We start from the raw sequence: 72,089 nt of genomic DNA, 5'->3' as shown, positions 1-72,089 counted from the left end.
ATAGTGTACTGACATGGAAAGCTTGCTGAGACAAATTATTAAGAAAAAACCAAAGACTTTGTAATTCTACAAGCTATCCTATAGTCTTCCAATAAATTCCCTTTTTTTTTCCCCCTCAAGTTAGCCATTGTTTATTTCTATTGTTTGTAGCCAGATAGTTTTATTCATAGATGTTCCTGGTAAAATAAGTTTGGAAGACGCTATGTGAAATATTTTTCTTACTTCAGGATTTGTCAGTAAATCCTTTCAAAAGAGGTTGTGAATGCAGCTGTCTCATTGTTTTTTGATATCAAAACCCTTCCCACCTTGCCCTAATATCCCAAGAGATTAATGGTCTGTATAATACACTCTGAGAAACTGTCCTATTTGTTCTTGTGACAAATGAATATGGCTCTAAGGATTCTACCATTTCCATCTGTCATTTTTCTGGAAGCCTTTCTCATTTGTGTGTGGTGCTGTGTCAGCTGTCCCAATTTCTACAAATTTGTTGCCAGGAACCCATTATATTAAAAGTAAATAAAGAGTGGTCTCTGCTTTAAAAAAACATTCCTCTAGTTTTCCCCATTAATATTATTCATTATGCGGGTACATAATTACCCATTTATCCAATGTGCCACATATCAGGGCAAGGTGATCTGTTTTAGAAAACAGACCCAATTCACATACTGCCCTAGACAAACTTGGTGAAAGAATTGGATTTGGGGGTAAGTCACTTCTTGGCTAGCATGGCATTGGTAGAGAAGTTATTATCAGAGAGGTACAAGGACTTGGAGCACTGGGCTGGGAGTTATACCAGTCACTGGACCAGGCTGCGCCTCAGGCTGTTTAGTTTGTCCATAAAATGAGGGTGGTAATAGTGTCCCTATCACAGGGGCATTCTAGTGCTCAGATATATTAATGGAGGTGAAAGTGTATTGTGAAGGACAGAGCACTGCATCTGTAGGTATCAGCTTAGGCCCTCTCACTTCCAGGAGGCAGAAACCCACCCTGACACAGCTAAAGCAAAACAGGAATTTGTGTATTTGCATAAGTGAAATATCCATAAATATCCATGGGGATTTTAGGTCTAGGCAGGGATGGATCCAGGGGTTCCAACACACTATCAAGATCTACTTCTTTCCATCTTCCATACATTTTCTGCTTTGACTCTTATCGGAAGAAGGGATATGAATTAATAAATATTCTCACTAAACTGAGTGAGAATTTCCACAGTCCTCACCACTTATGCAGGCCTTTGCTGACTGATGATATTTTCCAGGGACTTAGGCCTGTGAGTTTGAGATCCATAATTAGATTTAGAGTCAGGAAGAAAGGGGCTGTCAGTCCAACCTCTGCCTTGTTCCCTGAACACTGGTTTCTAGCCAATTCCTTTCCTTCACTCACCAGGAAATGAGGGTTCTGGGAATATGAAAGATAACTTCTTATTTTGGGAGGTGGATAGAAGACATACATTAGGGCCATACTTAGTAAACACAGATGGAACTGAATTGGATGCCTTCATCTAGCCACTGGCTAAAGTTGGTAGGGTTCATGAATTCTTATCTGTAAAGGAAGGACTTTCGGCTTTCCATTTGATGGAAAAGACAATCCTACTGATGGATAAAGGAAAGAAGGGAGGGAGGGAAGGAAGAAAGGAAGGAAGGAAACAAGGAAGGAAGATCAGAAGAAAGAAGGGAAGAGAGAAAGGAAAAGTAAGGGAAGGGAGAGAAGGAGATGTGGAAGGGAGAGAGGGAGGGAGATGAGCAAGAAGCAAGGGCAGGGGAGTGGGGAGGGGCTGATGGTGCCTGCAGAGCCTTAAGAGGGCCAGGCTGGAGGAAAGGCAGAGGGCTTTTCCTGAACAATTCCTTTTTCTTCACGCCTTCCCAGCTCCTCTAGGTTTCTGTGGGCATCAGTTTCCAGTGTTTAAACTTATTTTTATGACTATAAAAGTTAAATATGCTTATTATAAGTAAGAGAAAGCACAGAAAACTATAAAGCAGCTGAAAAGCCCTTCATGATTCCACTGATTGTGACCCAAAGTTTGAAAGCTAGGCCTTAAAGAACGTGCATGACCCTGGGCCTGCCTACCTCTGACCTCCTCTTTCTATGCCTTGTGCTCATTGCTCTCCTGCTCAACTTGCACAACTGCTGTCCTGCTCCCTGGAGTACTGTCCTGCCCTGCCCCATCAGTTCATGGTTGGCTCTTCAAATCTTTTAGGTCTTAAGTCAAATGTTGAAGGCCCAACTCTTTCTCTGTCACCTAGTCACTTTCTAACATCACAGAACTTATTTTTTATAGTCTTTATAACTACCTGGATATACATTCTTTTTTCTTTTTTTTTTTTTTTTATTTTTAGTAGGGTATTTGAAAATTTTAATTCCAATATAGTTATACAGTGTTATATTAGTTTCAGGTATACAATATAGTGATTCAATAATTTCATACATCACTTGGTGCTCATCATGACAAGTGCCTTCCTTAATCCCCATCATCTCTTTCACTCACCCGCCTCCCCAACCTGCTCCTGGTAACCAGCAGTTTGTTCTCTATAATTAAGGATCTCTTTCTTGATATCTCTCTTTTTTTCCTCTTTGCTAGTTTGTTTTGTTTCTTAAATTCCACATGAGTGAAATCATATGGTATTTGCCTGTCTCTGACTGACTTATTTCACTTAACATTATACTCTCTAGCTCCATCCATGTTGTTGCAAATGGCAAGATTTTATTCTTTTTTATGGCTAAATAATTTCCCATATATATGGGAAATTATATATATATATGGGAAATTATATATACAAATTATATATACATCTATACATCTCACATCTTCTTTATTCATCTGTTGATGGATGCTTGGGCTCATTTGATAATTTGGCTAGTGTAGATAATGCTGCTATAAACATCAGGGTGTGTATACCCCTTTGAATTGGTGTTTTTGTATTCTTTGGGTAAATACCCACTAGTGTGATTAATGGATCATAGGGCAGTTCTATTTTAAATTTTTTGAGGAACCTCCATCCTGTTTTCCACAGTGACTGCACCAGTTTGCATTCCCACTAACAGTGCAAAAGGGTTCTTTTTTTTCCACATCCCAACACTTGTTTCTTGTTTTTTTTTTTTTTATTTTATTTTAGCCATTCTGACAGGTGTGAGGTGACATCTCATTGTAGTTTTGATTTGCATTTCTTTGAATGCAAATGATGAATTATGTTGAACATCTTTTCATGTGTCTGTTGGCCATGTGGGTGTCTTCTTTGGAAAAGTGTCTCTTCATGTATTCTGCCCATTTTTAAATGGATTACTTGTTTTCTGGGTGTTGAGTTGTATAATTTCTTTGTAATTTTGGATATTAACCATTTATTGGATATATAATTTGCAAGTATCTTCCCAGATGTACATTCTTTATTGGTTCAGTTGTTTAATTGTGGTTTTCCCCACCTAAAATGAGAGCTCCATCAGAACAAGGACATTCATCACTGTGTTGTACCTGGCACATAATACGTACTTAATATTTGTTGAATGACTGATCAATACTTTCTGCTTCACAAAGCTTTTACATATACATGAATTTGTATAATCTCAGTAAAATAAGGGAATGGATTATGAAATTCATTTTCTAAGTGAAGGAAAGGAGGCTTAGAGAGGTGGAGGAATCTGCTTGAAGTTACAGAATCGATCCCTAGTGGATGTGGACCTGGAACTCATATGTCATCATATCCAGTTCACTGTGGTCATTGTGCCTCCTTGATGCTATGCTTTAAGGTGAAGGTGAGGATTTTTTTCTATGTGCGTGTTAAGGAAAAACTGATGACTGATTGATTGGTCCTTTACATAAGGAGGCTTAGTCATCTCTTTGCGCAGTCTTGGACGGACTGCTTTTAACAAACTTGACATAAACAGCCCCATGAGCAGCAGGAGGGCTAGAGGAGGATGAAAATCTTTGACAGATGTCTGGTTGCTCATGGGGTGAGTCAACCCACAAGGTCAAGGCTGTCTTCAACTCACTGATCTTTGGGAAAGTCCTTGTCAGGGGATAATCAGTTCTTTCTAGCAAATTTCTGAATCCAGGCATGACGTAGCAGTGAGATTGTTCTTGTTTTAGTCCAGTGGTGCAGAACTTGTCAGTTGATTATCCAAAGAGCCCACTCCCCATTCTTTTTTACTCACCAGAGCTCACTTCCACTATTATAGATGGAAACATCCAGAGACTGCTTTCTAGATATCCTTTGCAACATGGGTATGTGACCTGATCTGCGCAATGACTTCCTAAGGGAAGTTTCCTGGGGAGAATGGATGCTCCTAGGAAAGAACTTAATCCAATCCAAGATAATAGAGGTGTAAGGGAGGAGAAATTCTCTGTGTGGTGATGTGATTCCTTGAAGATATTTTGGCTGTCTTTGCAACCATGAGGGGGAACATCATCATCTTGGTGAGGACAGCAGGATGAAAAGATGAAGAGAGCCTGGACCATTAAGGTCCTGACCTAGTTGAGCCACTGAACCAACTCTTGAACTTCTCCCAGATTTTTCGGAAAATGGGTGAATAAATGTCCTTTTTTGTTTCAGGCATTTGTAGTTGAGCGTTCCTTGCCAAACCTGAAATAGCCAAAAGTATCTTAAAAGACATTTCCAATTTTGTCTCAGAGTCCTGCATATTCTCTTTATGAGAGTCCTGCATACAAGTTGTTGTTATTAAAATGGAAACTGGGTTTTCCTAGGCCTTACTCAACTGTGGACTGGGAGAGGTCCTACGAATGGTAATAACTATTAGTTTTTCACCATTTCTTGTCCCTACCAGCACGGGGCAGCACCTTCTGTAGTCACCCTCCCCCTTTTATCCACCACAAAGTCTCATCCAGCTATTTCTCATAGTCTACGGGGCTGTCTCAAGTGAGTTCAAGAGCCAGTCCCATGTTTTTCTGCTTCATCTCCTTTGTTGTATGCACTTCTTGTGAAGCCTCTTGATGGTATATCTTCTCATTGTTGTGCTTCCTTGTTGATATGAGAAGATCACTGAAGTGGGAGCAGAGAGATTTGCTTCCTATTTGGGCTCTGCCATTGACAAAATGACCTGGGATGAGCCTGTGCTTCCTGCTGGGCTCCAAATACTATCTGACCGTGATGAGGTAGGTGGATGATATCATCTCTGAGGTAGTGTCTCAACAGTGAGATGTGGGGATTTTAAACTCCTGTTCTCAGAGCTTGGGTCTGTAGTGTGTGCCAGCTGGGAGCACAATCCCTGTGTCACCTCCCTAGGCTGATACATGGGCGTAGGCTCTGCCCTCATCTGCTATGCCAAGAGTCAGAGCCACGGCCTGCCAGGAGCCCCCTGGAGGTGGGTATTTGCACTGAGGAGTTTTGCTTCTGCGTGGGGGGTGTCTGAGAGGTGGTGGGGAGGGAAGTGTGTGGGCAGGTGGCTCCTTATCTGCAGTGAAATCAAGAGTGAGGCCATCTGTCTTTGTTAGGAATACATATGCTAGGAATTTTACCTTGTCAAAGTTTTATTCTAGTCCAGACCTACAGATGGAGCAGGCATTTACTGGGGCTGAAGGGAGAGGACAGGGAAAGTAGCACATCAGGCAGAGGGAATAGCATGAACAGTGGCTCTGAGATGGGGGAGAGTGTGATGTTTGAGCACCTGAAAAAAGTGAGTGGAAATAGGGTGGAGGAGGCAGGAAGTAGCATGCATAGGGTCTGGCTGGCCATGGTGAGGATGCTGAACCTGCTTGTGAGACCTAACTCTGAAAGGCTTAGAGCAGAGGGAATATGACTAGACCTCTAGTTTGGCTGCCACAAGGAAAAAGGATAGAGCAGAGCCCAAGTGGATGTGTGGTTCTGAATAGGAGGTTAACACAGTAATTAGCTATAGGTGACAGTACAGAGACTAGATTGGTGGGGCAGGGATGGAGAAAGGTGGATGGGCTTGAAATATACATAGGAGGAAAAGCCATTTGGCACTGATTTGGCTACAGAGGGTAAGGGAAAAGGAGGTATCAGAAGTAACTCCTTGATTCTGGATTCTGTAGTTATGTGAAAGGTGATGATCTTGGTAAGATGAGGAACTCTGGAGAGGTCAGGCCTATAAAGATGCTTAAGTTCAACATGATATAATGAGCCTGAAGTCCATTTGAGACATCTAAGTGGGGTTTTGTTAGTGGGTTTAGTGGATCAATCTAAGTTTGCAAGCTTTGCTGGCTATGGTGAGGCAATTGTACCTGATTTTAAGAGCAATGAGAAGACTTTAAAAGAGTTTGGGAAGATGGGGCCATGCTTTTGGCTTCATTGTGAGAATAGATTGGAAGAGAGCCAGAAAGAAAGTATGGGAACCTCTGGAGGTGAAGGTACATGGCAGTTGCAGCAGGGATGCTAATGGGACCACTGAGAAGAGAGAAGCAAGAGTGGGCCACTGGCTCCTATCTCTCCCATGAAATGTGGTCAGCTTTCCCCTCTCTAGACCTGGGCCTCCCCATTGGAAAGGAGCACTTTGGTCTGTATAGTCAGGCCACCTCAGGCTCTCGTACCCCAATTTGGGATCACTGCATCTGCTTTCTCGGGAACAGATCAGTATTTCTATGGCAAGGGAGGCTGGAGAAGAGTCTCTGCAGGACCAAGAAGAGACCCCTTTGCTCATTTGCATCTGGGAAAGAGGGTTGCAATTTGCATGAAAGAGGCAGGCAGCAGTACACAGATGGCAGCTCTGTAATTGCATTTCTGTGCCTCACAGCTCCTGGAGCACTGCATCTGGGACTGCTGGGTTCCTTCAAACTCAGTTCCAGGGAGACCAGGGCTGAGAAGAACTGGCTTGCTGATGGTCCCTCCTGCACCTACGTGGAAGGCCCGGGAGGTCAACTACTGCCCAGGGATGCAGCCTGGGGTAAGGGTTACCCAGGGTCCCACATTGATGGTTTCTGTCAGTGTCTGTCAGATGTTACTGGTCCGAGAAGAGATAAGCATAGAACTTAAGTTAACCTTCAGAAACATTATAAATTTGACATAGCAATTTTATTTCTGTTAAGTCTAATAATAAAAAAATGGGTTTGTACTTTGTAGGTTTTTGCATTGTTATTTCATTTTTATAGAAATTCATTTTTTGTGTGTATTACAAAAGTATCAGTCTGCAACAGATTGGAAATAAAAATGAACCATGGTACTTCTGCCTATGTAGTGGGAGAAGCACTGGTCTAGGTGATCTTGGGCAACCACTTTCTTTTTCCAGATCTCAGTTTCTCCACATGTGGATAAATGGTGAGCATGTTTGGGGGTTTTGGGGAACTTTTGGCTCTGAATCCTTGTTTATTATTTCACTCAAACACTATTTATTGGGCATCTACTTTGTGCCAGACACAGTAGGAAAAGTTTAGAATACAATGGTGAGAAATATCAGAAGTGGCCCCTGCACCTTTGCAGTTTACAGTGAGAGAATAAACAGGGACATATATCAGATTATATGACACATACACATACAGGGACACATATGAAATTATAGTTATAGGAAGTGCAATTAAGGAAAAGATTGGATCAACAGTGGAACTTGTCCTGCCCAAGGGTCCAGGCAAGAATTCCTGAAGAAGTGTTATATAACCTGGAGTCAGAGAGATTTGTAGGAGATGATTAGGTAAGGTATTTGCCCCTCAGGATCCACTTTCTATCTTTGTCCATCCTGCTCTGTGCTCAGGTGGATGACCTCCAGGGATTGCCTCACCAGGCTCTTGCTTCCAGCAGGTTTGGGCCAGAGGAAGAGATGAGTGGGAAGAAGCAGAGTGAGGTCATGGTGTTTATTTCTCTGGCTCCCTCCCTGCCTGGGATGGCATTCCTCTACTTGTGGCTTCTGTGGCAACCACAAGACAGATCTCTGCAGAATGCATAATTAACTGTGGGCTCTAATTTCTATGCTGTGAAACCCACTCCCTCATTGCACCAAGACCATGTTTTGCATGGGCTGCTCCCAGTCTGTGGCTGTGCAGTGGGGTACTAAAGCATTCCTGGGAGATACAAGACTTCTCTGCTGGCTGATTTTGTCTTGAGGGCTCCCTGATAATGTTTACAGAACTCCTTTAGTCTGCACAGTTTAGGATGCTCCTACCCATCTGTCTTTCCCTCTATTCTTCATTTGGGGTCAGATTTATATCATGTCTGATGGCTCTCCCAGCCTTTCTGGGTTCCCTACCCATTTTCTCTCATAAAAATTTTCCCTAATAAAATCTTTGCATGCTTAATCTCAACTTGGCATCTGCTTTCTGGACATCTTGCTTTTGTTGAGAGGCCCTTTGCCTGTAACCTCAAGCTCACTGGTTCCCAGGAGCTACTCTTTCTACTTTAGGCCTGGCTGTGATTCTCACTGTTGCTAGTCTCTGTGTGGTATTTCCCCTAGTCTTGCCTGCAACTTTTCAAAAACCCCACCATTAAACTCTATGAAGTTACTGCTATAGACTGAATGTTTGTTTCCCACGAAAATTCATATGTTGAAACCTAATCCTCAATGTGATGGTACCTGGAGAAGGAGCCTTTGGGGTGATTAGGTTATGATGGCAGAGCCCTCAAAAATGCAGTTTGTGGGGCGCCTGGGTGGCGCAGTCGGTTAAGCGTCCGACTTCAGCCAGGTCGCGATCTCGCGGTCTGTGAGTTCGAGCCCCGCGTCGGGCTCTGGGCTGATGGCTCGGAGCCTGGAGCCTGTTTCCGATTCTGTGTCTCCCTCTCTCTCTGCCCCTCCCCCGTTCATGCTCTGTCTCTCTCTGTCCCAAAAAAAAAAAAAATAAATAAATAAATAAGTAAAAACGTTGAAAAAAAAATTAAAAAAAAAAAATGCAGTTTGTGCCTTTGTAAAAGAGACCCCAGAGAAATGATCCCTCACCCTTCTTGCCAAATGAGATAATAGAGAAAAGACAGCAGTCTATGAACAAGGAGACAGGGCCTGACTGGACACAGAGTCTGCCAGTGCCTTGATCTTGGACTTTCCAGCCTCTAGAACTGTGAGAAATGTATTTATCTTACCTCTAGGACACCCAGTTTCTGGCTCTGTTATAGCAGCCTGAACTGACGTAGACAGTTTACCCCTTTTGAACTTGTTTCCACCAGAACTCTGACTGATACCGTACTCTAGGCACAGAGGATAGTATAGTCTGTGCATTGGCCTGATGTGTGAGGGACAGGCTGGTGGAGGAGGACCAGGGGAGAGAAATACAAAATGACTTGAGTTTGTATCTGAAAAGCATCATAAAAAAAATTTTTTTTGAAGAATTTTAGGCAGAGGTAATAATATCACACTTGCACATTATAAAGATGATATGGTTGTATTGTGAAGAATAGATTTGGGGTGGGTGTGGAGTGGATGTAGGGAGACTAGTTAGAAGGCTATTGGTATAGTCTAGGTGAGAAATGGCAGCAGCTTGGACCAGGAAGGTGACAGTGATAGTGGAGATTAGGAGGTGGATTGGATACTGGGGTTTAGGAAAAGGGAGATGAAAAGAATGACTCCTTGACTTTGGCTTATATCCTTGAATGGAGGATGTAGGTGCTGTTTAATGAGATACTGTACACTGAAAGACAATTAACTTTCTGGGTGGGGAGATCATGAGTTTGATCTTGGACATGCTGAATTTTGAGGTGCCATTGAGATTGCCAAGTAGGGAGATAAGTAAGCAACTGAGCCCAGGTCTAAGCAATCAACAGAGGAGACGACTAGGGTGGAGATAGACATTTTGGTGCCATTTGTACATATAGAGGCATGAATGAGATTTCTTGGGGCAAGAGAAGAAAATTAGAGAAAACAAGGTTTTAGGATCTTTATGACCTTAGACGTGGCATTGGATTCTTATATATGATATCAAGAACATGAGCAACAGAAGAAAAAATAGATAAAATGGAATTCATCAAAATTAAAACTTGTGTATCAAAAGGCATTATCAAAGTAAAAAGACAACCTACAAGATGGGAGAAAATTTTTGGTAACCATATATTTGATAAAGGTTAAATATCCAGAAGATATAAAGAACTCCTACAATTCAACAACAACAAAAAAGAACAACTGAGTTTCAAAAAAGGGCAAAGGACTTCAATAGACATTTCTCTAAAGAAGAAATACAAATGGACAATAAGCACACGAAAAGATGTTCAACATCATTAGTCATTATGGAAATGCAGATCAAAACCACAACGAGATACTACTTCATACCTATTGGTACAGCTATAATGAAAAACATGGAACATAGGTGTTGGTGAGGATGTGGAGAAGTTGGAACTCTTGTGCATTGCTAGTGGGAATATAAAATGGTGCAGCCCCTGTGGAAAACAGTATGGCAGTTCCTCAAAAAGCTAAACATAAACTTAGTGTATGACACAATTCCGCTCTTAGATAAACTATACGCTTGGGGCACCTGGGTGGCTCAGTCGGTTAAGGGTTTGACTTTGGCTCATCTCATGATCTCGTGGTTCGTGGGTTGGAGCCATGCATTGGGCTCTGTGCTGACAGCTCAGAACCAGCTCAGAAACAGGCTCCAGCCTGCTTTGGATTCTGTGTCTCTCTCTCTCTCTGTCCCTCCCATACTCATGCTCTATCTCTCTGTCTCTCAAAAATAAATAAACGTTAAAAAATTTAAAAAAATAAAAAAAAAGATAAGCTGTATGGTCAAAGGAATTGAAAGTAGGGACTCCAACAGATATTTGTATGCCAAAGTTCATTGCAGCACTATTTACAATAGCTGAAAGGTGAAAACAACTCAAGTATCCATCAAGAGATTGAGTGGATAAACCAAATGTGGCATACATATACAATGGATATTTTTCAGTTATAAAAAGGAAAGATGTTCCAATACATGTTACAACATGAATGAACCTTGAAAACATTATGCTAAGTGAAATAAGGCAGACACAAAAGGACAAATTTTGTATAATTCCACTTATCTGAGGTGAAATAGGCAATTTCATAGAGACAGAAAAGAGAGAAGTTACCAGAGGCTGGAGGGAGGAGGAAATGGGGAGGTGTTGTTTAATGGTTACAGAGTTCCTGTTTGGAGTGATGAAAAGGCTTTGGAAATAGATTGTGGTGATGGTGGTAAAACAATGTGAATGTAACTAATGCTATTGAATCATATACTAAAAAATGTAAAATTTTGTTTCATGGATTTTATATGCCTTAATAAATTTTTTTTTTAATTTTACTTATTTATTTTGAGAGAGAGAGAATCCCAAGTAGGCTCTGCACTGTCAGCACAGAGCCTAACATGGGGCTCAAACCCACAAACTGTGAGATCACAACCTAAGCCGAAATCAAGAGTCGGACACTTAATCAATTGAGCCACCCAGATGTCCCTAAATTTGTGTTTTAAGAAAGATTTTAGGACTGAGTCTTGAGGAATTCCATCATTTAATGGTCCAGTAGAGAACAGTAGGTTTACCAGCATACTGAGCATGAGACATCAAGTTGAGAGAAGGAAGTCTGGGGAACAAGGTGTCATGGGAGTCTGTGAAGAGGGTCCTCTAAGTGTATGGGAGGGGGCAAAAGGTCAAATGCTGCTGCTGTGAAAGGTAATGTGAAAACCACAGATTCATTGGTTCAGCAAGATGGGGGTCTTTGGTAATCTTGGTGAGACTTCTTTGGTGGAGTACCAGATAGGATGTCATATTTTAGTGGATTGAGTCAGTGGGTCGTGAGGAAGTGGTAATACTGAGTAGAACCACATTCCCGCTCCTCTCTCCCTGTGTTGGGGCTTAAAGTGGGTCCCTTGGCTGATTTCAATCCCAAAGGAAGTGAATGTCCGACTTCCATTCTTGCTTTCTGGGTCTCTGGGCTCCTTCTGGGCTGGGGCCAACCTTCCTTTCAGATTTCATGGCCACTACCAATTCTAGTCCAGTGTACTTTGCCTGAAAACTGGCAACATGCCTCCTAGTGCTTTATTTTTGAGAATCATCAGGGGACACTCATTTTACAACAGAGGATGGTTGAGAAACAAAATGAAGAGTGAATAGGAATCTGCAAAAGGTAGCAGAAAGGGATCTGGAATGAGATTTAGCTTTGTTTTGGCAACGAGCTCTGTGTGGCCCAGGCCAGGGCACCAAGAAGGGAGAAGGTTAAGTAGGAGAGCCTGCTCTTCATGGTGCTGACCCACATTGCCCACTGGAGGCTGAAGCAGGCTTTTGTCTCTTGGATACTGGGAAGCATGTGATCCTCACACTTTGTGCCTCTCTGCTGCCTTTTGCAGTTCTCTTTTTATTGGCCTTAGGTCTAACTGGATGATTTTTATACTGAACATCTCTTTTTTTCTGTGCCAAACATCCAGTCCTCTTCTGATAATCACACTTTGACTTTTATTTTGGGAACTACATTTTCCTCACCCTCAGTTCATGTAGTTGGGGTGAATATGTTTCCTAGGATAATTGAGTAAGTGATAAAAATGTGATTTGTTGGGTCAGTAAAAGTCAGCCTTGGATATTTGTGGAAACTATTGGCAAAGGGGAGCTCCTTTTCCCTCAGGATTATTATATTGGGAGAACTTTCTAGAGCTATCCCTTGAAAGGAATACAAAAACTGATATAGGAGGAAAGGTAAATTCAGAGAAAAAGAGATAATGAGATGGAGAAAGTACTGAGCCCCTGGATGCAGCTCTGCCTGAAAACAACATGCCCCTGAACTTTTCAGTTATATGAGACGATTGGTACTGTTTTTTTTTTTTTTTTTGACTACACCATTTTGAGTTGTATTTTTGTCATTTGAAACAATGAGAATTCTAATACTTCCAGTAAGAGCATTTCTAGTTCTGTTGTTTTAGGAATTTACAGGTCCTTCACACCAGAAACATTGCATCTAATATCTGCTGATACAGGGGTTAGAAAGCAGCTATTCCTCTAATGCCTTCTCAGAAATGGAAGATGGGATTTAAAAAACAGCTATTGATGTATAATTTATATACCATAAAAGTAACCCATTTTAAGTGTACAATTCAAAGATTTTTTTAGCACATTTAGAGTTGTAAAATCTACTATTAGAACATTTCCATTAAACCAAAAATATTTCTTGTGTTCATTTGCAATCAATCCCTGTCTCAGCCCTAGGCAACCATTAATCTACTATTTATCTATAGATCTGCTTTTTCTGGGTATTTAATATAAATTGAATAACACAGTATGTGGTCTTTTGTCTGTGGCTTCTTTCACTTAACTTAATGTTTTTGAGTTTCATCCATGTTGTAGTATTTCACAAGTTATTTACATGGATTGCTTTAATTTTTTGGTTGTTATGAATAAAGCTTCTAAGTACATTTAGATACAGGTCTTTGTGTAACCATATGTTTTCATTTCTTTTATGTAAATACTTAGAAGGAGAATTTCTGAGCTGTATGGTAAGTTTTATATTTAACTTTTTAAGAAACTGCCAAACTATTTCCAAAGTGGCTGCACCAACATTACATGAGGATTCTATTTTCTCCACATTCTCCCCAACACTTGTTACCTTCTGTCTTTTTGATTGTAGACATTCTAGTGGGTGTGATGCGCTATCTCACTATAGTTCCAATTTGCATTTTTCTGATGACTAATGATATTGAGTAGTTTGTCAGGTGCTTATTAGTTATTGTACACTTTCTCTGGTGAAATTTATATTCAAATCTTTTGCCCATTTAAAAATTTGTATTGTTTTATTAAGTAGCAAGTATTCTTTCTATATTCTGGATTTCAGTCTTTCAGGCAGATATATGATTTGTAAATATTTGGGAGATGGGATTTTACATCTAGAAGCTAATGGTTCCTACCTATTTCTTCAGGCCCAGTGTGGACCTTGGTATATCCTGGAGACTGTTACAATCTGCCTTCAAACCCTCTTACTTCACAGGTATATATCCTACTTCCAAACTATCTTACCCTCTACCCCAGAACTAGGTCCTTACTTTAGTTTTCTTGTCTGCAAGCAACATAAACCAAATATAGATGAACTAAATGAAAGGTAATTTGTTGGTAGGACTTCTGGACCTGTTGGCCAAGCCATGCATAAGCCACATGTGTACCCCCTAGCTATGCCAGGAGAGAGGGGGAAAGATCTGGCCTCCCTCAGTGGAAGGTAGGACCCTTGATTTACTCTTTCACCAAGACTCCTCATAATGGAGGAGAGATCATTTCCATATAGGAAATCAGGGCACTGTTAAAATGGGGCAAATAGATGCTGCACAGCCAAAAATTAAGTGTTCACTCTGTAGGATCTTCATTAGGAATGTCACGACCTACTAGCAATAACTCCAATTTGGCCATGCCTTGTAAAGAGTGATTGCTCTTTGTAGGATTAAGGTGAGGCATCATTTTCTGGAACACATGTCTCTGGTGCCGGAGATTCTGGAAATAATAAACATTTGTGTAATTTGAAGAAAATTCAATAAATAGGACTGATGAGCAGAGATTAGTGGGGAGAAATTTTCCACTGAATATAAGAACAGGATTTCTGATAGGGTTTTCCAGTGATGGAATGGGCTTCCCTAGAGGCAGCAATGTCTCCAATAGAAATGTGTGTAAGCCAAGGCTGGATAAAGATATGTCTTCCTATGGTTAACTTTATGTTTCAACTTGTCTGGGCCACAGGGTCCCCAGATATTTGGTTAAACATCATCCTGGGTGTGTCTGTGAAGGTGTTTCTGGAGCAGATTAACAGTTGGACTTGTAGACTGCTTAAAACAGATTTCCCTCCTCTATGTGGGTGGGTCTCATCCAATCTGTTGGAGGTATGAATAGAACAAAGGTGCAGATAAGAGAGAATTCTCTCTCTCTACTTGACTGAGGTGGCACATGTGTCTTCTCTTACCTTCAGACTCAGACTTGGACCGTATCTCACACCATCTGCCCTCCTGGTTCTCAGGCCTCCTGCTTGCTGACTAAATATTTTGGGACATTTCAGCCTCCATAACCATGTGAGCTGATTCTTTATAATAAATAAATAAATAAATAAATAAATAAATAAATAAATATCCTATTGATTCTATTTCTCTGGAGAACCCTAATACAATGTCACAGGCAAAATGGCAAGATGAACTCAGAAGTCTTGTCTATCCCAAGAATCTCTCACGCTACCCTGTAGAAGTTCTGAAGTTCCACTTGGTGGCTACTGTGTGGGTTTAGAAAGCTTAGCTCTGGATCTTCTACCAGCTGTGGGCCCTTAGCCACAGTGAGTCTTAGTTTCTTCTTCTATAAAGAAGGATAATAATAGACCAATGGTTCCCATATTTGACTGCACAATGAATCATCTAGGGGTCTTAAAAAATACTGATTCTCATCCCCAGACATTCTGATTTAATTGGCATGAAATATGAGTTTGTAAAGCTCCCCAGGTGATTCTGGCATGCAGTAAAGTTTGGGAATCACTGTAATAGAGTTTGGCTGTGGGGATTATATGTGACAACTCATGCAAAGCAGCTAGCATGGCATGGCAGCTCCAGCAAAGGCAGCTGTTAGGAATAAAGAGATGAAGTCATGTTTGACCTAAAGATTCCCAAAGGGAGTGATCAACAGTTTTCCTTGCCCTGACTTTTTACATTGCGCTATGCTGCTTTTCTTCTGCTTCTCAATCAGGCCATTGGCCTGAGCATTTCCAAGGAAGAAGGTGGGGTTGTCTTTTTAGAGAGGACTTGGGAGGGTGAGTGGGAGGGACAGATTTCTCTCTGTCTCTTCACTCCCAAATACGTTTTCCAGACAGTGCCAGCTTTATTTACAAAGGAACTATAGCTGTATGTGTGTGTGTCCTAAATGTCCCCTGCAGCCCCCTGTCCCTGGAGAGCATCTCAGCTCTGCTGGGCTCCATAAACAACAGTATCTGGAAGCCCAGAACCCTCTGTCCAATTTCTGTGTGTGTCCTTATGTCCTTCCTGCTTTCATGCCTGGATCCCCAGGGCTGCCTCTGCTTCACATAACAGCTGGATACAAAATGAAACTTTCCATCAACTTTCAGGATAAACTCATCTCCACCAGGCACTTTATGAATTTAATACATTCTACTGAAGATTTGAAGATCACAAGGTAGGGACACATCATGGAACCTATTACAAAGATTCTTCCATTGACCAAATCCACTCAGGTTTCCCTTAACTCTTTCCTCAACCAGGCCTGAATTTTGGATTTCTATAGTCATCTCTGCATTGTCCAATTTTAGCAAGAGCCCTGCTAAGTCAGTTTAACCAGAAACCCACCTCCCCCACCACCCTTAATGTCTGATCACCCTCCAAATCTGGTTCCTCACCCCCACCATCCCTGATCAGGTGTGATCATCTTGCTCTGTCTTCAGCAAGTACCCTGTTAGGTGGGGTTAAGGCCAAACACTTGGTTCTTAGACCTGTTTTGAAAGTATAAGCTGTGTTATAGTTTTATTATTAATCTAGCCTCATGTTCCGTTCTTTACTTAATTAGGTTTCCTTAAGCTCTGTGCATGGTTAATTATTAGCTTTGCCCTTTTCACTCTACCTCTTGTTTGCACATTGATTATAAGAGTGTGATGAAAAACAGAAGGTGACATTTGTCTTAAAAAGATCCCAGGTGCCAGATGGTGTCTCACTGTCCAGAAGAATGCATATCTTCAAATGGTTTCAAGACTTCCCACTAAATTTTCAAGAATCCCATAAACCCTGACCAATCATGTATAAACTGCCCCTAGGATGAACAAGGCAAGGTAAATTTAGGAACAATCCTCTGTCTTCTTGTTGGCTGCCCTTTTGAAAATAAAGCTTTCTTTGCTTCAAAACCCGTGTGCCAGCCACTGGCTTACTTCACATCAGGTTCATGGGCAAGTTTGACTTTGGTAACAGGTTTAACCAGAATCCCCCCAACCCCTGATGTTTCCTTTTTCTGTCCACTGACTTCCACCTGCTCCTTGGATATAAATTCCCATTGCCCATACTGAAATCAGAGTTGAGACCAACCTGTCTTTACTGCTGCAAACTCCCACCTCAGTGGTCTCTGCACCTAACATGATAGTCCGTCCCCACCTTGAATGAAGTCTTCCTTACTGTGCTTTAACAGATGTCATTGAATAATTTTTTCTTTACCACTTAGAATGAATTCTTTTTTCCTTTGACACCTGCCACCTTCCTTGGTCTCACAGGAAACTTCTCTCCCTTTTCTCGGCCACAAAATCCTCACCTCAACAAAACAAATTTCTCTCTTGGTCTTCTACAAAAAGGTATGGGGAAATACACACTCTTCTATGTTCCTGGTGCTAGTATGGATTGGTAAAATATCTTTGGGGATAATTTTGCAATATCTATTTAAATTTACAATGGACTCACCCTTTGACCCAAGAATTACATCGCTAAGAATTTTCCTCCATATATACTTGCACGCATATGAAATGAAAACTGGACAAGATTATTCAAAAGATTAAAAACCACCCAAATGTTCAGTAGTATGTACATGTTTAAATAAACTATGGTACTTCCATGTAATGGAAGCCATCACGTATATTTCCATATAGCCATGGAAAGAATACAGAAGCTCTCTATGAACTAATGTGGAATGGTTTCTAAGAGATTTCAGGTGCAGGTTACACACACATATATTTGCTTGCACATGTATAGTAAATCTCTGGGAGCATGCAAAATTAGTTGTTTATGGGGAGGGAAACTGAGTGAGAACAGTGGGGGCAGGGATATTTTTGCTAAAAATGCACCACACTTCCAAATTTTGGAAACTTCAAGTTTATTGTTTATTCAAAAATTAAATTATAAATAATAACAAAAAAGACAGCACAGTGTCTGGCACACAGTATGAATTCAATAAATGGTAGCTTATTATTATTGTTGCTGTTTTTGTTGGGTTGAAAAGACCTAGTACAATTTAGAGTCAGATATGTAAATCAAAGGCAGTTATGATATGAGAACATTGCTGAGGGAAACATTCTTGGCGGTTTTTTAAATTTTATTATTATTTTTAAAATTTACACCCAAGTTAGTTAGCACATGGTGCAACAATGATTTCAGGAGTAGATTCCTTAATGCCCCTTACCCATTTAGTCCATCCCCCTCCCACAACCCCTCCAGCAACCCTCTGTTCTCCAATTTTAGGAGTCACTTATGTTTTGTCCCCCTCCCTGTTTTTATATTATTTTTGCTTCCCTTCCCTTATGTTCATCTGTTCTGTGTCTTAAAGTCCTCATATGGGTGAAGTCATATGATATTTGTCTTTCTCTGACTGACAAATTTCGCTTGGCAAAATACCCTCTAGTTCCATCCACGTAGTTGCAAATGGCAAGATTTCATTCTTATTGACTGCCGAGTAATATTCCATTGTATATATATATACCACATCTTCTTTATCTGTTCATCCATCAATGGACATTTGGGCGCTTTTCATACTGTGGCTATTGTTGATAGTGTGGCTATAAACATTGGGGTGCATATGCCCCTTTGAAACAGCATACCCTGTATCCCTTGGATAAATACCTAGTAGCGCAATTGCTGGGTCATAGGGTAGTTCTATTTTTAATTTTTTGAGGAACCTCCATACTGTTTTCCAGAGTGGCTGCACCAGTTTGCATTCCCACCAGCAGTGCAAAAGACATCCTCTTTCTCCTCATCCTCACCAACATCTGTTGTTGCCTGAGTTGTTAATGTTAGCCATTCTGACAGGTGTGAGGTGGTATCTCATTGTGGTTTTGGTTTGGATTTCCCTGATAATGAGTGATGTGGAGCATTTTTTCACGTGTCGGTTGGCCATCTGGAGGTCTTCTTTGGAGAAGTGTCTATTCATGTCTTTTGCCCATTTCTTCACTGGATTATTTGTTTTTTGGGTGTTGAGTTTGATAAGTTCTTTATAGATCTTGGATACTAACCCTTTATCTGATATGTCGCTTGCAAATATCTTCTCCCATTCCATCGGTTTCTTTTAGTTTTGTTGATTGTTTCCTTCACTGTACAGTTTTTATTTTGATGGGGTCCCAGTAGTTCCCTTTTGCTTTTGATTACCTTACCTCCAGAGATGTGTTGAGTAAGAAGTTTCTGCAGCCAAGATCAAAGGGGTTTTTGCCTGCTTTCTCCTCGAGGATTTTGATGCCTTTCTGTCTTACATTTAGATCTTTCATCCATTTTGAGTTTATTTTTGTGTATGCTGTAAGCAAGTGTTCCAGGTTCATTTTTCTGCCTGTTGCTGTCCAGTTTTCCCAGCACCACTTGCTAAAGAGACTGTCTTTATTCCATTGGATATTCCTTCCTGCTTTGTCAAAGATTAGTTGGCCATACGTTTGTGGGTCCATTTCTGGGTTCTCTATTCTGTTCCATTGATCTGAGTGTCTGTTTTTGTGCCAGGTTTTTGTTCTTTAAAAAGGAAATTGGACACATGCATTTTGACTTCAGCATTTGAGATGGACATCAAGTTTTTAGTGCCTATTCTTAGGCCATTTAGAGTAGCATTCTGAGCAGCTTCTGCACAATACAGTGAAATGAATGTGACTGCCTGATTGAGGATGCAGAAGAAAAGCAGCACAATATACAGCATAAAAATCAGAGCAGACTGTGGGAGGATGAGAAGATTGCAATTGAATGGGGCTCAATATTTGATTACAATAGACCCCTCAGTTGCCATAGAAACAAAACCACCTTTCTGAAAAATATACCACTGGGGCCAGGCAGGCATACATTAAAAAAAAAAAAAAAAAAAAGACTAAATTAAAATGATGCACAGAATGGCAAGGAATGCTCCTGAAATTGCTCCAGCTGGATGGATAAATGAGGAAAGCATGAAGATAACAAGCAGGGTACAATGCAGGCACTTTATGCAGGCTGATTGAAACAGCCTCCAAACTGCAAAGGAATAATGGTATTTGAATCTGGAGCTCTTCTTCTGTGACCAGGCCCCAAGTGCTGGTTTCCTCTGGGATTTTGGATGAGTGAGCCCCATCCTGAGGGCTAGGGTCAGGGCACCATCAAAACAGGATTCTGGATAACATTGTGGGAAAGAGAGAGAAAGATGGAGAGGGAGACAAGGACAGAGAGAGAAAGAGACAAAGAGAGGAGAGAGGCACACAAAGAGACACAGAGAGACAAACTCAGACCTTGTTGCCAATAATTGAAAGTCGGCTGGGTGCTGGCTGACCTTCTCAGAGGGCAGTCTGGCAAACTGTACTGAGAACCTAGAAAAAGTGCATTCCCAGGAATTCGAATTCTGGGAATCTGTGCTGAGATTTTCATTGTAGAGCTATTTGAATTTGCAACAATTTAAGGGGAGAAAAATCCCCTAATAATACCATGAAAAAACTAATAATACCACTGAAAATGCTTACTTGGATATCCCTGTGCCAAGAGCTTTACCTGTGTCCTATTTAATCCTCCTGACAAACCAGGAGGGAGCTGTTATTTATTATCTCCATGTTACAGATGAAACTGACATCCCTGTAGGATGAGCAATATGCCTGGGTCACTAAGTAAATGGCATACCTGGGATTTCAACCCAGGTCTTTCTGAATAGATACTCGAAGATGTTAACCACTCACAATTAAATGAATTATAATGTCATTATAAAGTGCAGTATTTTATTGACACTAAAATTATGTTTATGAACAATTTTGTGACAGGAAAATGTGAGAAATTCAGGCCACAAAACTTGTATATTTTATAATTCCAACAATGTTATGTGATTTTTATATCTTTGCAAACAAAAAAGAAAAGGAGAACATTATGGCTTTTAAAATATTCTACTGCCTGCCTTCTCTATTTTTTTTTTATTTTTTTTTTAAATTTTTGTGTTTTTTTTCCAACGTTTATTTATTTTTGGGACAGAGAGAGACAGAGCATGAACAGGGGAGGGGCAGAGAGAGAGGGAGACACAGAATCGGAAACAGGCTCCAGGCTCTGAGCCATCAGCCCAGAGCCTGACACGGGGCTCGAACTCACGGACCGCGAGATCGTGACCTGGCTGAAGTCGGACGCTTAACCGACTGCACCACCCAGGCGCCCCATGCCTTCTCTATTTTTTAAAAACATGTTTATTTTTTTAGAGAAAGAGAGTTAGTGGAGGAAGAACAGAATGAGGCGGAGACAGAGGCTCTGAAGGGGCCTCTGTGCTGATAGCAGAGAGGCTGATGTGGGGCTTGAACTCACAAAACGTGAGATCATGACCTAAGCTGAAGTTGGAAAGTTAGTTGACTGAGCCACCTGGGTGTTCCTATGTCTGCTTTTCTATACTTTCAAGTTTTTTAAAAAAATAGATTGTCAACTCTGTGTAGATCTGAGACTGTGGGTATGGGTAATATCAGAACATTTCAGTGTTATTTTTTTAAGTTTATTTGTTTATTTTGAGAGGGAGAGTACGAGCAGGAGAGGAGTAGAGAGAAAGGGAGAGAGAGACTCTGGAGGCAAGGTAATCAAAAGCAAAAGGGAACTACTGGGACCCCATCAAAATAAAAACTGTACAGTGAAGGAAACAATCAACAAAACTAAAAGAAACCGATGGAATGGGAGAAGATATTTGCAAGCGACATATCAGATAAAGGGTTAGTATCCAAGATCTATAAAGAACTTATCAAACTCAACACCCAAAAAACAAATAATCCAGTGAAGAAATGGGCAAAAGACATGAATAGACACTTCTCCAAAGAAGACCTCCAGATGGCCAACCGACACGTGAAAAAATGCTCCACATCACTCATTATCAGGGAAATCCAAACCAAAACCACAATGAGATACCACCTCACACCTGTCAGAATGGCTAACATTAACAACTCAGGCAACAACAGATGTTGGTGAGGATGAGGAGAAAGAGGATGTCTTTTGCACTGCTGGTGGGAATGCAAACTGGTGCAGCCACTCTGGAAAACAGTATGGAGGTTCCTCAAAAAATTAAAAATAGAACTACCCTATGACCCAGCAATTGCGCTACTAGGTATTTATCCAAGGGATACAGGGTATGCTGTTTCAAAGGGGCATATGCACCCCAATGTTTATAGCCACACTATCAACAATAGCCACAGTATGAAAAGCGCCCAAATGTCCATTGATGGATGAACAGATAAAGAAGATGTGGTATATATATATACAATGGAATATTACTCGGCAGTCAATAAGAATGAAATCTTGCCATTTGCAACTACGTGGATGGAACTAGAGGGTATTTTGCCAAGCGAAATTTGTCAGTCAGAGAAAGACGAATATCATATGACTTCACCCATATGAGGACTTTAAGACACAGAACAGATGAACATAAGGGAAGGGAAGCAAAAATAATATAAAAACAGGGAGGGGGACAAAACATAAGTGACTCCTAAAATTGGAGAACAGAGGGTTGCTGGAGGGGTTGTGGGAGGGGGATGGACTAAATGGGTAAGGGGCATTAAGGAATCTACTCCTGAAATCATTGTTGCACCATGTGCTAACTTGAATGTAAATTAAAAAATTAAAATTAAAAAAAAAAAGAAAGAAAGGGAGAGATAGAATCCCAAGAGGGCTTTGCGCTGATGTGGAGCTGGATCTCATGGACCGGTGAGACCATGACCTGAGCAGAATCAAGAGTCAGAAGCTTAACAGACTAAGCCACCACGGCACCCCTGCAGGGTTATTTTCTTAAGACCAGACAAAACCCATGGAAAGCCAGAAAAATGTCCAGTAACAAAAAGGTCCTGTAGCCTTGTTTCCAGATTTAGGAAAATGTTTCAGTTTGGGTGATAACATTGCCCAGTGAGTAGCTTTGTTCTGTAATCTGTCCTCCTGTCTTTTTATCTGAAAACTTGAGTCAGGGCCATATTAAGAGGTAAACTGGCAAGGCAGTTGCCAGTCTGGGGAGAAGTTGTATCATCACCAGGGAAATGAAGGGCCAATTAGCTTAGGTCTCCCCAGGAATGACCTTACAGAACTGGTGGGAAGCTAATGAGTCTGCTCTACTGAGGGCAACATTGCCCTCTGGGGATCATTAAAACGCCCTCCCTTTTTCTTTTCAGTATTTTTGAGACACACACATAAAAGATGAAATTTCAATTCTGACTAATGTATGCAATAATGACATTTACCTTGAATACATGATTCCTTTCATTATCTGTTAAACCCATTATGTGATTCTATGTGGTTTTCTGGTTTGGAAAACCATGAAAGAAAACAGGCCAACTATAGCTAAGTGGGAAGTGTTTTATTGATTTTTTTCAGAGCCTTAACAACAAAGTGACTTATAAAAAGAATAATGTAGAATTGTAGAAACTAAGATGGGCTATCTTCAAGATATATTGTTCAAATAACAAGTTAAAAAATAAGTTTTCAAAATTATATTTATTTCATAAAACTAAAAGAACTCACATACACAAAGGAATATTATCCATATATATAAATGCCTGGAAGGGTAAAACTCTTCCAAACTAATAAGTTACCTCTGGGGGTAGGAAGAAGGGAACTGGATTTAGGAGAGGTAGCCAAGGGAACTTACCCTTGTTGGTTGGATATCTTACAATAGAAATGTATTCATTATGTTTCTGATTAAATTATAGTAAAAATAAAATTTAAAAGGCAAATAAAAATATAACTGCCCTGGTTGAGGAGGAACAGGGAGGGTTCAGGGGTGTGTACCCCTTGCCCACTCTTGAAACTGCTCTGATATTTTGGAGCTGAGTTTAGTTTAAACTCTTCGTTTTTCATTTGGAGAAATTGAGGTCCAGGAATTCACCAGAATGATTTGTCTCAGGCTTGCAGTGTTATTTTTTTGAGATTAGACAAAACTCACTGAAAGCCAGAGAAAGGTCCAGAACCTCCCTCCCTTTCCTTGTACCACTCTCACCCTCAAACCTTCCCAGAAGGGGATGGAGATTCCCAAGGAGACTGCCTTGGTAACAGATCTGTTTGAATTAAACATGAGCTTGTTATCAGAGTGAAGGTTAATGACCTAATGATTAACAGCAAAGACTGAATTACCAGGAGAGGGATTGTCCTAATTGTATCTGTGAACTCAACGTCTCTGGAATGGAGAGATTAATATGAGGAAGATGCACTGGTCCTACTTCCAGCTTGGAAGAGTGTGGTTCCCTTGCCTGTCACCACCAACCTGCAGCTAAGAGACTCTCAGCAGACAATGTAAATAGGGACCCAAGGGCAGTGTGGTTGCATGAGGGAGTCAAGATGCTGACATCAGCCCTGGCAATAACACTAAGTGTTGTAAGGTTGGGCAAATTGATTCCTTCTGGGCCTCATTAACCCTTTTGGTAAAATAGGTGGAGGAATCTATGTTGCATTCACTCTATAGTGATGGTGTGAGGACCACATGGACTACAAAGGAGCTTCCAAAATGATGGAGCATGGCATGAATCAGGACAGACCCCTATGTTTGCAAGTGGCAGAAAGCCAATTCAATTAATTTAAACAATATAGAAAAATGGAACTCACTGACTCATAAAGTTAGAAAGATCACTGTGTGCTTGTGCATGTGTTGTGTGAATCTGGCTTAGGCACAGGTGGACCCAGAAAATGAATTATTGTTCCCAGGAATCTTCCTTTTTTCCGTAGTTCTTCTCTGGTTTCTTCTGTGACATATTATTCAGGCAGACTCTTCCACGGGCAGGCAAAGATGACTCTGGCAGTATTAAGGTTACATTATCCTCATAGCTGGTGGTCCTACTAAAAGGTAGAACTCCTCTTTCTGGTTCTAGCAAAAATCCTGGGGAGAATTCTGACTGGTCAGCTTTGGTCATGCACCCATCCCTGAGCCAACCACTATGGCCAGGGGAATGGGGTTCCCTGACTTGCCTAGCCTGTTTGATATGCCTATCCCTATCCCTAAAGTGGATGAACTGAGCGAGTGTGAGAGGTGGTTCCCTTAAGAGATGCTATGCAGAGAAAGAACATACAGCCACTATATAACTGATATCATGTTCAGCAAGAACTCCTGCCCTTCCTCCCTCTCTGATCCATCCTAAACCTGAGATTCCTCTCCTAGGGACCCAAGTCAACATTATTGTCTCCAGTGCTGAGGCAGTTGTTTGGCCTGCACAATTTGGTTAGACACCTCTACTTGTTACTGTGATTAGTAGGGTTTTCTGTTGCAGTGAGTGGTAATACTTGTGGCCCCAAGGAAACATAGAGCCCCAGCAAACCATAAGAGACTCTTAAATACAGAGAACAAACTTAGGATTGCAGGAGTGGGGGATGGGTGGGAAGATGGGTTAAATGGGTGATGGCCACAAGAGGACACTTTTCGGGATGATCACTGGGTGTCATATGTAAGAGATGAATCACTGGGTTCTACTCCTGCAGCCAAGATTACACTGTATATTGACTAACTTAAATTTAAATTAAAAAAAAAAACACAGAACCCCAGTGCTGAGCAAGTTGAATGGACAAGCATATGGTATTTACCCTGTGACAGCAGTTACTTGGCTACTGGTCAAGAAAAAACATGTTGAAGACATGATAGGGTATACCATGTTGTTGTGTAGCTTTTTAAATTACAAAATCAAATATGATCTATTCTACTTTCAAGGTCTCTTCTGACCACCACCCCTAATTCCATGACTCACTCCTGACTTATTGAATAATACCTTTTCTTATTATTATTAAAAAATATATCAATTATGCGTGCGCGCGCACGCGCACACACACACACATACACACACACGGGCTAGGCTCTGCTCTGGTAACAGATAATTCCTAAATTTCGGTGGCTTAACACACACTTATTTCTCACTCCAGCACATGCTTGGCAAGTATCTATAATGGGGATCTATTTATTGGCATCACTGATGGAATCAGGCTGATGGAAGCCAAGAGAAGAAGGAAAAAGTGGCAAATTTTGCACTGTCTCTTCTTAAAGCTTCCACCAAGAAGCAAGTCTTGTAGCAGCCTCTCTCAGCCCATCTTGTAGTCCAATAAGCAGCAGTGATGGCCCTGGTGGCCCTGGTGTCATTGTTAAGTACAGATAGAACTATTTGGTCTTGGTGGGGGGCCCAAGCTGGCTAAGCCCAAAGTTTTCTTTTCATCTGACAACTCCTATTCCCAGTCCCTGACAAGTGCTAGAACCTCCATCTGCCATAAAGAAGACTCTTGGCTGGTCTGATTAGCACGGGGCCTTCTTGGAAGTACTCTCCAGTGGGCAGGTAGGAGGGGAAGGTACTTTCTCCAGAGCCACCTGATGGCTGCTCCTCTAGCTGCTCTAGGACCCAGGCCTCCCTCAGTTGGGCGATAGGAGAGTCAGAAGTATGAAAGCATAAGCAGAAATTCTTAACCTTTTCTGTGCCATGATCCTACTGAGGGAAGCTTCCAGACTTCTTTACAGAATATTTTTAGGTGCAAAAATAAAATACATAGGATTACAAAGGAAAGCAAGTATAATGAAAGGCAGTTATGAAATTGTTATATAAATTTTTTTTAACGTTTATTTATTTTTGAGACAGAGAGAGACAGAGCATGAACGGGGGAGGGTCAGAGAGAGAGAGGGAGACACAGAATCTGAAACAGGCTCCAGGCCGACGCGGGGCTTGAACTCACGAACCGCGAGATCATGACCTGAGCTGAAGTCGGACGCTTAACCGACTGAGCCACCCAGGCGCCCCTAAAAATATTTTTGATGTAGCAATATATGTGCTATTTTCTCAACACATCGAATAATGAGATTTAGAAGTAGGATTAATGACTAGAAAAAGTTCAGAGGAAATCAAGCAAAGAAGTCTCCCTGGAGGATGTGGGCTCACCCTGTGCCTCAAAGTTGGGTAAGATTTGCAAAGACATGGAGAATAGCTCATAAATACCAAGTGGAAGAAATAGGGCTGGTGTCAGAGAGAAGGTGACCCTGAGCTCTGCAAAATGGGACACAGAAATCTGGATTATGTGAATCACTTTAATTGGGGCCATGGGTCAATTATAACATTTAATTACTTTCTTTATTTTACTATCAATACCCCTTAGTTACAAGCATTTGAAGTAATGAAGAGACATTCAGTTAAAAATATGTCTGTCTCCAAATCAGATGATTCATGAGAGTCTGCCCTGCTCTGGAGTGTTCAGATTGCATATGGTGCTGTGGTAGTTCTGTCCATGTTAGGGTTGGCCCAGAGCAGTGGAATTTCTTGGGGCTGAGCCAAATGAAGGTGAGGTAGCACCTCTGTTACCCTCCTCCCCAGGTACCTTGGGGTACCTTTGGGGGCAGGGAGAAGCATACAGGCTAGGCTTGCTGTGGTCTTGGGTCAGTGGGAGAATCCAAGGACTGGCAACTGGTCTTCATTTGAAATATATATTCATACTGTGTATGTTTGTGTGTGTGTGTGTGTGTGTGTGTGTGTATACACATATATGTGTGTGTATATATATATATATATATATATATATATATATATATTTGAAACTCATATATATATGTATTTGACACACACAAATATATTTGACACACATATATATGTACTTCATACATACACACACACACACACACACACACACACACGTATAAAGGCCTGAGAGCCAGAGAGCTGATGGTATAGATTTCAATAGATTTTAGCCTTGGTGTGAAGGGTAGGAAAAGATCAATGTCCCATCCCAGCACTCAGGCAGAGAAAGGTGCCACATTATCTTCCACCTCTTCACCTTTTTTCCCTCTAAATCCTCCCTTCCTTTACCTTTATGGCCTTCAGTGGGTTGGATGAAGCTGTCCACATGGGGAAAGCAATCCTCTCTCCTCAGTATAGTGATTCAAATTCTATAAACATCCTCACAGACAAACCCCAAAATAATGTTTAACCAGAAATCTGAACACATAAAATTGACCCATAAAATTAATCATAAGTGCACTCTTTGTTAATATGACACCCATACATATCTCCTTAAACCACACTTAATCACCAAATTAAGACAATAACAAGATCATAGTTCCACCTACCATGACACAACTATCCTGTGTAAAACCAAAAACACACTAGCCCCTTTCCCAGAAGAGGAGGTAAAGTCTGTGAATGATGCTTACTCTTCTTGATATCCTGTAACTTAAATACAATGATTTAAAATCAGCATACTTTTTTTTAATGTTTATTTATTTTTGATACAGAGAGAGTGACAGAGAATGAGGGGGGGAGGGAGGGAGAGACACAAACACAGAAATCTGAAGCTGGCTCCAGGCTCTGAGCTGTCAGCACACAGCCTGATGTGGGGCTGGAACTCATGAGCTGTGAGGTCATGACCTGAGTCGAAGTCAGATGCTTAAGTGACTGAGCCACCCAGATGCCCCTAAAATCAACATGCTTTTTGTTTTTTTAATTTGAGAAGGAGTGCACATGCAAGCGGGGGAGAGGGGCAAAGGGAGAAAAAGGGAGAATATTAAGCAGGATCTATGCTCAGTGCCGTGACCCTGGGATCATAACCTGAGCAGAAATCAAGAGTCAGCCACTCAACTGACTGAGCCACCAGGTGTCCCTAAAGTGAACATATCTTATAATACATGATATGGAGTGGTAGAAGAAAGAAAACGTGTGTGTGTGTGTGTGTGTGTGTGTGTGTGTGTAAGTGTACACAATACATTCATAACAGAATAAGGAGGAAAGACTCATGCCAATTACAGTTCTTGTTTCTGTAACTGGTCACATGATCGTGGCTGGTATTTATAACAACTTTCTTTCACTATTCGTTCTGGATTCCCTTTGTTTTAAGCAAGCACCTCAGCTCATCATTGTTCTTTACCTGGTGGGTGACCCAAATCTTCATCCCTGAAGAGTCTGGGTCATTAATAGTCCTGCCTGGTTGGCACAAGAACAGACACTCAGATCAATGGAACAGAATAGAGAACCCAGAAATGGACCCACAAACGTATGGCCAACTAATCTTTGACAAAGCAGGAAGGAATATCCAATGGAATAAAGACAGTCTCTTTAGCAAGTGGTGCTGGGAAAACTGGACAGCAATAGGCAGAAAAATGAACCTGGAACACTTGCTTACACCATACACTAAAATAAACTCAAAATGGATGAAAGACCTCAATGTAAGACAGGAAGCCATCAAAATCCTCGAGGAGAAAGCAGGCAAAAACCTCTTTGATCTTGGCTGCAGAAACTTCTTACTCAACACATCTCCAGAGGCAAGGTAAACAAAAGCAAAAATGAACTACTGGGACCTCATCAAAATAAAAAGCTTCTGCACAGTTAAGGAAACAATCAACAAAACTAAAAGACAACCGATGGAATGGGAGAAGATAATTGCAAGCTACATATCAGATAAAGGGTTAGTATCCAAAATCTATAAAGAACTTATCAAACTCAACACCCAAAAAACAAATAATCCAGTGAAGAAATGGGCAAAAGACATGAATAGACACTTCTCCAAGGAAGACCTCCAGATGGCCAACCGACACATGAAAAAATGCTCCACATCACTCATCATCAGGGAAATCCAAACCAAAAACACCTGTCAGAATGGCTAACATTAACAACTCAGGCAACAACAGATGTTGGCGAGGATGCAGAGAAAGAGGATCTCTTTTGCATTGTTGGTGGCCACTCTGGAAAACAGTATGGAGGTTCCTCAAAAAACTAAAAATAGAACTACCCTATGACCCAGCAATTGCACTCCTAGGCATTTATCCACGGGATACAGCGTACTGTTTTGAAGGGACACATGCACCCCCATGTTTATAGCAGCACTATCAACAATAGCCAAAGTATGGAAAGAGCCCAAATGTCCATCGATGGATGAATGGTAAAGAAAATGTGGTATGTATACACACACACACACACACACACATATACATATATGTATACATATATGTATATATATATACACCACACATATATATATACATGTGTATATATATGTGTGTGTGTATATATATATATATATATATATACACACACACAATGGAGCATTAGTCGGCAATCAAAAAGAATGAAATCTTGCCATTTGCAACTATGTGGATGGAACTGGAGGGTATTATGCTAAGTGAAATTGGTCAGAGAAAGACAAAAATCATATGACTTCACTCATATGAGGACTTTAAGAGACAAATCAGATGAACATAAGAGAAAGGAAACAAAAATAATATAAAAACAGGGAGGGGGACAAGACAGCAGAGACTCAAACATGGAGAACAAACTGAGGGTTGCTGGAGGGGTTGTGGGAGGGGGGATGTGCTAAATGAGTAAGGGGCATTAAAGAATCTACTTCTGAAATCATTGTTTCACTATATACTAACTAATTTGGATGTAAATTTTAAAAAATAAAAAATAAAATTAAAAAAAAATAGTACTGCCTGGAGAGTTATTGTAGTCTTCCATTGACTTTAATCACAGGGCATGGTAATATAAGAGATATCTTAAAGGATCTCCGGTATTTCAGACTCTTCTTTACCTCCCTGGTCAAATTTCCCTTTGTTGATCAGGATCAATCACCCCAGATGGCACAATAACTCCCTTCTTTGCCTGTTGATTCAGAGGTATGAGGAACCCAGGGTGGCCTGGTAGCAGTCTTAACTTATAGTTCAATGGAATCATTGTTGTGTCTCCCGGTGGAAGAAGCATCCCTCCCACTGGAACTAATACCCCTAGGCTAGCAGACAATAATGTTCTGGTACAGGAAGCAAAAGTTTTACTAATGGGTCATTAAGGGTAAGAGTAAGTGGTACCACTCTCATTTCTACCTCTTGATTCCTGGACTTATGAATCCTGGCTATGGAAGAAACAGTACACTATATTGGATGCTAGTTCAGAGTATATATAGACTTTTGGAAAGCTTTGCCCCAACTCTGCAGTGTATTGCCACTAGCTGGTGCTTAACAGTCTTCAAAAGGCCATTCTGCTCTCTAAACCAGCTGCTTTAGGATGGTAGAGAACATGGTAAAAATTTCATGAGCATGGCCAATTGCCACATTTCTTTTGCTATAAAGTAAGTTCCTTGATCAGAAACAATGCTGTGTGGAATACCATAATGGTGGATAAGGCATTGTATCAGTCCATAGATAGTAGTTTTGGCAGGAGTGCATTGCATACAAAGAAGGCAAATCCATACCCAGACTAAGTACCTCTTCCAGTAAGAACAAGATACTACCTCTTTCATGTAAGTGGTCTAAGGTAATCAACCTGCCACCAAGTAACTGGCTTATCACCCTGGGAATGGTGCCATATCTGGGACTCAAGTGTAGGTTTTTGCTGTTGGTAGATTGGGAACTCAGTGGTGACTGAAGCCAGGTCAGCTTTGGTGAGTGGAAGTCCATGCATAACTTCTATTTTTCCTACCATGGCTACTTTGTTCATGAACCCATTGGGCAATGATGAGGTGGCTGGGGAAAGAAGAGAACTGGTATCCACACAACACGTCACCCTATCTGCTTGATTATTAAAATCATCCTCCGCTGAGGTCACCCTTTGTGAACATTCACTTGGGACACAAATATCTTCACATTTTTATGCCTATTCATAGGGGTCTATCCACATATTTCTTCTCCAAATTTCTTTGTTAAAATTTTTCCAATTATGTTCCTTCCAAGATTTGACTATCCAGTTAAGCCATTGGCCACAGACCATGAAGCTGTATATAATCACAAAGTAAACAGGTGGGAGGGCTTCTCTTCACCACTGTCCTAAGGGATGTCCCAGAGATGGGCTGTCCTGCTGCAGCTGCTCACTTTCATGTGGTGCTTATATTTTGTGCAGAACCATCTGAAAACCAAGTCTTTTCCTCCTGTGTGAACTGATTATAGGGAACTCCCCAATGAGGCCATGGTTCAGGCTGGGAGAGACAAGGCAGTGTTGTAGGAGTGGGTATTTGGGTCACTTCTTCATGTAACTTACTTATGCATTCAGGGCCTGCTCAGGTATATACTGTTTCCATTTGATGATGGAGTGCTACTGTGTATGTCATGGCTTGGTGGGTCAAATATCACCCAGTTCATCACGGGCTGTCCTGCACTAGTTCTCTAGACTACATATGTCCAGACATTTGGAGAACTAAATGCCTGACCTGTTCTCTGCAGAGTTTTGAAGATCAGGATATAGGCATCACTTTTACTTAATATGTTAGACAAATATAAATAAATAAATAATAAAATAAAAATACATATGTATAAATGTATTTATATATATCTACATATATCAAGTAATATGTATTTGAGCTATATGGCTTAAGTCAAGATTAAAAAAGCCCTGAATTGGAAGTCCAGCAGACCTTGGTAGAGTCCAGACTCCCCCATTTATGGATCCCTCTGACTTTGGGCAACTCATGAGAACTCACCAAACAAACTTCCTCTAGGTAAGTATTTCATAGTAAAGTTGGAGAGGGGGAAAGAAATTGGGCAGAGGACTAGGATCAAATGAAATCACTCTTGTAAACTAGAGAACACTATGCAAATGTGGGATGTTCCTGTTAGTTTTACCCAATCTATGTAGGCAGGTAGCAGATGTACTCAAATGCCAAAGTCCCTCTATATGCATTCTCATTACAGCAGCCAGAATGCTCTTGCTAGAGCACCAGTCAAATCACCTCTTTTCCTTGAAGCTCATCAATGTCATCCTATTACATGTTGAATAAAATCTGAACTATTTATGAGGGCTAGTCTTTGAGGCTTTGTTACCCCAGCAGTCTCCTTGCCAGCCACTTCCTCCCTCACACTCTGTGCTGAAGGCTCAAGGACTATTTTCTGTCTGTGCAACACACCAAACTCTCTCCTGCCTCAGAGCCCCTAGAGCTGGGACTGCCCTCTTCTTGCATCACCTGATTCTCCTTCCTAGGTTCCCCTGTCTTTCTGAATATCCTGCCACCTCCTACCATGACTGCTTTTGCCTTATCCTGAAGGTTTCAGCCCAATATCCTCCCCTCAGTGAGGTCTTCTTATGCCTCCCAATGCAAAGATTTTCCTGCTCTGGGCTTCTCTCTCCTTGATCGTAATTGTTTTAGGTTCCGACTCTACATTCACTGGATGTTGTCTTGTTTAATATGTGTCTCTCCCACCAGACTGTGAGTTCCATGAGGAAAGAGCTAGGTTTATTTGTTCCCTTCTCATCCCCAGAGACTCACACAGGGCCCAGAGGCTCATGAGGAAACTTGCTGAAGAGCTGAAGAGTCATTTTCTTTTAAAAGTTTAAGCTGCCCTCTAGTGGAAAATACAACCCAAAATTCGCCCCTGGCTTTGGTTTGTTTCTGTTTTTGTCAATGGGGACCTAGATTTTCAAATCAGAATAGCAGGACCTAGAAGGTCTCTCCCTGCAGCAGAGTGGACATTGTGGAAAACCTGCCTACCCTGGGCCCACAAGGAGCTCCCTACAACAGCAGATGGAGGGACAAGCTTCCCCCAGAAGGATCCCTCCCAGGGTCTGGGGGCTCTCCCTACCTTTCTGTGATGGTCAGAATTGGTCCTCTCTATCCTGATTTATCTCTGCTTCCAGAAACTCATGCATGTGGATGTGTAGTTACATTCTATAGTGGGATATTGGGACTAGAGTGGGTCCCTGACTCCCAGAGGGTCAAACCCCTCAACTATACAATGAGTCACTGCTACAGAGGTGTTTCTATCCTTGGGGAAGCTAGTGGACTGGTTTGGGAGAAGAAGTTCCCCCCAGTACAGGTAGCCTTCAGCGACCTTGCCTCAGGAAATAGGTAAATGATGACTCTGTGGTTCTAGGAGGCCTCTGGGCAGCAGCAGCAGGAATGGTCCAGACCCCTGGCCACTTAATTCTAAAACTGAGCCTTTATCTAATGGCATTGTAATATTGCATTTGTTAAAAAACAAAATTCAACTGAAAAAAATTTAAAGTCTTATAGGCATTATTCAGCAATTCATGAACTGAGCAACATCCTATCTAGCAGAGAGGAGCTCCAAAGAGCTGAACAAAATGGGAGATTTTATAGGCAGAAGGGGACAAAGACAAGGAAAAAGTGGTTACCTCATCTTTCTTTGGAGGCAGAAGGGGTCTATCAGGCGGATTACCTCACTAGTGCTAACCAGGAAGTTCCAGATTTAATGGTTTAAGATTACAGTCCTGGGGGAGGTTGAAACTGCAGTTAAATTAGGTATTAAGTCTCAATTTGGTGATGTGGATTTAGCCCAAGTGACTCCGTTTGGGGCGTGTTGTCCGTCTGTCTGTCTGTCTCTTAACACATTATATATAAAGGGAGTGGTATTCATTTAGCTTGTCCCTTTAATAAGTGAAGTTTAGTAGTAGTGCCAGCAATACAAACATAAATATGATGAGGTACTTGTCTTCAAAGAACCCATAGCAATGTCATGATTAATCTCAGAAGTTGCAAACTGATGGTCTACAGATATGTTTATTTGGCTGGCACAGTGTTTAAGTTTTTAAAAATTAGTTGCCAACCTTTTAGTATGGGAGATTTCTTATAAAAATCTGGATTTCTGGCTTCTCTTGGAAAACCAACATGGCAACATTAGATCTATACCCACCACTTCCCATGGGACTTATACCAGGCCCACTTCTTATGTCACTTGCCTGGTCATTCGGGCATTTACCCTTGAGACCCTTGTAGTAGCAGCAAGAGGGGAGCAATTAATTTTGGAAGCAAATGAGAGGGTGGGTAAAGTCTTCTCAGATGGAGTGACTTCCCAGATACCATCTTGACAACCTGATTGGGAGATGGTAGTGGTCATATGAGGCTGTGGCAGGGAAGGTGGGATGAGATGAGTGTCATATAAGCTGGCAAGTAAGCTGCACTTGGGTTTGGCTTCACGGCACAGTGAATGTGAATCATGGACAGGAATTCCTGGTCAAGTGTTCCAGCAGGAAGATGAAAACTGAACTAAATTCGGGAGAGAAGTTAGGTTTGAAGGCCTTTGTGTCAAATACAAATGCTGTTGTTTGGGGACCAGGGATCCTTTTGAAATGCAGATTTCCATCCAGCACATCTGGGGAAGGGAGAGAGACTCTGCATTTCTAACAAGCTCCTGGTCCCTGGGCTACACTTTGAGCTGTTGGGGCTTAGAGCACAGGCTGCAATCTAGTGAGCTGTGGGACAGATTTGGCCTAGGAAATAAACTTTTCTGGGTTCCATAGTGTTTACGTTTTAAAAAAAATAGTTGTTACTTGAAAATCAAGCATTTTCACATAAAAACCTGAATTTGTCTTCTTTACTCATCATTCTCTATCACATTACTAAATTTTATTTTATTTTTTAGTATGTTTCATAATAGACTCTTGCTTGTTAGTTGTATTTTTCTTGTTTGTTGTGCATCTTCACTAGGCTATGAACTCCATGCAGACAGGGGGGCCTTCTCTTGTTTACCCGGTTGCTTACTTGTCTTGTTTGCAAAGAGTTTATACTCTATATGTTAATTATTTGTTGAGTGAATTAGCAAATCAACTTTCCTGTGTGCTCACAGCGATTGCCACAGTCCACACTTGGCCCTCTTCACTCACTTAAGTTACCTCCTGAGAAAGGTGGAGTCAGGACATGTCCTTGGGAAAACCCTAAGGTTTAGGAAATCTGAGGGGAGGGAAAAGGAACAAGGGCAGGAAGGAAGACTAGGAGAGTAAGGTCCCAGAGGCCAAGGGAAGAGAAGTGGGGTGGTGGGCATCAGTGCTGCTTGTGAGGTTGGAGGGAGCTATTGGCCTTCAAGAAAGCAGGAGAGAAAGGCACTATAGAGAAAGAAAGCATGGGGGCTGTATTTTAGGATTGCAACTGGGCTTTAGGAAGCTTTTGGGGGAGGGGAGTTAGTTTTGAGCCCTTGCGTAGACCATAGTATAAGGACCTAGTGGAGAGAAAGAGAGCAAAGATATAAAAAAGAGTGGGAATAATGGGTGCCATCCCAATTTAGGGTAGGTGGAAGGTCAAGATGGGCCACAGGTGGAAAGGAAGAATGAAAAAAATTCTTCCCTTAGGATACGGGGGAAGGGGCAGGGAAGGCAAATTCCCAAGAAAGGTGTGCTCCTTATAGGTCTCCTTTTAGGGGAAAACTCTAAAAACTTTTGATATAATCAAACAGGTAATGTATAAATATTAATGTAGGTTTGGAAATGCATCCAGTTTAATAAATAATTTGTCCTTAATGGAGTTTAAAGCAGCATAGGTATTTTGTCTTTGATTCTGCAGCCTCCTGTTCCTTTCAAGACTTTTCCAGAAGCACTGGTTTGGGTAATATCTTGATGGTTGATGAAGTATTTGGTAATTGAACAAGATGAGAGCTATGTTGTCTCCAGGGCTGAGGGGGAAAGGTGAGAGAAATCCTGCCACTTTCTGGGTTTGTGGGTGGGAGGGTTAAAAGGACAATAATGAGAAAGCTAGCTTAATCTTCAAGGCCTGGTACTTGTCTTGATTTTATTGTTTTGTGTGTTTTCACCTCGTGGAACTCAATAAATATCTTTTCCGTGAACAAATAAGTGTAAGGTCAGATGCTGTACACAAGAGTTAAAAAAGTTGCATTTTCTGGAAAAGCTAGTGGAATTAAGTGCAGGTTTCCACAGTTGCCTCCCCCCTACCCCCATTTCATTTCAGTCATAAGGGATCTGAGAGGCTTTAGCCCAAGGTCTTCCTTCAAGGCAGTAAGTGGATACATTTTCCCTATGACAAGACTGCGTAGCCTGTCACAACCAGGCTGTTGGCCTTCTGTGGGACTTAGCCCAGCTGGTGTTCTGGTAACCTCTGCTATAACTGGCCGATCTCAGCTCTGACTAGTCACCACCAGCTGAAGCATAACGGAGTGACTTCTAGAGTTTGGCTGGTTTGTAATGTTGGCTGGGCTGGGTTAAATTAGGCAAGTTATTTTACTTCTTGGTGACTCTGTTTCCTCAAATGAAAAATGAGAAGAAAATTATTTCCTGTCTCATAGGATTTTTTTGAAGATTGTATAAAAAATAATGCAGGTAGGAATGTATAACATGATGACTATGGCTAACACTGCCGTATCATCTACAGAAAAGTTAAGAGACTAAATCTTCTCATCACAAGGAGAAAAAATGTTTTGCCTTTATTCTTTTCTTCTTTTATTTTTATCGTATCTATATTTGAAGATGGATGTTAGCTGGACCTACTGGGGTAATCATTTCACAATATATGTAAATCAAGTTGTTACTCTGTGTGCCTTAAACTTACAGAGTGATGTAGGTCAATTATTTCTCAATAAAACTGGAAAAAGAAAAGAGTGAAGGTAAAGCATGCAGGAGGGTGTCTTGCACACAATACTTAATGAATGTTAGCTGTTATTTTTGGAGATTACAGTTGCCTTTGATTAATAAATATGGGTAAAGCATACTTTTACTTACTAAACTTAATTTGACATTCTTTGAAAATATTGCGTGTGTGCATGAGCATGTTGTGTGTACATAGTAAATGAGAGAGGTGAGGGGAGGGGTTGAGAGATAATGAGTCTGATTTGTCGTGGTGAAAGGTTCGCAGCCACCTAGACCGATACATTATTACAACTGAGGATGCCCTGAGAGGTGAAGTGACTTGCTCAAGGTAATACCACTAGTAATGGCAAAAACAAGTCTACATACTGCTTTTTGATCCCCAATTCAGTGCATTTTCTAATACCCATTTCCAGGCATTGCTTGTTAGTGTTTCGGAAATCTTCCCGAATTATGTTCCAGTTAAATTTTGTCCCAGTAAACAAAAGACCAAGAGTTTGGACAAGAACAGCAGTCCGCTCGCCCAGTAGGTGGCGCAAAGGCGCTGTTTCCGGGGTTAGTGGAAGCTGGAGGGGGCGGAGCTTGTTCGGAAATGGGGCTACGTAAGCCTTCCTTTAATTGGCCCAAGAGCCTCGGCCCACTATCCAATCAGAAACGCCTGCGTCATTCTGTTACTGGGCTAGGCGGCAGCCCGCGGAAATTTGAAATGGCTGACGGGTTGCTGGCGGCTGGCGGGCTGGGGTCGCAGGCGATGGTTCTCCAGCCGGAGCGCACGGGCTGGGCGGTCGAGGAGTCGACAGCGCCTCTGGAGAAAGGTGAGCACCCGTTATGCCGGGCCCGAGGAGCCGCCTTCTAGCGGCGGACCCTTTCCGCGGGGTCCTGGGGGCGTTGGGACTTTCAAAGGGCGCCTGGATCTTATTTGGGCTTCCGGACCCAGCTCTCAAGGGTGGCGGTGGTGACAGTGCGAGGCTCTGACCGCCCTTCAGGACGCCAAAGTCGGGAGGTACCCTGGGCATCTCCCCTTCTCCCCGCCCCATCTGGCTTCAGCTTCCGCGAGACTGGAGGGAGTTGAGCCTGGCCAGGAATTTCCAACCTGGATATCTGGGTGGGCTTCCGGGTGCTTTGTGCGTGTTCACCTGTGGAGAGACGTCTCCTATTTTTCATCTCCAGCTCAAGGTAGATCATGAACCATTCTCCCTTAACTGAAAGATAAGAAACTTGAACCCTTGGCCTAGGTAGCCCTGCGCACCGAGAGTAGGTGACACGCCCAAAGTTAGGGGAGCCAATAATGGGACAGTCTAAAAATAGAACCGAAGTGTAATTCTCAGTCCTGTCTACCTCTTTGTGGAGATTTCCGTTATTATTATTTGTCCTGATATTTTTAAGCTGTTCAGAATTTTCCTTTAATATTTGCAGTTGGATTGTGTAGTGGAAAGAGACTTGGCAAAGTGAGAAAACATGTATGACTTAATTCCACTAGTAATCCCTCTTGTGACCTGGCAAAAGTCACTTGGCCTCAGTTTTCTTTTCTGGAAAACAGAGCCAATGGTCTTAATAGAATGTTGAAGGTTAAGTGAAATAATGTGTGAAAAGTAATGCTTTCAAAGTGGCGGTAAAGAATTGTGCTGAAGTAAGGTATCCATTGCTTTTGTGTATTGTGTTAAAATACACATAAAACAAAGTTTACTGTCTTAATTTTTAATTGTACAGTTCAGTGTTATTAAATATATTCAGACTGTTATGCAGCCATCACCACCGTCCATTCCCATAACTCTGTTATCTTCTAAACTGAAACTCTATTCCTATTGAATAATAATTTCCCATCCTCCTCTCCCTCATCCCCTGGCTATGATCATTATACTTTCTGTCTTTATGATTTTGACTAAGTACCTCATTATCAGTGAAATCATACAGTATTTCTCTTCCTGTTACTGGCTTATTTCATTTAGCATCATGTCCTCACGGTTCATCCATGGTGTAGCAGATGTCAGCATTTCCTTCCTTTTTCATTCATTTCCTTCCATTCATCCATTGATGGACACTTGGATTGCTCCCACCTTTTAGCTATTGTGAATAATGCTGCTATGAACATGGGTATACAAATATCTTTTGGAGGTCCTGCTTTCAGTTCTTTTGGATATATACTCAGAAGTCAAATTGCTGGGTCATAAGGTAATTCTATTTTTAGGGTTTTGGGGGAACACCATACTGTTCTCCATAGCAACCGTACCATTTTACATGCCTACAACAGTTTACAAGAGTTCCTACTTCTCCATATCCTCACTAACACTTGTTTCCCTGATAGTTTTTCTTGTTGTTTTTTGATAATTGCCATCCTAATGGGTGTGAGGCAAAGGTATTATTTCTTTAACATTTATATATACTATTTATATATTACTGTTGTGATTAATAAATAATTTAATTATCTTAATTTAACTGAAATAAGCATGCTATTTTCACCTTTCCTTTATATGAGAGGAAATTGACGCACAGAGAGATTGCCCCACAGCTAGTGAGGTATTGATGCCCTTTTAGTTTCATGTGCATTGGCATTTGTGAGCAGTAGACCTCTGAGTATACTGTGGGTCATTTGTGAGGTCAAGTAGCTCTGGTGGCCTGAACAGAAGCAAAGAAGTCAAAGCAAGGAGAAAATACATGGAGCTGGGGGGTGGGGTGGGAAGACTGCTGTTAATAACAGTCTCAGATAACCTATGGAAATTATTTTGCCAGCTTAAATGCTACCCTCTGCATTGTTTATTTAGTAGCCATTTTGTCTATTAAAAACATCGCATTACACAGAATTAGATATGCCACTGGCCAAATCATGCCTTATAAAACATAATTACATACAGCCCAAACCTAATGTGATTAGCATTTTCTAATCTTTTCCTTAGACATAGTTACTGAAATTAGTGAGGAGGAACCTAGTAGCTTTAGCGAAGTAAACCTTATGCATTATTAAGAATCTCTCATCCTTGTTTATTGAGGGGCCATTGACAGACTGATATTGAAGAAAATAAAGAAAGGCTTCAACTTATTTTGAGAAGGACTATAGGAAAGCAGCTCCTAACTTTAATGAAACTTTATGGAATTGTTTTGGGGAAAAAAAATACTGTAAGATATTTGACCATTATTATAAGTTGCTAGCTACAGTAAGAATCACAGCTTTATTCTTTAAAGGAGATCTTTGGTAACTTACAGTGAATCAAAAACAACCCTTTTCCTCTGCCTCTTTGAAAAACTTCACAGAACAACAAAGACCTAACCTATGAAACATTTTAAGTTCTTACTGTTTCAAAGTAGAACTTGGTTTTTGTGATATTTTCAAGTTTGGAAAACTGGTTTCTTATGACAGTGATAAAGGTAAATAAAGCATTGCTCCCAAATCCTTGTTTATATTTTGTTTGGAGTTTCTAAGCCTGCTTATTTTCATTGCTCTTGTAGCTCTGTTCCAAGATGAAGATTCATGCAGTGATTGTAGCAATCATGATAAGCGGGGTACTAGTTTACAAAGTTTTGTGCCTGAAGGAAAGACTCATTTCCCAGAAATATTCCAGACAAGTCAACTTTTGTTCTATGAGCGATTCAGAGCTTATCAAGATTACATTTTAGGTAAGTAGGGTTTTTTTTTTTCTTTTTTACTGCTTTTATCTTTTCAGTTTACACGTAGATTGTTTATCTCAGTCCTCCAGACTTGCCAGTTGATTCTGAGAAAGTGGATTTAAGTAGATTTGTTAACTTTTCTCTGCTTTATGCAGTCTCAATTCTTATTGTGTTTAATTTGTTTGTAGCTGACTGCAAGGCCTCTGAAGTAAGAGAATTCACAGCTGAGTTCTTGGAGAAGGTCCTTGAACCATCTGGATGGCGGGCAGTCTGGCACACTAATGTGTTTGAGGTGCTGGTTGAGGTAAATTTAATTCTGTTGTTAAGGCATTTGTCTCTTGCTAAAAGCACTTTCCTTCAGACTGTTACAGCCAAAGTGCTTATTTTTAATTAAAGTTTATGAGCTGATTGAAAATAGCATGTTTTTCACATCTAATTGTCATGGTGTATGGAATGTTCCGCAAATTTTAAAGGCAGCCAAGGAGGAGTTACCAGGGAATTGAGGTGGTGTAAGTTTCAGTGTCCTTTGACAAGGGGAAATGGTTTATAAATCTATGAAGTGGAGGAGGTATTTGAGACCATTTAAGAAATAAAGAGGCCTCATTATGAAGTCAACTGAGTTTCAATTAATTTTTTACCTTCTTAGTTGTAGCCCATTAAGTAGCTCAAACCCAACAGGCATTTAAAAACTAGCCTATTTTTTTGCCTAACAAATTTGTAGATATGTGGTTAATCTCTTGATAATGTGTCCCATTGTCAAAAGTAAAAACAATCTTATTTTTCAGCTGACTGGGCCTTTTACACTAAATTTGCACTCTAATTACAGCTGTGAATTTTTCTCAGTGTTTGTTAACTAGACCACAAAAAACCCTGTTAAACTAAAATGTTAAACCAGGGAGTAAGAATACAAGTTGTTGCTGCAGCTCCTTTTTAAAATGACATCACTTTCTGCAGTGATTATGTATGAGGCAGTAGGTGGCAGCTGTTCCTGGGGACTTTTGAATTTTGGGTTATGCTAATATCTTTGGTTGCAGTAAAGGCCTATTAATTTGATTATGATAGTGTCGTTACAATCCATGTCTTCTGTCCATGTTCAATCTCCCACCTCCACCCTGACTTATTCTCTAAAAGTTATCAGAGTCATTGTTTTAAAAGAGAAATGTGCCATTCCTCTGCTTAAAACCTCTAATGCATTGCATTTACTAAACCCTTGGTGTTGGCTTTGTGGTTTCTCTTTAGAGAACACAAAACCCAAGTTCCTTCCAATGCCCTTTCTGTCCTGATCTCCTTGCCCCTCTCTCTCACTTCATCTACTGCTGCCCCTTCCCTTGCCCATTTCTTCCCTTTGGTTCCAGCAAGAAACACTGCCTTTCTCCTGCTCCAGCAGCCAGTCTGCCACAGGGCTTTTTCACCTGCCTGATCTTCAGATGGCTGCTTCCCTTTCATCCTGTACTTTTCCCTACCATCCCAGCAAAACCAGACCATCACCCCTGCTAGTTACACTTTGTCAAATGCTTATCACAGTCTTGTTTGTCTTCTCAATTCTCAATTACAATGTAAGCTCCATATGGGTAAGAACCAGGCCCTTCTTGTTTATTTTTTATATTATGGAAGAAGGCTCTGTGTTCCCATTTCATGCTTTAAAAAATCAGGCTATAAGTAGTGTTTTATATTTGTCTTAATTTTTATTTCCATGTAAGTAATATTTTAAATTTCAGGTCACAGATGTGGACTTTGCAGCCTTGAAGGCAGTAGTGAGGCTTGCCAACCCGTACCTCTGTGAATCTCAAGTGAGCACTTTTACCTTGGATTGTATGAATGAACTCCTCGATCTGAAGGAACATCGGTTGCCCCTGCAAGAGCTGTGGGTGGTGTTTGATGATTCTGGAGTATTTGACCAGACAGCTCTTGCAGTTGAACATGTCAGGTAGGAAGAGAGTTGATAAAAATAACCTTGTGGCCTGAGACTGGATGAAATGCAGTAATTCTGGTCTGCATTATATACCTAGATTTAAAACTCAAACTATAAAGTTGGTCATTGAAGTATTTTAAAATGTTCAAAGATAGGGAAATCTTTTTTAAATTAAAAAAAATTTAAAAAAGATTTTAAGTTTTCATTTTGAGATAATTTCAGACTTATAGAAAAGTTGAAAAAAAAAACCCAAAGAATTCCTGTATGGCCTTCATTCAGTGTCCTCAAATGTTAACAAAAGATACGGGATTCTTCATTTGGTTTGTATATGTTTAGAAACTCTTAGAAGTTCTGGAGGCTAAGGCTTATGATTAAAGTACTTGAATATGAAGAAAGGAAAGAAAGTGAAGGAGGTGGTACACTATGTCTTCTACACCGATAAGATACACTTTTTTCCCAAGAATGTATCTGACCAAAGATGTTTTCTCAGGCTGCTTCCAGGATACTTAGGGGATACTTATAGTGATTCAGCAGTTCCATTTATCACCCAATGCCCATCAAAAGTGCTCTCCTTAATCTCCATCACCTATTTCACCCATCCCCTCATTCCCCTCCTTTCTGTTAACCATCATCAGATAAATCTTTTGTCAGTTCCTGATACAGATAGTTCTTTTGAATCTTCTTTATTATAAGTATATTCACTAAGGAAGGCTGACTTTTGGTTATTTAAAAATGGACTTCTATTCCTCTAGGAGCTGGGAGACTGGATTATAGTAGCATAGTGTCTTGTAGTTTTCACTTTTTATGCCATTAGTGAGTTAACCTGGTTTTGCTGAGCTTAATTTCGATGTTCCACAAAGAAGCAGAGTGTTTCGGGCCCAGCTTCCAAGATCTTATGGAAAATTTCTAATTGTACACAAGAACTTTTAACCCTAGATATTCAGTATTTGGCCAAGCAATATAAATCTAAAGAACTGGCTTCTGTTCAGAACCAGTTTCTCTCACTTGAAAAAAATCTGTCAACTGCAGCCTTTGAAGGTAAAGGGATAATTGATGAGTTTAGGAAATTAGGAATCAGGGAATGAATCTTTATGGGTATTGAAGTTGGTAGAAAGACAAGTATCTGGAATTAGTAATGGTATTTGAAGGTGAGCCTGGCTAAATTTATTCTTCATTTTGAGGACTCAGATTCTGGTCAATGCCCAGAAAAGTTATGAGGGTTCTCGTTTGTTTTTTATTCAATGAGTATTCAAGTGCTGGGTCCTGATTTGATTGGTGCATGCAACAGACACAATCACCACCACCAGCAGGCTTCATTCTAAAGGTGGGAGATGAATCTTAATCACATGAAGGTATAAATGTGATTGGAAACTGCAGTGAGTGCAATGAAGAATTAGAGTGTTCTAAGACTAGGTCAGGTGGCTGTTACATGGTTGTTTCCTGAGGAAATGACATTTGAACTTGGGTCTGAAGGGTTGGCTACGTGAAAGGGGTTGTGGCAAGGGTGGGGAGGGAACAGGTTCAGGAGCTGAGTGAATTTAAGGAACTGGAAGGCCATTATAGCTGGAACACAGACAGTAATGGGGAACACTAGCTTAGAGGTTGTCAGGAGTCAGAAGATGTGGGACTTCATCGGCCAATTAATCATTTTATCTGTAAAAGCACTGCGGAAGCACTGAAAAAGGTTTTTATTCAAGGGTGAATAGGATCAGCTATGTGTTTTAAAAGATTTGTTCTGGCTGCTGTGTGAAAAACAAATGGAGGGAGATGGAATAAGAAGATCGGGCAAGAGAGTGGGCTAGAGTGGGGTGTGGAGAGGACACCTGGAAGCTTACTGAGAAGGTAGGATGGCTGGGACTTGGTGGTTGAGTGGATGTGGGGGATGAGGAGGTATGAGTGGATAAGCCAGAAGTTAAGGTTTTGGTCTTGAGAGAATAAACACTGGAGGAGGTGCAGATGTGAGTGATGTGTGTGAATGCCCAGTATGGTACTGGTGAGGATAATACTTGAGCTAAGTCTTGAAATGTAAATATAAGTTCACCAGGTGGAGAAGGTGGACAGCCTGACCAGCATTTCATATGGAAGTTTGAAAGACCTTGTGAAATGGGAGTTTGCATGCAGGAGGTCTGACAAGAGAGGTGCTCTGTAGCCAGATTGTGAATCCAAGTAATACTGCCAAGCTCAGGAATTTGAACTTCGTTGTGAGGGCAGCAGCCAGCAGAGTTTTTTAACTGAGTAAACGCATGCTCAGGTTCTTTTTTTTTTTTTTTTGAGATGACTAGAGGGTGAAGAGACCGGCAGTCCAATCTACAAGAATTAAGAGATGGCTTTATTTTCACTGCTCCTTCCTTTTCATAGCAGAACTTTTTTTTTTTTTTAATTTTTTTAATGCTTATTTATTTTTGAGAGATAGAGCACTAGTGAGGGAGGGGCAGAGACAGAGGGAGACACAGAATCTGAAGCAGGCTCCAGGCTGTGAGTGGTCAGCACAGAGCCTGATGTGGGTCTCGACTCATGAACTGTGAGATTATAACCTGAGTCGAAGTCAATCGCTTAACCCAGGTGCCACCCAGGTGCCCTCACAGCAGAACTTCTTGACAGAATTCTGTGTAGTCACAGTCTGCACCTCCTGGCATTCCAGTAATGCTTCTGCCCCACAGCACCACTGAAATTGTGCTTAAGGTCACCAAAGTCCTCCATGTTCTCCTTCCCAGTCATCTCTTTTCTGATCTCATCTTGCTTTCCCTCTTGGTCACATTCTAGTTATTTGATCACTCCCATCTTCCTAACACACACTCTTCCAGCTTCTTAGTCATCTTGGCTCTTCCTCTCTTGCTCAAAACTTTAAAATGTTGGAGTTACCCAGGGATCGGTCCTAGACTATCTACCCTTCTCTCTCTTTAATCAGCCTTGGAAGCACATTAGAATTACCTGGGAATTGCTTTTGTTTTTGTTTTTTTAAATATTTATTTCGGGGAGAGCGCAAGCAGAGGAGGGGCAGAAATGGGGTACAGAGGATCTGAAGTGGGCTCTGCACTGACAGGCTGACAGCAGCAAGCCCAATGTGGGGCTCGAACTCATGAACTGCAAGATCATGACCTGAGCCAAAGTCAGACGTTCAACTGACTGATCCTCCAGGTGCCCCTGGGGATTGTGTTTTATAGGAGTAGTCCAACTAATACATGAAGAAAGAATGATAGGATCAGAATATCACTATTTTGCAACTTGTAATAAAATAAAGGTTCTAGGCAATAATCGTGGTTGGCTGCTACAACCATTGGTGAAAAACTGATGGGGAACTCTAGTAGATGGATCCGGTTGACAACACCTGAATCCACTGGTCATTCTTAACCTCATCATCAGAAGAGATGACCAGGTATCTTATGCTTCCTGATGGAAGTACATTGTGTCCGCCTTTAAGTATCCTTGCCAAAACATCTTTCCCAAAGCTGATCAAGTCTTTAGATCTTACTTTCTGTTTACCAGAAGTAAAAGAAGCGGAAGAACATGTTAAATGACCCCATGGGGATGCAATCAATAAAATTCAGAGTGTGGGAAACTTAAATAAATTGCAAAGAGAAAAGGAGGGAGGGATAATCTATAGAATAACTGTGATTTAATTAAATGCAATAGCTGACCCTTGTTTGGATCCTGATTTGAACAAGCCAATGATAAAACAATAACAGCAACAATAGCAGAAGAGACAGATAGGGAAAATTCAATACTGACTGGATATTTGGATATTAAGAAATTATAACACTTTCTTGGTGTAAAGATTTATTTTAGAGCCATATGCTAAAATTTGTGAATGTTGTATGTTTGACATTTGCTTTAAAGTAAATCCAGTGTTGAGATGGTGGGGGTGGGGAGCAGAGAAGTAAGTGGGTAGGGTAGAGATGAAATAAAATAACCTATGCATTGATAATTGTTGAAGCTGGTTAATGCATAAACGGTGTTCATGATACTACTTGCTCTTGTGGATGTTTGAAATTTTCCATAATAAAAATTTGTTCAATAGCTTGGGGGGGGGAGGGGTTAAAAAAATATGGATCTTGCACCCAACCCCTATCCCCCTCCTGCCTTTTGCAAAGGTTCTGATTTATCGGTCTGGGATAGGTTTGGGAATCAATTTTTAAAAGCTTCCTGGGGAACTCTAACATGCAGAATCAGGTTTGAGAACTGCTGTTTTATATTATTTCCCTAGATGATCTCATCTGTTGCTTTAATGTCATCAATATGCTGACAACTCCTAGATTTATGTCTTTAGCTCTGATATTTCCCTTGGGCTTTGGGCATATATATTCATATTCGCTCTTGACATCATCCACTTGGAGGTCACATAGGCGTCTCAGTTCAAACTGTTTTCAACCCCAAACCTTTTTCTCTTCCAGTCTTTCCTATCTTAACAAATGACACTACCATCTACCCAATTACAGATGGTCAATAAATAGTTCTTCTGATTAAAAAGAGGTGGTAATGGAAACAGTGTTGTAGAAAACTTCTTCTTTAGTCAATCTAAAAAAGTTCTTGTATGACTCAAAACTATCAAGTCTAGCATTTATGCAGCATTCTCTATAATCACTGATACAGTTGTTGTGATTTACTCTTTAGCTTGCACTCTCCAAAACCCTAACACTGAGCCAGTGATTAATTTGAATGATATGAGTTTCCTTTTCAGATTTTTCTATCAAAACATTTGGAGGAGCTGGGATGAAGAAGAGGAGGATGAGTATGATTATTTTGTCAGATGTGTTGAACCTCGATTGAGATTGTAAGTATTTGCTAGTGACCTTGTCCGTGTTGGAAAAAGAGCTGTCCATGGTTCATTTTACCTGTCTGGTGTATGTTACTCCAAGGGCCCACACACAGAAGCAGGCCGCTATACAAATAGGATAACCCATTGACGAGTTATTAAATGAAACCTGTACGAATGCAGAGAAACCTATTTTTAGTGTTTATACACTTGAGTCTAAAAGCTGAGTTCAGGGACACTGAAATTAAACAGCTCACTGTTTTGTAAGTCTGAATAAAACTCAGTTTGAGCTAATGTGTTTAAAAGAAACCCTGTGTTAAATTCAAAGACAATTATTTGAGAAATGGAGAAGTTAGTTGAATTATAAAATATTTCTTTTGCTTTAATTTTTTAAAAGAGTACTTTTAAAAATACTTGGCTTTATTCTAAGTTCCTATAGTAAAAGACACTGGGCTAAACTAACAGAATTATCTCAGGATGTTTTGTCAAGTTCTTGTCCTTAAATCATATTTGACAAATAGATAAAAATACTAAACAATTAATATTGGTGGTGCATAAAAATATACTAATTACTGAAACACAATCTTCTTCTAAGAAGAAGAATTGTCATATTTTTATAGGGAAAAACACATTACAAAAAATGTAACTTAACTATGCAACCCACATAGTATTCAGATTTCCACTAGATGGTACTCTAAGACCAGGTAATTTTCTTGTATTCATGAGTGGTAATTTAATAGGCAGTGCTGCAGTAAGAATAAAATTAGAACTTGTACTAAAAAAAAAAAATTATAGAAGGTGATTTTTTTTCCCTGTGTGGAAGATGATTTTGCTACATAAGGTAAGGCAGTAACCCTTTACATTTTCGTGGAACCCAAATAGATTTGGTAAATTTCTCTTGATTTACATAGTAAATAATAAGTAAAAAACATGTGAAAAGTATGGTTAATGGTTCCTCCTGGTTTAGAATTATGTGTGATTTCTATTTAGCCTTTCCAGTTTTTCCATCATGCATTTCCTGTTTTCCCATAACGTATTCAATAAAATGCCAGAATTTCAATAAGCTTGCGTATTTTCTAGTTTTGTTATGCTTGCTCTTAGAGAGCAATGATTGGTTTTGATTGAAGTGAAATGTAATGGTAGGTGAATAATGTGTATCTAGCAAATTTGATCTTTACTTGGAAAAGACTGTATTCTGATTTGACAGCTTTACATGTTCAAACAACAAGAGATGATTTACATATTTACCTTTTACATCCCTGGCAGATAAGAAAGTGTAAGGGAGGAATTGTTTTAAGTTATGGAGAAGAAAACTATGGTACTTGATGGGGAAACTGGAATGTTATCAAATGTAGGCAGACTCTTTAAAAAGGTCCCTGGGCAAAGAGAGGAGTAGCGTTATGAACATGCAGGATTTAAAGGGAATCAAACCATACTGTCTTGATTTTGCACTGTGAGGTAAATATTTTTCCTTTTTAATTCAAAACGCTGTACTTCAAAGCTTATGGGTCTGAGACACAGATGTTGGTTCATTGCTTCCAGACCACAAAGTATCACTTTAATGAGAAGACATAGCTGATTGGCATGGATATTGGAAATGCTAAGAAATTTATTTTAAAATTTGAGTCTTAATCTTCATAACTTAATAGACCTGATCAAGCAGTCAGTGGTTTGGTTCCCAATTTTTTGTTTGCAAAGTGGATTTCTAGAATATCTTTAAATGAGTATGGATTAACCAAAGCAGACAAAATCCTTGCTTTTCAAGCTTCACCTAATTCATTTACTTGAAAAGTGGAAAAAATTATTTTTTATTCATTTTAAGTACTGTTTGAATGTTAACTGTAATTTCGTGTAAATTTGTTTAGGATGTGGTTCTGTTTTTTCCCCCTATCTTATTTAGAGCATGACTAAGTTAGAAAAACGTCATCTAAGGCAATAGTTTTCAACCTTGACTGCACATTAGAATCCCCAAGGAACTTTAAAAAAAAACAAAACCTCTCTACTTCTGGAGACCAATTTAATTGGTCTGAATGGGGACCTGAGCATTTGTATTTTTAAAAGCTCCCCAGTGATTCTAATATGCAGCCAAGGTTGAAAAACTCTAGCCTCAGGCATAGCTAGTCAATATACTTTTAAGTGAGAAATAAAGCAATTATTTTAAAACACTAGGTAATGACAATAATATTGCAGTTTATTTTCAGATCCATTAATTTCATGTCCATTAACTTGATTGTACATTCATAAATTATTTTATTGCATCTAGAAATACTTTTTGTTCTGTCTATATATTTGTGAAGATATACAAACTAATAATAAATTTTAAGTACCAGTAAGGTTGTCCAGTACAAGGTTATTTTGTTTCAATCACTCTCTAGTTTAGTAATGGCAGCTTTATATTTTTTTCTGAGAATCTCAAAGGCTTATGTTTTTGAAATACTGTTATAATCTTCCTAAGGGAATATTCAGCATAATTTTTTGCTGTAGGGCTTTAAATGTGAGGAAGGACTAGATGAGTTGAATCATTTTTATTTTTCAATCTTATAAATATGGTCATCTTCGACATTGTTATGAAACTACTTGAGATACTTCCCTTCCCATCCACACTCCCAGATTGCCCTCTGACATTCACTTAAGATTTTGAATCTAATATGTGAGAAAATAATTTTTATTAAATAATGATTACAAATTGTGAAACATGGACTTTCAGTGTTTGTAAATAACAAATGCTTGGATCTAAGAATAAAACCCAGCAACTCCCCAAAGCAAGAAAAGCTAGTGACTTTAATAAAGTGATCCTTAAAACTTTCAATAGCTTCCACTTATAATAGAGTGCTATTCAGAAAGACTTAACATGTACTGAGTTATGTATTATAAAATGCTTTTCTTCCTGGTCTTTAAGGACTAAATGGGCTGTTTTAATGATAGGAAAATATATCAGAAAGGCAGTGTATTTCAATTTGCTTTTAAACTTGCAGGCATTATGACATCCTTGAAGATCGAGTTCCTTCAGGACTTATTGTTGATTACCGCAATCTGTTGTCCCAATGTGAGGACAGTTACAGGAAATTTTTAAATCTGAGAAGCAGTTTGTCAAATTGTAACTCCGATTCCGAGCAGGAAAACATCTCCATGGTCGAAGGGTTAAAATTATATTCAGAGATGGAACAGTTGAAACAAAAGCTAAAACTCATTGAGAATCCATTGTTGAGGTATGTGTGTCTTTGTTATTCTTAGCTAGTTGGCATCTTTTCTAACCAGCTATCTTACTGAGAACTGATAGGTCTGTTGGTTTCTCTAAGATACGTGTTTGGTTATCAGAAGAATTCGAATATCCAAGCAAAGGGCATTCGTCCAAATGGTCAGAAGGTCACGCATGTGGTCTCCTCCACCATGATGACTGGTCTGCTGCGGTCTCTGCTCAGGGACAGGCTTTGTCAGGAGCCTTGTAAGGAAGAAACAGAAATTCAGGTAAAAGGAGTTTTTTGCTGCAGGTGGCTTTTTCTCTTCTAATTCATGCCAGGTTTTCCTGAATTCTACAAAGCGTTTATAGGAGCTTCCCAGAGTTGATTTTTTGTGAAATGGGTAGTAGTGAGAGCCCTGCCTTTCATAAGCATTAGTCACTTACCAAGCACGTGTTGGGTTCAGTGCAGTAGCTGAGGAGATATTTTTTTTTTTTTTTTTTTTTGAACGTTTATTTATTTTTGGGACAGAGAGAGACAGAGCATGAATGGGGGAGGGGCAGAGAGAGAGGGAGACACAGAATCGGAAACAGGCTCCAGGCTCTGAGCCATCAGCCCAGAGCCCGACGCGGGGCTCGAACTCACGGACCGCGAGATCGTGACCTGGCTGAAGTCGGACGCTTAACCGACTGCGCCACCCAGGCGCCCCATGAGGAGATATTTTTTTTAAGTATGTGGTTTTGGCACTTTGAAAGTGAAACATGAGAGTACCTGGAGTGATATGTAGGTTGCTTTTGGGGGTGTATATTTGCAATATGTTGTTGTTTTCTAGTTCCATAGTGATCCATTGTCTGCTATAAATGCCTGCTATGAAGGTGACACTGTGATTGTTTGTCCTGGCCATTACATGGTACATGGCACATTCGCCATTGCTGATTCCATTGAGTTAGAAGGTGAGTCCAGAATATCATGCGACCAAACTCTCTGGCATGATAATGCTTACGAAAACAGTAAATCACTGATCTTGTTGAAACTCCAAGAATATGATTAATTCTATTTGATTTCAAATGAATTTCCTTAAAATATTTTGAGTATTTAGGAGAGCCTGGGTGGTTCAGTTGGTTAAGCTACTAACTCCTGATTTTGGCTCAAGTCATGATTTCACAGTTGTGAGATTGAGCCCTGCCTTGGCTCTGTGCTGGCTGCTTAAGATTCTCTCTCTCCCTCTGCCCTTTTCCCACGTGTCCTGCCTGCCACATGTGTCCTCTCTCTCTGTCTCTCAAAAAAAAAAAAAAAAAAAAAATATATATATATACATATATTTATGTACATATATATATATATATTTAAAGTGTGTGGGACATTGACTGAGTGAGCAACTTGAGGTATGATTTTTTTTGTGGCATTGTATGTGTTGGGAAAACAAGCACATAGAGAAAAAAAGACCATTACGAAGAAGCATATTTTCCAGAATGTAGGTGGTTTATGGAAAGGAAATTTCATTTCTAGAATAAAAATTTTCCCTAGGAATATTTTTTAAGGTTTAGTATTTTTTATTTCCTGCCTGCTCTTCATTTCTTATATGTTATGGATGTGTTGATGCATGGTTTTTGTTTTAAATTTAACGTATTTCTGCATAGGTGCAGGTCCAACTTGAAAGTGGACCAAAAATCTTTATCTTATTCATTCTTTAAACTTGCTGAATGTCAAATTCTACTTCGTATCTTGACCAAAGTATACTTATGAGAACATTAATGTTGAAAGATTCTATTAAAAATAACTTTTTAGGCTGTCATAATCTTATTGTACATTTAGAGTGATTCCTAAATTTAGGTTACTTTACAGTTGTTCTTCATGGTCCTGTGTATTTCCATAACATATTAAATTTAGATGCACCTGTTCAACTATTTACCAAAAAAGCTTCAAGTTAGCAATAAAGCTTGTAATGCAAAAAATCATATATCATTTTGGGACTTGTGCAGCTGTTCACAAACTGCTTAAGCTATGCTCTTTATCTTTATCTTGTCAAAACTTCTTAATGGAAGCAAGGCTGGGAGTTTAATTTCCTGCTGTTCACTAGTACATCACTTTACCCCCTTTTTTGTTTTATGTATGTAATTTTTGTTCTTTCCCTTCTCCAAATATTTGATATATAATAGATGTGTGTGTATAAATAACACATCTGCAGGATAAATCACTGCAATAAAAACACTATTTTTTAGCATAGTGAAAATAGCATTGATATTATAGATTGTATGGTGGATAGCAGTTCTTCCTAGGTTGGTGAGGAAATTAATAATGAAATTGCCAAAGTGTCATAAATAACCATATGGATATCTGAGGATTAAGTGTAAAAATGACTATAGATTTACTAACAGGGGGCATTTCTGAGAATTTGGGGAATCAGGTGGTATATCTAGTGTGAATATATGGAGTACCTGTTCATGAGTAAGAAGATTAAGGCTTATCTGATAGCTTATCTGACTGATCTATAGCTAACACTTATCACAAGAGATATATAATTGAGTACCTACTATGTGCAGGGTGTTAACAGTACCTATAGTAGGGTTTTTCTTTCTTGTTTAGTACATTTGCTTAAATGATGGTTTTATGTTTTAAATTGCTAAGAATATGTAGCTTGTTAATGTAATAAGCTTAATTTTTTTCCTCAATATGGCAAATTTTTTTAGTTTTTAATTTTTTTGATGATAAACATAATGGTTATCATAGAAAATGTTCCAACTGCAGGCAGACACAAAAGAAATCAGAAAGAGAAATTACTTACAATCCAATCATCCAGAGTCCACCACTGGCATTACCCCCAAATATGGAGTCCTCTTGTATTCTTCTTCAGTGCCCCCAAAGGCTTGTCTGTGTCCTTTGAGTACAGAAAACTTTATTGGTTTTGCCTGTTTAATGTAGTGACTGCTTTCATTTACTCAAACAAAGGCTCATCTTAGACATTGAGACTTAGTTCTTACAGCTTTTTCTATGTGATTCTGTTTTATGATGAAAGTCAGACAACTTCTCTAGTTTTCTGACACTCCAGGTTTTGTAAGCCCATTCAGAGGTCTGGCCTGCATTATTAGTTTGGAATTTGTAGAGCTCCATTGTTTTTTATTGGTTCATGAGTAGACCTGTTTTTTTAATAACTGAAATTGTTTTAAGTCCATCTGTCAGGTTCTAAGTCAACCTGTTTAAGAGAATACTAAAATTTAAAAATCTTGAGAAATGCCTAGGATTTTTCAAACCTAATTTGTATTAGAATAATAGGATTTTAGAGTGGGGAAAAAAACTTTTAAGGGTTAAATGCATTTTTAAAACTTTTTGAACCAGCTGTGAGTATTTAGGATTATTTACTTTTATATAGCAGTTTTGTAAGCAAATTTAGTGCTGACCTGGTCTGAGATGGTTGATAGGGTAGTCTTCCTGATAATGGGAGCAAATTGAGAAGTTGTTATAATTAAAAATTGTATACCCTGGTTTAAATTAAACAAGATATGTGAGGAGATAATTAGATTTTACTTAAATGCAACTTGGTTGACTGGTCTCAAATATCATTTGGGGTCATTTGAAATAGAGAAATCTACTGTAGCAATTTTGTGTTTAGACATTTCCCCTCAAGCATCTTAAACACTCTTGCTCTCTTCCTTAGGATATGGTCTACCAGATGATATTGTGATAGAAAAGAGGGGCAAAGGAGACACTTTTGTGGATTGTACAGGTGCAGATATTAAGATCTCAAGCATAAAATTTATTCAGCATGATGCTGTAGAAGGAATCTTGAGTAAGTATCTGAATATTTCATGTATTATTTTGTTCCAGGAAGGAAAACTTTACTTTCCCTGGAAAATGCAATTTAATAAACTTACTCTTGAGTATATGGAAGACTGATTATTTATGTACACATAACATGATGACTTAGGAAGCTTACTCTAAAGTAAAAAATAGTTCAGTCTATTCTGAAAATTTGTTAGTTTAATATTGGTTTCTTTGTGATCATTTTTTTCTTTCAAACATTCCAATATTGTGGTCTGTGCTCTTTGTTTTCGATTAGCCCTAAACTCAATGCAGCTATTTTCCCATTGTGCTGGTATTTGTTTCCTAGGATCTGTATTCCCTTTCTAGAATTGGTCTCCTTTTCTTCTCCCTTCCAGGATACTCATGAAAGTTACTTTCTGATACTTTTTTGGTAATGAAAAGTGCTTTTTAACTTGGTTTTACGTTTCTGAGATCATTCTTTTTTAAAATGCTGCTTTTAGATTTTAGTCATTGTTTTGTAAATTATGAATTTGTAATTCCAATAACAAAGTTTACATGGTGGCTAGTGAAATATTTAGACCACCTAATGTCAGCTCTAGACCATTTCTAATATTGGAAAACACACATTACTTAAAGCATTTGATTGCATGTTTTCATTCTAGTCATTCATCGTGGTAAGACCACATTGGAAAACTGTGTACTGCAGTGTGAAACTACAGGAGTCACGGTGCGAACATCAGCAGAATTTTTAATGAAGAACTCAGATTTATATGGTGCCAAGGTAGGATAATCTCTTATCTTTTGGGAAAGAAGTTTAGGTTTAAGTTCTAAATAAGTAAAATGTGGGACCAAGATGTAAAGATGTACACTCCCGTTCTCTTTCCTCAAAGAAGTTCAGACACTTATATACACTAAATCAGCCAGAGTCAATTGTGTAAGGAAGAAAAATAAGAAATCTGACAGTTTCTCTAGGATAACTTTGAGATTTAGACCCTTCACATTTGTTAATTTTGCAAACAGTTTTGTAGCAATTGAAGCTCAGTTGCTCTTTTAAAAAAAATTTTTTTTAATGTTTATTTATTTTTGAGACAGAGACAGAGCATGAGTTGGGGAGGGGCTGAAGGAGAGGGAGACACAGAATCTCCGAAGCAGGCTCCAGGTTTTGAGCTGCCAGCACAGAGCCCGATGCGGGGCTCGAACTCCTAGGCCACGAGATCGTGACCTGAGCCGAAGTCGGACACCCAATCGACTGAGCCACCCAGGCGCCCTGAGTTGCTTTTTTTAAATGAGACTTTTTATTTTGAGATTATTGCTGAGCTAATGTACTGTTGTAAGAAATTATACAGAATGGTCCTATATGTATACTCTGTACTAGTTTCCCCATAATTGTAACATCTTGGAAAACTGTAGCACAACAGGATAACATGATTCAGTCGAGAATTTCCATCACTCCAAGGATCCTGCATGTTGCCTTTGATAGCCACATCCACTTGCCTCTCCTTCAGACCTCTTCCTTAATCACTGGCAAACTTTAGTCTCTTCTCCATTTCTATTATTTCGTCATTTCAAGAATGTTACGTAAACTTAATCATACAGAATGTAACCTTTTGGGATTGGCTTTTTTCACTCAGCACAGTTCTCTGGAGATTCATCCAAGTTGTTCCAGGTGCAAAGTGTTTGTTCTTTTTTTATTGCTGAATAGTATTCTAGCATATTCCAGTTTGTTTAACTGTTTACCCGTTGAAGGATATCTGGGTTTTTTCCAGGTTTTGGCTATTGTAAATAAAGCTGCTGCAAACATTTGTGTACAGGTTACTGTGTGAGCACTTTTCATTTCTCTGGCGTAAATGCCCAGGAGTGCACATGGTAGCTACATGTTTACTTTTTTTTTTTTAAAGACATGGCCAAACTGTTTTCCAGAGTAGTTACACCATTTTACATTCCCATCAGCAGTGTTTGAGTGATATAGTTTCTCCATATCCTTACCAGCATTTGGTTTTTTAAATTTTAGCCATTCTGATAGGTATGTGGTTTTACTTTTCATTTACCTAGTGGTTAATGATATTGAACATTTTTTCATATTCTTACGTGCCATCCTTCTCTTCAGTGAAATGTCTATTCATGACTTCTGCCCATTTTCTAATCGGATTATTTGTTCTTTTTTACTGTAGATTTTGGAGAGTTCTTTTTATATTCTAGATACTAGTCCTCTGGTGGGTATTTGGTTTGCAGATTTGTAAGCTAAACTGTAGCTTGTCTTTTCATTTTCTTCACTTGGGTTTCTACAAAGAAAAGCTTTAAGTGTCAGTGAAGTCCAATTTACTGATTTTCCCTTTTGTGGGGTAGTGCTTTTGGTGTTAAGTACAAGAACTCTTTGCCCAGCCTTAGATATCAAAGATTTTCTTTTATTTTTTTTCCTAAAAATTTCATAGTTTACATTTTACATTTAAGGTCATGATCCATTTTTTGAGTAAATTTTGGTATAAATATGAGTTTTAGATTAAGGTTAATTTATTTTTTTGCCCATAGATGTCCAGTTGTAACCACACCGTTTCTTGAAAAGGCGGCTCTTCCTTTGATAAATTGGTTTTCTACCTTTGTCAAAAATCATCTGGAAAATTTGTGTAGGTCCATTTCTAGGTTCTCCATTCCATTCCACTGATCTGTGTACCTGTCCCTCCACCAATATCTGCTCCTGTATGTTGAGTCTTGAAATCTGATACAGTGATTCCTCCCACTTTGTCTTTTCCAAAATGGTTTCAACTATTCTGGTTCCTTTGCCTGTCAATATAAGTTTTAGAAAAATATGGTCTCTGTCTACAAAAAATCTTGGTGAGATTTTGATAGGAATTCTAATAAAACTGTATATCAATTTGGGGAGAATGGACATCTTTTTTATGTTGAGTCTTCCAATCTTGTGAACACTCTGTCTCTCCCATTTATTTTCATCTTTGATTTCTTTCATCAGCATTCCATAATTTTTAGAATACAAGTCTTGTATGTGTTTTCTTAGATTTGTATGTAAATATTTCAATTTTAAGTGATTATAAGTCATCTCATATTTTTAATTTCAATGTCCATGTGTTCATTGCTAGTATACAATTGACTATTGTTTGTCACATATCCTGTGACCTTGCTGACTTTTCTTATTAGTTCTAGGAATGTTTTTGTAGATTTCTTGGGATTTTCTACATGACTATCATATCATTTGCAAATAGGGACAGTTTTATTTCTTCCCTTCTGATCTGTATGGTTTTGTTTCCTTTTTTTTTTTTTTTTTTTTTTTTGCTTTATGGCACTGACTAGAACTTCCAGCACTATGCTGAATAAGAGTGGTGAGGGTGGACATCCTTACTTGTTCTTGATATCAGGGAGAATGTATTCAGTATTATACCATTAAGTATAAGGTTAATTATAGGCTTTTTGTAGATAATCTTTATCAAGTTGAGTAAGTTCTCTATTTCTCTTTTGTGATAATTTTTGTAATCACTGTGTGTTGATGTTTGTTAGATGTTTTTCCTTAATCATTTCATATGATTACATGATTTTTCTTTTTGGAAGAAAGAAAATGGTGGGTTACATTAATTGATTTTCAAATTTTGAACCAGTTTTGCACCCCTGGAATAAACACAATTTAGTCATAGTGTATATTTTTTAATATATTGCTGTAATATATTTGCCAATGTTTTGTGAGGAATTTTTACATCTGTATTCATGAGAGATATTGGTCTGAAGTTTTCTTTATTTGCACTATCTTTGTCAAGTTTTGTTATCAGGATAATATTAGCTTCATAAAATGAATTTGGAAGTATTCCCTTCACTAATTTGTATTAATTCTTTAAATGTTTGGTAGATTTTTCCAGTGAAACCATCTGGGCCTGGAGATTTCTTTTTTGGGAATTTTAAAATTATGAATTCAATTTCCTTAACAGTTATAGGGCTGTTCAAATGACCTATTTCATACTGAGTGAGTTAACAGATATGCTGATAGGTTACAGAGCTCCTGTGGATGGGTGCCAGGTCAGTGGTGAAGGGCTTTCCTGTTTGGTGGCAGTGGCACCAGTGACTCCTGGAGCACCATGTGTTATATGTACCACCTCCCACCCAGCCCGTTAGGCCTCACACCAGCCTGGGGGGGCAGGTGACCATTTCTTCTGCTAAGTTGTCAAATTTACAGGTATAGTTATTTGTGGTATTCCCTTAGTCTTTAACCTTTTGATGTCTGCAGGGTCAGTGCTGGTATCTCATTTCATTCTTGATATTGGTAGTTTGTTATAGTCTCATTGGTTCCTGAGGCTCTGTTCACTTTTCTTTTTCAGTGAATTTTCTCTGTGTTGTTTAGGTTGGGTAATTTCTACTGTTCTATCTTACTAGTTCACTGATTCTTTCCTCCTTGTTTTCCTTTTTGCTGTTGAGTCCATCCACAGAGCTTTTTATTTCAGTTATTTTTGAGTTCTCAAATTTCCATTTGGTCTTTCATATCTTCTGTTTTTTTCACTGAGACTTTCTTTGTGCGCCTTTAATTTTTCATTTAAGTATGTTCATTAATTGCTTCATAAAGCCTATTTATCGTGGATGCTTTAAAATCATTGTCAGCTAATTCTAACATCTCTGACATCTTGGTTTTGGCATCTATTGACCATCTTATTCAGTTTGACATCTTCCTGGTTCTTGGTATGACAGGTGATTTTCCATCAAAACCTGGACATTTTGTACTACATTATGAGAGTCTGGATCTTCTGTTTTAGTTTAAGTGACACCCTTACAGGAGGGGATGGGATGAAGGGTACTGCTGGTGGAAGGAGGTAGAAGCCCAGGTTCCCCATTTTAGTCTCCATTGATACTTGTTTCACTGGGATAGCTCTTTGTTACTGCTGGGAGGGGATGGAAATTCTGGTTTCCAGCATGGTGCCCACTGACACTGTGGCCCATGACAGTGGCCTTGTTACCACTGAGCAATGGTGAAAGTCCAGACTTTCTACCAGGCCTGCTCTGATACTGCTCTAGTGGTGAGAGGGAGTGGCATCTTGTGACTGTTGGGTGGGAGTGTGTAGTCTCCAGCGATGCTGCTAGGGCCTTGTTATCAGCTGGTGGGGATGCAAATCCTGGCTTCCTGCTTGGCTTTCTCTGAAACCACCCCATTGGGAGAGTTGGGGTGCCTGGTTACAGCCTCGAGAAGGTGAAAGTCTATTCTCTCCTCTTAGCATTTGCCAACATGGGGATGGGCCACTATTTTTGTCTGTGGCGTTTGACTGGCATAGAGCTATAATTATCTGAAAGTCTTCTGTCTTTCTAAACTGCCTGGTCCTTTGGCTAGAGAGTTCAGGCTTTTTGGAAGGCTTTTCTGGTCTGTGTCTTGTGTTTATGGATTGCCAGATTCTTCAGCTTCATGTCTGGGGAAGAAAGCCCAATTGGAAGATTTTTTTTTACTTAGTAGAGAGTTAGATTAGCCATCTAGCCATATGTGTTATCTAGCCATATGTGTTCTTGTATCCCCAAAAGGGGAATTAATAATAAATATTTTCTCATGGTTTACTACTACTCTTAGAAAAAAAACTCAACATATATGTGGTAGGTGTCTTATAAATGGTTAATAGCAGTTCTTCTTCATGTATGATATTGTATATTAAATTATTCCCAAAATGATTTCTTAAATAACTATAGAGGTTTGAGTAAATTATTTTTACTTCCCAAAGTGCTTAGTATAGTTTTAGGAAGTAAATTATTCCTGTTACTGTTACTTAATTGGTACCATGTGGTCTCAAGGGACACTGTGAAAGAATTGTGCCATGCATGGATCTTTCTGGTTACTTTGTTTTATTGAGTCACTTGAATTGGTTGCTAATTTTAACATGTGTGTAGTAGTGGAGGCTATTAATTGTTTAGCTCATAGAAGTGATTTTTAGGTTATGTTGGGATGTTTTACAACTAGTGTGTTTTTAAAAATATCAGGTCTTCTTTCTACACTTAAATTGCAATATTTTACTAGACTCAAATACCATTCTCCAACTAATTTAGTATCTCAGGATGATCATTTTGAATAAGTGCAAAATTGTTAAATATTTTGTTTTTTTTATTTGGCAGAATCAGAAAACTGACTTATCCAGAATGAAAGGGAGTGGAACAATAATCAAGTGTTGATCATCTTAGCCAGTGTTTTGTGTGTGTCTCTGCGTGTAGTTTTTGAAAGTGACAAATGATAGACAACTTGCTGGAAATGGAGCAAATAGAAATGTTGATTAGAAATATCTAATAAAACTTTCTGTAAAACACTTTATATTTACACTGTGTTAAGGTTTAAGAAATGATTGTAATAAATCTTCTCTTGTAGTCCTGCCTTAAAATATTGATTGTGATACCTTGAAATGTAACTTGTAGGGTGCTGGTATAGAAATATATCCCGGGAGTAAGTGCACCTTGAGTGACAATGGGATCCATCACTGCAAGGAAGGGATACTCATTAAGGTGAGTGTACCTGCTAAAACACCCTCTTTCCAAAGGTTAGAATGGTTTCATCTAAGAAATAATTGTGTTTTGTTAAATTCCCAAGTTGAGTTCTATTATTTGGTTTTGAAAAGCACAAACAGTACATACATCTTAATAATCATCTTGATATCAATAGTTGGTGATTGAGGGTCTTTTGTGAGAATACTTTGCTATCTATAGATCTGCAGAAATGACAGAGGAATGCTGTGTCATTCAGAGCTCAGACTGTGCTACAACATATTAATAAGCATAGCTTTCTACTTTATTTTTAGAATAGCCTGAAAACAGTGAGAAGATTTTTAAAGCAGGCAGTGTTGAATGTGACAGTTCCTTAAAACATTTGTTTTCAATGTCACAGGACTTCTTAGATGAGCATTATGACATTCCCAAAATATCCATGGTGAATAATGTCATACATAATAATGAAGGTTATGGTGTTGTCTTGGTGAAACCTACAATCTTCTCTGACCTGCAAGAAAATGTCCAAGATGAAACTGAAGGTATGTTTTATTTAGTGATTTTTAAAAATAAAAATGTGATCCTAGTTTACTTTATTTCAGCATTAAACTCTTATTAAGGATCTGAGTCTTCCTCTCCTTAACAAAGATAACTGGCATATGCTTGGACTCTGAGATAGAGAAACTTGGGAAGGCTGTAACATTGTAGACTCTCAGGGTGAAAGAAACTTTCAAGGTCAACTAGTTCACCTATTCATTCAAAACCCTGGTGTGTGGTTTCTGTGGTCCTGCGGTTCTCTTCTTATCATGCTTGGCTTTCTGTGCATTTATAGAATAAAGCTGAGCATATGATAGAAATGGTAGCTCCTGCTGACATTTGTTAAGGATGGAGGCAGAGAAATGCATGTGCCAGATTGAAGGCTGCATTTACTGGAGGGGATTGTGGAGTTTGTCTCTATTTTTTATTGGCAGAAGTAAATGCCTCCCTGTTAACTATCTTTCTTGGCAGGAAAACTGAGCTCAGTAGGAAATTTGTGACTTTTAAGCCATGACCCAGATTACTGTAAAATCTTAGTCAGAGAGGGATTATGTATTGGCATGGATGAGGAAAGTAGTCCTCGTCATCCATCAGGATACAGTCTAGTTATCTGTGAGTTCTTTTTCTTCTCACAGTTATGTAGGTCAGAAGTCCAGGTGGGCTTGGCTGCATTATGTGCTTAGGGTCTCAGAAGGGTGAAGTTAAGGGGAGTGGGCTTTGATCTGAGAGCTCTGAGGGGGAAATCTGCTTCTGAGCTCATTCATATTGTTGGCAAAATCCATTTCCTTGAGGTTGTAGGACTGAGGTCTCCATTTTTTTTTTTTTGCAATTGCCTGAGGATTGCTTCAGCTTCTAGAGGCCACTGTCCAGTCCTTGCCCCCATAACCTCCTCTATCTCAGCAACTTTCCTCAAGAGAAACTTCCTTAAGGCAAATTTTGTTCATGCTTCAAATCTCTCATGTTTTGAATTTCTTCATACTTGCCTCTTCTTCATCTAGCCAGAACAAAACCCCAACTTTTAAAAGGTCCAAGTGATTAGATTAGGGACACCCGAATTATTTCCTTAGAGTCAGCTGATTAGTAACCTTAATTACATGTGCAAAATCCTTTTGCCACTTAACAATCCCGAAAGTAACACCAGGGGGGTGGGCATCATAGGGGCCATCTAGAATTCTGCCCCTCAGTAAGCACTCACTTCTAATGCTGGCATTAGCTGCTAGAAGGAGAGTTCCTTTGGGAATAGTGGCACTCTTACTAATCTTTGTGTCTATCTCCTAACACCATGCTTATAGTAGGTAGTCAATATCCAGAAAGGGTCCGTTGAGTGAATGAGATTCTAGGATAAAAATAGAAAATAATTCAAAATTGGTAATCCTGTATGAGGGTCAGAAAGTCTTGGTACAAAGACTAACACAACTGCTTATTGAAATACTTATGGCAAAGAGTTCATGGAATCCAGTCAGATGACAGCAGGAATCCTTGGCAGTAAAAACTTAAAAGCTTTAATTAGAATATAGAAATATAGGGGCACCTGGGTAGCTCAGTTGGTTAAGCATCCGACTTCGGCTCAGGTCATGATCTCGTGGTTTGTGAGTTCGAGTCCTGCGTCAGGCTCTGTGCTGACAGCTTGGAGCCGGGAGTCTGCTTTGGATTCTGCGTCTCCTCTCTCTTCCCCTTCCCTGCTCATGCTCTGTCTCTCTCTCTCTCTCTCTCTCTCAATAATAAATAAACATTAAAACAATTTTTTTTAGAATATAGAAGTATATATATTTTTTGTTGCGTTATTTTGTACATTTTACTGTATTTGTTATAATTTGTTTGTTTCTTCAGAAAATAGAGCACTTAAAATTCCGACAAGTGAGGAGGCAGACACAGCGGAAAGGGTGGATCTAGAAGAGCTGATTCAATGTACAACTGGCAAAATGGAGCTTTATGCAAGATCTAATCTTTCTGAGCAAGTGGAAGGCAACTGTGAAATTGTAAATGAACTAGTTGCTGCCTCCACACAGAAGGGTGAGATGAAGAAGAAAAGGTTGAGTGAACTGGGGATCACGCAAGCTGATGACAACTTAATGTCACAGGAGATGTTTGTTTCAATTGTGGGGAACCAGTTCAAGTGGAATGGGAAAGGGAGTTTTGGCACATTTCTTTTCTGACCACCGTGATATAAATAGATAGCAAAATATTGGATTTTGCACATGCTGCCCTGAGAATCACTGCTGCTATCATAGTTTGCTTCATGTCTGTAGTTTATATTTGATATATTTGATTGGGTTCAAGTGAAATGTACATCTATTTCTATCTGCAGGTGTTGCACATGAAACATTCCCTTTTATAAGGAAGGTCATAAAAACATATAAAATAGAAAATATTTGAAGATTTCTTATCCAGAAAGTCTTGCTTTCTCAAACACATAGTTCTCTCATATTATTAAGACTATCAGTAACTTTCTAGTGTAAATACACTTTTAACCTAGCACTTCAAAGAAGAAAGGGAATGCAAGATGAGTGCACAGAAATGCAGTAGGTGTCAAATGTCAAATGTGCAGTGTTCTTTACACTTGTCTTTTTCTCCCAATTACAGCAAGTCTGAATTCCATGATATATTTGCATACTACTTGTCTTAAAATAAGTTTTTATTATTAGGAAGTTATCTGCATAATCAGACTTACTATTGAGAATTTGAGTGGGATGCATTTTTGTGTTGAACAGTGTAATCATCAAAACAGTAATAGATAGCATGGCAGGTTTGAAACAGATATGAGATGTGTTATTCAGAGCCAATGCGTATGTAGAACATTTTCACTGTTGCTGAATATGAATGATTAAAAAGAAGGTGTTTTTCTTTGACCATAACAGTATTCTGATCAGATTTCAAATATCTTACACATAGTGGTTTCTTTTACAACCTGTATCAGCTCTGTGTTCTTGAATATCATATTGTAAGACACAGCTTTTAAAGATATTTATATTTTTAAAAAGTATATGTGACATTAATATGCTTACTGATTAAAATTAAAATTATGAAATAATAAACTGAATCTTGTTCTGTTTTTCCAGATGCATTATGGGCCATAGTGCTGTAGCATCTGTGGTCCTTTTGGAATGCACACAATGGAATGACCATTGAAAGGCATTTTTCTTTTCCTCATTTTAAATCCTATTGCAGAGGTAATGCTAATTAATTCTGCATAAACTTGACCCAAATACTGATTTAAAAACCATTTATTCAATGTTTAAAAAAATCAAATTGGTTTGCCAATAAAATTTCTTTATCTTGGAGTTTAAATTTCATATATTCTCTTGTAACTTGGTAGAGTGTCAAGAGAATGACAAGTAGCAGGGTAAGTAAAGTTAATACCTTCGTTCCTTTTTATAGCATGATGGTTTTTAGATTTCATTTCTATCTCAGTTTAAATCTAAACTTACATTCATTTTAATTCACATGATAAGTTATTAGTGAGTAGGCCTAATGCATTCTTATTTAAGTTATGTAGACCACATTTTGCCTCAGTCGTGAAGAGTTGAACACCTTAGATGACTTAGTACAGGGAGTCAAAGGAGCGAGCTCTGGAAGGATGTGGATTTAACATTTGAGGTGAAAACACTGACATGGAAAAGGGACTATCTTCAGTGTTGAATGAATTATATGTCCTTTTTGGTCTACTCTTAGTTTAACCTTGAATTCATGGCAGGTAGCAAAGTTCTGTACCTTGATTTGAGTATTTTCTTTGAGATTTCCTAGAAGTATCTCCTTTGGTTTCTTATTCTGTAATTATGCCACAAATATATACATGAATATATTTTCATTTATTCAGCCATAGGTAATTTGTTCTCAAGTGTGTCTACCCCACTTTTCTAGAACTTCTGCAACTTCTAGTTGTAGGAGGTTGAAGAAATACCCACTTTCCAGATTTAGCTCTTCAGAGGGAGGTTGAAGAGACTTACCTATAAAACTTTGATGAGCACCTAAGGAGTAATCCCACTTACGTTGCTTTGTAATTCAATTTGCTGTTTTTTAGTTCTATTACTTTCTAGGCAAAAAATTCCATAGACTTCTATGGAAATTGATGATTCGACCTTGATGTAAATTTATATATAGCATTTAATTTTATAACATTTTATTCTGTGATTTAAAAAATCATATGTACAGGGGTGCCTGGGTGGCTCGGTCAGTTAAGCATCCGACTTCGGCTCAGGTCATGATCTCACGGTCTGTGAGTTCGAGCCCCGCATCGGGCTCTGTGCTGACAGCTCAGAGCCTGGAGCCTGTTTCAGATTCTGTGTCTCCCTCTCTCTCTACCCCTCTCCTGTTCATGCTCTGTCTCTGTCTCAAAAATAAATAAACGTAAAAAAAAAAAATCATATGTACAAAATTTCTACAGTCTTATATGTGTTAAAGAGAACATTCTCTTTTCCCAGTTCTCACTGTTAATAGAAAAGTATATATCCTTTGAACACAATACAAAAAGCCTAGTATATAATGTTCTGAAAATTACTTTTGCTGTTTTCTCTTAACATATTATAGAAATCTATGTCTATATATGCAGATCTATCTTAGTCTTTTTATTGATTGTGTTATACTCCATTGTCAGAATTCTTTCATTTAAAGTGATTAAAAACCTAATTCAGACAGGCTTAGAGGGTTGGGTCCTGGAGCCAGGAGGTCTGAAAATGAGAGCTGATTTGGGGCATAGTTGGGTGGTTCTATCCTTTTAATTTTGCCTTTTCTGGTCTTGGCTTCATCTTCAGGTTGGCTTTTTCCATGTGGTGGCAAAGATGGCCTTCAGTATCCCCAGTTTTTATGGTCCCAGAAGGCAGAGAGACTTTTTAGCATCTGGTTGGTTCTGCCAGCATTTGCTTGTCCTTTGACCAGTCACTATAAATGGTGTCTCCTATTCTCACTGAGTCACATTTCTACCCTAATGAAGAGGGATTGAGCTTTGTGATCAACTCATTCTCCAGGTGGTGAAAGAGAAGTTTCTAGAGGAAAAGGGGTTCTGTTACTAGAAGCAGATGAAATGACTGCTTTTTAGGCAAAAACACAGATGTCTGGCTAGAGATGGATGAGGTATAACTTAACCTATTTCCCTGTATTGATGGGGAGTCAGGCTTTCAGTTTTTCATTATTACAAATAGACACACATAAAAGAATGCTCAGTGTAACACTTGGGACTTCTCTAAGATTTTCTGTGCTTAAGTTATTGGATAAAGAAGACTTCCAGTTGAAGGTTATAGATTTAAATTTTGATCGCTATTGCCAGACTTCTCCAAGAAATTGAGCACTGGTTTATACTCCTGCCCACAGCGTATGGGAGTGACACTTTGCCATATTCTGATAATAGCAAATATTGTCAGTTAAAAGAAATGCTTATTCATGAGTGAAAAAAATATTTGGACTTGTGTTTATTTGATTAATATTATTGGTTTGACATTTTATCATTAACTATGTTTTCATGTATCTATTTTTCTGAAAATTGCCTGTTCATATCCTTTACCTATTGTTCTGTTGGGTGGTTTGACTTTGTTATTGATTAATAGGAGTTTTAGATACTGCATTTTTTTTTAGTATTTATTTATTTTTGAGAGAGAGAGAGGGAGGGCGGGAGGGAGGGAGGAAGGGGTAGAGAGGGAGGGAGACACAGAATCTGAAGCAGGCTTCAGGCTCCAAGCTCTCAGCACAGAGCCCAATGCAGGGCTCGAACTCACGAACCGTGAGATCATGACCTGAGCCAAAGGCAGATGCTTAACCAACTGAGCCTCCCAGGTACCCCAGATACTGTATGTTTTAATCCTTTATATTGCAAGTATATGTATATACACACATACATATATATAGTATACATATTACATATAAGCATACTTATGGTTATATATAAGAATATATATATATATATATAAATCTCTTGAGCCATCTGAGCTTTATTTATGGTATTTTGTTTTACTGAATTTTTAAGTTTTAATTGCAGTCAGATCTGCTCTTCTGGGTCTTGTGTCCTGTTTACATAGATCTTACCAGATTAAAAAAATATTTTGTATTTTAGTACTTTTATAACCTTGTTTAATTAATCTTGTTAATTCATCTTGTTTAAATTTACATTTCTAATCCATTTGGTTTTGTGTGTGGTATGACATTGAACTCTTTTTCTCTAAATGGTTAGTGAGTTCTATCCATACCATCTACTGAATGGTTCATTCTTTTCCCACTTACTTGGAAGCATACCAAGTTCCCCTGTTTGTCTACTTCTGACACTCTGGCTTAAATACTACTGGCTAATAATCTCCAGCTAAATGTATATTCTGTTGCCAGGATCCAAATCACTAGCACTCAATCAGATGTGACTGGAAAAACTCTTTTCTCTGACACTACCCTCCATATATCAAGGTGTTTTCCTAGTGAGATGACTTAGGGAAAATGTAGTCTCACTCCCACTCTGTTCTCATTTTTCAAAACCTTCTTGGGTATTGAACTTTTTTTTTAAATCAGCTTTTATCAGCTTTTTTGATACGAAACATTATCAATTTTAGGTATACAATTCTCTGGGTCTTGACAAATGTCCTTAGTTGTATAACCACCACCACAATCACAGTATTGAATGTTTCTATCATCTCTAAAATTCCCCTCATTTTCCTTTGCAGTCAATCCTCTCCCCCCACCCTTGGACCCTGGAGATTATCTGTCTGCTTTCTGTCACTATAGTTTTGCCTTTTCTAGAGTTACATATAAAAAGAATGATTCAGTAGGTAATCTTTTGTGCCCATCTTCTTCAGTTTAGCATAATGTGCTTATAATACATCTGCATTGTTTCATGTGTCAGTAGTTTGTTTCTTTTTATTGTTGAGTAGTTTTCCATTGTGTGGATATTGAGTATTGTCTATTCATTCACCAGTTGATGGGCCACATGGGTTGTTTGCAGTGTTTGGTTATTATGGATAAAGTTGCTAAGACTATTTGGGTAAAAGTCTTTGAACATATGTTTTCATTTTTGTGGGGACAAATACCTATGAGTGGGATTGCTAGTGCACATTTTACTTTGTTGGAAAATCCCAAATTGTTTTCCGAAGTGGCTATCCCATTTTGCTTCCCTACCATCAGTATATGAGAGTTCTAGTTGCTTTACATCCTTGCCCAATACTTGATATTTGATATATCCTTTAAATTTTAAGTTTTCTTTTTTTTTTTTCCAATATATGAAATTTATTGTCAAATTGGTTTCCATACAACACCCAGTGCTCATCCCAAAAGGTGCCCTCCTCAATACCCATCACCTACCCTCCCCTCCCTCCCACCCCCATCAACCCTCAGTTTGTTCCAAGTTTTTAACAGTCTCTTATGCTTCGGCTCTCTCCCACTCTAACCTCTTTTTTTTTTTTTTTTTTTCCCTTCCCCTCCCCCATGGGTTTCTGTTAAGTTTCTCAAGATCCACATAAGAGTGAAACCATATGGTATCTGTCTTTCTCTGTATGGCTTATTTCACTTAGCATCACACTCTCCATTTCCATCCACGTTGCTACAAAAGGCCATATTTCATTCTTTCTCATTGCCACGTAGTATTCCATTGTGTATATAAACCACAATTTCTTTATCCATTCATCAGTTGATGGACATTTAGGCTCTTTCCACAATTTCGCTATTGTTGAGAGTGCTGCTATAAACTATGGGGTACAAGTGCCCCTATGCATCAGTACTCCTGTATCCCTTGGATAAATTCCTAGCAGTGCTATTGCTGGGTCATAGGGTAGGTCTATTTTTAATTTTCTGAGGAACCTCCACACTGCTTTCCAGAGCGGCTGCACCAATTTGCATTCCCACCAACAGTGCAAGAGGGTTCCCGTTTCTCCACATCCTCGCCAGCATCTATAGTCTCCTGATTTGTTCATTTTGGCCACTCTGACTGGCGTGAGGTGATACCTGAGTGTGGTTTTGATTTGTATTTCCCTGATGAGGAGTGACGTTGAACATCTTTTCATGTGTCTGTTGGCCATCCGGATGACTTCTTTTGAGAAGTGTCTATTCATGTTATCTGCCCATTTCTTCACTGGGTTATTTGTTTTTTGGGTGTGGAGTTTGGTGAGCTCTTTATAGATTTTGGATACTAGCCCTTTGTCCGATATGTCATTTGCAAATATCTTTTCCCATTCCATTGGTTGCCTTTTAGTTTTGTTGGTTGTTTCCTTTGCTGTGCAGAAGATTTTTATCTTCATAAGGTCCCAGTAATTCACTTTTGCTTTTAATTCCCTTGCCTTTGGGGATGTGTCGAGTAAGAGATTGCTACGGCTGAGGTCAGAGAGGTCTTTTCCTGCTTTCTCCTCTAAGGTTTTGATGGTTTCCTGTCTCACATTCAGGTCCTTTATCCATTTTGATTTTATTTTTGTGAATGGTGTGAGAAAGTGGTCTAGTTTCAACCTTCTGCATGTTGCTGTCCAGTTCTCCCAGCGCCATTTGTTAAAGAGACTGTCTTTTTTCCATTGGATGTTCTTTCCTGCTTTGTCAAAGATGAGTTGGCCATACGTTTGTGGGTCTAGTTCTGGGGTTTCTATGCTATTCCATTGGTCTATGTGTCTGCTTTTGTGCCAATACCATGCTGTCTTGATGATGACAGCTTTGTAGTAGAGGCTAAAGTCTGGGATTGTGATGTCTCCTGCTTTGGTCTTCTTCTTCAAAATTCCTTTGGCTATTCGGGGCCTTTTGTCGTTCCATATGAATTTTAGGATTGCTTGTTCTAGCTTCGAGAAGAATGCTGGTGCAATTTTGATTGGAATTGCATTGAATGTGTAGATAGCTTTGGGTAGTATTGATATTTTGACAATATTTATTCTTCCAATCCATGAGCACGGAATGTCTTTCCATTTCTTTAAATCTTCCTCAATTACCTTCATAAGCTTTCTATAGTTTTCAGCATACAGATCCTTTACATCTTTGGTTAGATTTATTCCTAGGTATTTTATGCTTCTTGGTGCAATTGTGAATGGGATCAGTTCCTTTATTTGTCTTTCTGTTGCTTCATTGTTAGTGTATAAGAATGCAACTGATTTCTGTACATTGATTTTGTATCCTGCAACTTTGCTGAATTCATGTATCAATTCTAGCAGACTTTTGGTGGAGTCTGTCGGATTTTCCATGTATAATATCATGTGATCTGCAAAAAGCGAAAGCTTGACTTCATCTTTGCCAATTTTGATGCCTTTGATTTCCTTTTGTTGTCTGATTGCTGATGCTAGAACTTCCAGCACTATGTTAAACAACAACGGTGAGAGTGGGCATCCTGTCGTGTTCCTGATCTCAGGGAAAAAGCTCTCAGTTTTCCACCATTGAGGATGATGTTACCTGTGGGCTTTTCATAAATGGCTTTTATGATGTGTAAGTATGTTCCTTCTATCCCGACTTTCTCAAGGGTTTTTATTAAGAAATGGTGCTGGATTTTGTCAAAGGCCTTTTCTGCATTGATTGACAGGATCATATGGTTCTTCTCTTTTTTTTTATTAATGTTTTATTAATGTTAATCACGTTGATTGATTTGCGAATGTTGAACCAGCCTTGCAGCCCAGGAATGAATCCCACTTGATCATGGTGAATAATTCTTTTTATATGCCGTTGAATTCGATTTGCTAGTATCTTATTGAGAATTTTTGCATCCATATTCATCAGGGATATTGGCCGGTAGTTCTCTTTTTTTACTGGGTCTCTGTCTGGTTTAGGAATCAAAGTAATACTGGCTTCATAGAATGAGTCTGGAAGTTTTCCTTCCCTTTCTATTTCTTGGAATAGCTTGAGAAGGATAGGTATTATCTCTGCTTTAAACGTCTGGTAGAACTCCCCTGGGAAGCCATCTGGTCCTGGACTCTTCTTTGTTGGGAGATTTTTGATAACCGATTCAATTTCTTCACTGGTTATGGGTCTGTTCAAGCTTTCTCTTTCCTCCTGATTGAGTTTTGGAAGAGTGTGGGTGTTCAAGAATTTGTCCATTTCTTCCAGGTTGTCCAATTTGTTGGCATATAATTTTTCATAGTATTCCCTGATAATTGTTTGTATCTCTGAGGGATTGGTTGTAATAATTCCATTTTCATTCATGATTTTATCTATTTGGGTCATCTCCCTTTTCTTTTTGAGAAGCCTGGGGCTAGAGGTTTGTCAATTTTGTTTATTTTTTCAAAAAACCAACTCTTGGTTTTGTTGATCTGCTCTACCATTTTTTTAGATTCTATATTGTTTATTTCTGCTCTGATCTTTATTATTTCTCTTCTTCTGCTGGGTTTGGGGTGTCTTTGCTGTTCTGCTTCTATTTCCTTTAGGTGTGCTGTTAGATTTTGTATTTGGGATTATTCTTGTTTCTTGAGATAGGCCTGGATTGCAATGAATTTTCCTCTCAGGACTGCCTTCGCTGCATCCCAAAGCGTCTGGATTGTTGCATTTTCATTTTCGTTTGTTTCCATATATTTTTAAATTTCTTCTCTAATTGCCTGGTTGACCCACTCATTCTTAAGTAGGGTGTTCTTTAACCTCCATGCTTTTGGAGGTTTTCCAGACTTTTCCCTGTGGTTGATTTCAAGCTTCATAGCATTGTGGTCTGAAAGTATGCATGGTATGATTTCAATTCTTGTATACTCTGAAGGGCTGTTTTGTGACCCAGTATGTGAGCTATCTTGGAGAATGTTCCATGTGCACTCGAGAAGAAAGTATATTCTGTTGTTTTGGGATGCAGAGTTCTAAATATATCTGTCAAGTCCATCTGATCCAATGTCTCATTCAGGGCCCTTGTTTCTTTATTGACCGTGTGTCTAGATGATCTATCCATTTCTGTAAGTGGAGTATTAAAGTCCCCTGCAATTACCACATTCTTATCAATAAGGTTGCTTATGTTTATGAGTATCGTTTTATATATTTGGGGGCTCTGGTATTCGGCGCATAGACATTTATAATTGTTAGCTCTTCCTGATGGATAGACCCTGTAATTATT

General features: G+C 39.3%; 1 protein-coding gene across 1 annotated transcript; it reads left to right on the top strand.

Annotated features, from left to right (window-relative positions):
- Window positions 1-37,598: 37,598 nt before the first annotated feature.
- SHCBP1 (SHC binding and spindle associated 1) lies at window positions 37,599-64,163 on the top strand. Its single transcript, XM_045442623.1, has 13 exons — window positions 37,599-37,757; window positions 40,387-40,554; window positions 40,734-40,849; window positions 42,264-42,472; window positions 47,136-47,228; window positions 50,186-50,419; window positions 50,510-50,678; window positions 51,222-51,342; window positions 54,045-54,176; window positions 54,814-54,932; window positions 60,530-60,616; window positions 60,996-61,137; window positions 62,963-64,163. Exons 1-13 carry the CDS (start codon window positions 37,649-37,651, stop codon window positions 63,286-63,288), a joined length of 2,025 nt encoding a protein of 674 aa, XP_045298579.1. The 5' UTR covers window positions 37,599-37,648; the 3' UTR covers window positions 63,289-64,163.
- Window positions 64,164-72,089: the final 7,926 nt, after the last annotated feature.

The sequence above is a fragment of the Leopardus geoffroyi genome, chromosome E2 (genome assembly GCF_018350155.1).
Source record: "Leopardus geoffroyi isolate Oge1 chromosome E2, O.geoffroyi_Oge1_pat1.0, whole genome shotgun sequence".
In the NCBI taxonomy this organism is placed as follows: domain Eukaryota; kingdom Metazoa; phylum Chordata; class Mammalia; order Carnivora; family Felidae; genus Leopardus; species Leopardus geoffroyi.
Note: the sequence above shows the minus strand (reverse complement) of the source record. Positions and strands in the feature narration are given on the sequence as shown.

Bases quoted from the DNA above. Each gene is read 5' to 3' on its own strand.
- SHCBP1 (XM_045442623.1), top strand. From the start codon at position 37,649: ATGGCTGACGGGTTGCTGGCGGCTGGCGGGCTGGGGTCGCAGGCGATG. The intron at 47,229-50,185 runs GTAAGTATTTGC...TTAAACTTGCAG, and splicing joins GTTGAACCTCGATTGAGATT to GCATTATGACATCCTTGAAG. The intron at 61,138-62,962 runs GTATGTTTTATT...TTGTTTCTTCAG, and splicing joins TGTCCAAGATGAAACTGAAG to AAAATAGAGCACTTAAAATT.